General features: G+C 37.7%; 2 long non-coding RNA genes across 3 annotated transcripts; both read right to left on the reverse strand.

Moving 5' to 3' along the window:
* Positions 1-905: 905 nt before the first annotated feature.
* On the reverse strand, positions 906-56,218 carry LOC139627766 (uncharacterized). Of its 2 annotated transcripts, XR_011692625.1 has the most exons (3): positions 55,788-56,218; positions 55,520-55,684; positions 906-2,451 (listed from the first exon to the last, which is right to left on the reverse strand). It is a non-coding gene; the product is annotated as an uncharacterized lncRNA (long non-coding RNA). The 2 variants fall into 2 exon arrangements; XR_011692624.1 differs by lacking the exon at positions 906-2,451 and having other exon boundaries at positions 41,804-55,684.
* LOC139627767 (uncharacterized) lies at positions 27,225-33,685 on the reverse strand. Its single transcript, XR_011692626.1, has 2 exons — positions 30,052-33,685; positions 27,225-29,892 (listed from the first exon to the last, which is right to left on the reverse strand). It is a non-coding gene; the product is annotated as an uncharacterized lncRNA (long non-coding RNA).
* Positions 56,219-72,089: the final 15,871 nt, after the last annotated feature.

Raw genomic sequence — 72,089 nt, forward strand, 5'->3', positions numbered from 1 at the left:
TCCTCATCCTGATGTCTTGATGGTGTTTCCTCGAGGGGGTTCTTTAGTGTTTTATTGTTCATCATCTATATAAAGCACTTTGTCCTACATTTCATTGTATGAAAAGTGCTATACGAATAAAGTATGTTTGATTGATACTATGCACTTTTTGATGCACTTCCTTATGTAATCTCCCAGCACTTAGATATTAGACAATAGATGTTGTACCTAGTAATTTCCCACTGCACCGTAGCTTTACTATTGTCCTTCACCTGTAAGTCACTTTCGATAAAAGCATCTCCCAAATGAGTAAATGTAATATAATGTTTGATATGCCTATTGATACACTGTTCTCCAGTATAATGCAACACTCATTCACTCTGATGCTCAGGTGTACCATGCCACAGTTGTAGCCTTTATGGTAATAATTAAATCAGTAACAATGATGACTATTTCACTCTGAAGAAAATAATAAATTGACATGAAACAAACAATATAAACTCTTTAAAGAGTATGAAAGGATCACAGGGCTTGATGCACACTTTTTTCCAATGAGCATATGGGCTCATAAGTTGAAAAATTTAGGAGCAACTCTAGGGGCTCGATGAAAATTGTAGTAGTACACTAGGTTTTTGAATACACTATAACCACTATAATCTGTATGAATACCTTGGCAGTGGTTCCCACAGGTTGAGCGTTTACTTGTGATGGTGATAGGCAGAATGTGTGACTGATATGCTTGCAGACTCATGTAGATGAGAAAGGAAAGGTGTAACCTACCGTATTTTCCGCACTATAGGGCGCACTGGATTATAATGCGCACTGTCAATGAATGGTCGATGCTCCTGACTACGATAGCCGTAATGCTGCAAGCGGTGCGGCTTTGTAGTTTACCAAAGTCGTACTAAAACATTTTGACAGAGCGCCGTGAGGGCCGTGTACCACACAAAATTGCTTCGAGGTCAGTCAGCACAACCAGAATTAATCCATATATAAGGCGCACTGTTGTTTTTTGAGAAAATTAAAGGCTTTTAAGTGCGCCTTATAGTCCGGAAAATATGGTAGGTTATTTTCTGTAGCCACAATTTATAGATCTCTCATAAATGCCTTACATGGAGACTATCCATAGACACCAGCTAGGCAGCTGTGCACAGAGAGGCCCCTAGTAAAAAGTTAGTGAGTTTTAAAAGAGGGAAATAAGGTTCATCTTAGGTAAGATTTACCTAGGCTGAAACAGTGAGTCTATCCAGGCAGGCCACCCAAGTAGAGCCTGTGTATGATAAAAGCTGACCTCTATAATCAAGTAGTTCTTCTTACTTTTTAATGTCTGCTTAATCAGTGGTCCAGGTCAGACTAAAAGGCCTTTTGCACTGACAAGTGGGTCACAAGATTTTTTTCTATAGGCAAAATTGGGTCAGCACCATCATCATCGTTTTTTGTTGCAAAAAAAATATAGAGGCTGCTTGGGGTTTGATTTTGTAACACTTTTTATTTGCACATGTGCTCCTAAGTAAATTTCACAGTTTGCGCACATCTACTTTCAGTGGCAAATGGGAGTGCAGCACTCACACTGTCGATCAATTTACTGTATATCATGAAGTCAAACGTGATGAATGGTTTTCAAGTCTCTCTTTTGCTTTAGTCTCTGTATATAAACATATCATCTAACTGTCAAACCTAATTTAGATTTTATATAGACAATATGACAAGGGAATTCAATTTTGACACCATTAAGATTTTCGAACACAGAGAGACAAATGGCTATCTATGCCACTTAACTTTTAAACACTATCCAACTATTAATTAGAGTGGCTAATGCCATAGTAAGCTGAAGCATGCCACAGTCACTATACTTGTGACACTGACATCAGAGACAAAGAAAATCTGGGTTGTCATGAGGTTATATGAGAAAAAGCAACAAGGAGAGAAAGACAGTGACAGAACGTAATGAAAGGGAAGGAAAGAACAAGTGAGTCAGTTGTCAACATAAATTTTCATTGTGAGATAGATTTATGTTTGTTTCCTGGGTTACCACATTTTGAGAACAACTGATAAGTCACAGAGTCAAAAGAGAGGGAGAGCCTGTGATGTGCAAAGAGCATTGGATAAGGAGTCAATTATACAACTGTCCAAATATCATTCCACTGTCTCTATTCACATGCTTCCTTGTCTGCTCTGTCTCTCGTCTGTAATGGCTCTCCTCTGGCTGAACATACTGCAGCCTCTCCAATTTGCTGTTCTTTCAACTAAAACCAAAAGGAGTGCTAGTGAGAGAATGACAAACAGACAGACAGATGTAATAGAATTCAGAAAGGGCTGACAATGTCTGGCATTACAGATCTAAATTCCCTTACACTTATCACTGATGATGAGTTGTCCTCTGTCACTTGCATCCTTGAGGTGGACATGGAGTCTTTATCAAGACTGAAAGTCTACTGCTTGTACTCACTAGAGCCTCTGTGAACCAAAGTACTGGAAACAAATATTTTGATCAGAGATGTAAGTTAAGGTATCAGATTCAAGGTCAGTTAGGCCTCTATAAATCGCTGGAATGCATCTAGGAGTATGTCCTTATGACTCTTCCAGTCACAAGTACACTACAACATCATGCAAATAGGCTTCACGGGTAGCGACAACGGACAGCACTTAACTTACTGAAATGTTGCAGGGGCATTATGCTATGATATTAAAGGAATGTCAATCCAATCCCTAACACATGGAAAAGAAAAGGAATTTGCTTGGTGGAAATTTTAACTTCTTTATAGTCAGTGCAAAATCAAGGTGTTAAGTCAGCTTTTGGTAGCAAGAGTACCAGTGGTACCAGAGCTCCAGGAGCTTTACTGGGAACTGCACGGCTTACTTAAGTTCTCAACCTCCTGCATTAAAACATTTCATAGGGCTCACACAGTAAGGATGCTGTTTGATTGGGGTACTATCACCTACATCAATGTCACGCTGTGCACATGGGACATCTAAGAACAAATCAGGATGACCATGTATCAGCCTCAGAACATCACCTTTTTGAGAGTCAGGAAGACAAGAAGAATTAGTCTCCAGGTTTGCTAATTCTTGAGTTTTCTATCCAGGAATGCAGCTCATGTACATCTTGCTTGGTGAAGTCATTATCAACTTAACAATAACAAACGACAGAAACTGCAGCAACACAACTCACTTCACTGGAAGGACTTTGTCCCTTGCAGCATACGATTTCAACATTTTAACATGACAAACACAAGATTTATGTTTTCTGTCTGAAGTGCAAATTACATAATATCACTTAGTTTCTTCTCAATCTCATAACAGCCAGCAAACTTAGCATGCAACACTGATCCTGGTATTGGTAGACGAAGCCAGTATTGAGTCCCGAGGCTGAAAGCAGTGCAGCCCTGCATTTTTATCAAATTGCTGCTTCATCTTAGACTGAGACTTTACCAGGCCCTGTTCGGCTACTTCACAGGCATGATGGAGCCTGCCTTTTGAAAGGAACTCAGAAAGTTAAGCACAATGACATTAGGTGGACAGTCTGCTCAACTGCTCATGCAGCAATTTCAATGGACCTCTGACTGTGTGGCCAAACAAACCAACTCAGCAGGAGTGAGCCCCCATGACATGGTTTCATGAAGGGCAAACAGCAAAAGCTGTATGCCTTCATCCCACTCTGGACCATGCTCAAAGCAGTAAGTGCGCAGCATAGATATTAAGGTTTGGTGGAATATATCTAGGGCTCCTTAGCTCTCATGGTTGTAAGAACCAGAAACCTGATTCTTCACAGTCGTGACCTCAAGCACTTGATTGAATACTTTGGACAAGAAATTAGTCCCCTTATCTGTTTGGATAACTTTTGGCAACCCAAAAGTAGTGCAGAAATTTCAATAATTTGCTTTAGCTTTGAGGAAGTGCCGGGGCATTGCCTCAAGGTAATAAGTGGTGGCACATATGATACAGATAACCAGAATTTGACTTGGGTAATGGGCCTATACAGGCTACAATAAGTCTATCAAATGGTTCTCCTATCATAAGAATAGGCTGTAGCAGGGCTAGAGGAGTCACCTGATAAGGCTTACCAGCTAGTTGACATACATGACAAGCAATACTCAACAATATCCAAATTCAAACATGGCCGGAAGAAGTGTTTTAGTATTTGATGTCTTATTAGTATGCAAATGGAAAGACATAGTATTACCATGAGTCAAGGTTGGTATCCTATGATCAGCATGCGCAAAGGGAGCAACAACTTGGTAAGTTCAGGTAGGATGTAGGATGCATTAGTCTGTTTATTAGGCAACTCATTTTTTTTTTACGTGATATACCCTGTTCAACCTAGCTTTTTATGATTTTTGCATGTAATTCCTGTTTTATCAAATTGCCCTGAACACCAACATAATACTGGTCTGCTGCAGAGTGAATATCATTCTCAATGCAAAGTAATTGTTACTGAGTTGCTTATCATACAGTGCAGTGCAGTGTGCTACCAACTGCCGTAAAATCCAAATGGTTACACTGAATGATAAAACGTTGCACATGTTATAACAATAGGCCCCTGAACAAGGTACAGCTAACTATTCCAACTATCATCCAAAAATCAAAGTACCCTTAGTACAAGTATGACACACAAACAGAGCTATACAATCACAAAGGTCATACAAGCAAATGTGAGCATAAACTAAAATGGCTACATTACTACAAGCCTCACTTTCAATTACAAGCATTGAACAAATGAAACACAGCTCTAATTTAAATGCACAACACTACACTCTAAATGCTTTTAAACGAAAGTCCACACATAAAGCAGGCTATACAGAGGTCAACATGTGTTACAACATTCTACCCCTAAGACAGGAGTTCTCTAAACTCCTACTCTAGAACTTAACCAGTTCCCTACTTACCAGACAAGGCTCCCTTCCTTACTTTACCAGATTACTAATGTATCTGAATACACAAACAGCCTCCCCAGGACTACCACACAACAATAATAAAGTCTATCCAGTACCAGCTAACTCACCCAATTGGGAAAGTTCCAAAACTACCTCACATGAAAACACATAAATTACTTCAATAATCTCAAGATAAAGGTTTTAGACTAGGTTTGGATTCTGGACCCATTATTATGTTACAGGTGCATCAAGCACCAAACATAACAACAATAATAATAATAATAATAATAATAATAATAATAAAAACACCAGGGTAGAAGTTTACTTTACTTTATTCAAATAAATAAATAATTGACTGAATGAAAAGTATATACTGTAACAAGCATACCAATGTCTGTACCAGATGTCATGGCAATCAATCCAATAGTTGTCAAGATATTTCACTAAAAGCCAACCTCATGGATGCGCTAAAGGAAAATCAGGGAATCACGATTGGTCATCTGGGAACCACAAATGCCTGTCCAAAAATTGTATTATTCCATCTTGTAGATGTTGACATAGCTTACTGATTAGGTAAAACGTTTGACCTGGTGGTGGTGCTGGATGAGAAGTCAAGTGATCACAAAGTCAGTTGGATTCATCTTCTGAGGACCATTGATGTCAGTCCAAAATTTCATCGAAATATATTACAATAATTGTTGACATATTTCAATCAGGACAAAACTGACACATCAACACGGCACACCCCTTGGATGAGCATATGAATGACAAATTAAAAGTGCAGTAAGTCAATGTTATCATAACACACAATAATTCTAAATCATTCTCTGCTTGGCTTGCGGTAGTCCACCATTTTTAATTCTTCATTCTTATTTTTGTAACATAATTTGTGAAGCTACCTAGGCAGTTTTATGGTGAAGTTACTCTTCATCTACACCGAAAGCATTCGTATCAATCTTTCATCTAAGTTTAACAGTGTTTCTCCCTTTACACAGAAGAGCTGCTCTGTCCTGTATTGTCATGACAATTATATTATATATATAATATATATATATATAAGTAATCATCAACAGGTCTACAACATGCACATATATGCCTTTCGTTCTACTTGGAAATATATCGCACAAGCTGGGCAAGACCCTTGTTGTCTTTGTGTATATTAGTGAGGGTTCAATAGAAACTTTATTCAAATACTGTTAACATACACATACAGCTGGAGATTTAATTAAAAGTATGCAGCTAAGGTTTCACAGAGAATTAGCACATATGCAACCTTGCTCCTGGACTACAGTCTAGGTGTCATTTCAGGGTACAATATGTTATCCTCACCCAGAGATGGTGGCATGCTAGGGCCTTGGGTGCATTTCCACCTTACCACTTTAATTGGACAGCTGCTCAGCATCAAGATTCATACACACATACCTTCTTCCTTGAGTTTGATGGCTCCTTTATTGTGACAAATATGGGGGCAATTTATTGGTCTCTCTGGACAGTAAATAGAAGGTTACATGCAGCACCACAGCTTTAATTGCATTGTCAGAAGAAGGTAATGTCTGGCCATGGCAGCTCTGATGTGTGCATATAAACTCACGTGGATGTACACATTCACACACCACATACAGTTTATATGTAAAGACTGTTTGTGTCTGAATAATTGTACATTTACTTCCACACACTGCACATGCACGTACATGCACTGTGCTAACAAGAAAATAAGATATTCTATCAAGGTCTCCTTTTCTATGGAGTTTCTCTCTTCCTATCAGTTACTCATGGGACAGATATAGACACACAGCTGTTTGAAGGGGCTTTATTCTGATAAAACTGCCAGGGAACCAATTGGATTACTCAAGTTATCTTGTCAGCACACACTATTAACATATATGTATTTTTATCTACTAATCTGTTGTTTAGGGAATATCAGGCTGCCATGTGTAGTTAAAGTGGTGTGAACCTCACAGTGGCACTTGAGGAGAAGTGATGGTAACGCATTAGGATACATTGCCTAGGATCCATGAATACCTGGGTATATGTACCAAAAATCATGGGAATTTACCAAATTGTTGTTGAGGCAGGGCTCAAGACTGATACCTTTTTTACATCAAGAGTAGCGGGTCTAAGCAGGTTTTTCAAACCCAGGTAAACCCACTAAAAAAGGCTATTGACTCATTTTACACTGTCAGTTGAGTTTGCCGGAGAGGACACAGACAATGTCATCACAAGCAGTTACAGAGCAAGCAGAGTTGTGCAAACTGGTCAAACGGATCTGTTGTGTCTTATCTCCGAGTTGGCGCTCCTGTACGTGTCGGAGCCTCTGTGTGAGACACTTCGATTGGTGCATTTTTAAAACTTATTGTGGAGCTGCAGCTCACTCTTTCCTTCTCAAGTGCAGTATACCAGCGATGTCTCTTATGTAACAGAACCATGTTGGGCAACAGGTCGTTTTTTGCAATGTTTGAGCTTTGAAAAACCTCACAGCCTGAAAAAGGGGCAAATGTTTGCGCATTCACCTGGGTGTTATGTTCAGATCAATGCTGATCAGAGCCAGAGCACATAAATACCCATGTCTATTGCAGAGTAATTTAACCTGGGTGTGAATGCCAATTGTACCCTTTTTCATTGCAAATAAAAGGCAGATGTTGGCCATTTTTTTTATCCAGTGGAAAAGTACCTTAACAGTGTCCCGTCATTCCATAGACATATGTTCGAGATGAAGAGAGATCTTCCCCAGGACGCCTCTGGGACAAAGGGATATATATAATTTTTCATTTACTTATTTTATTATTTTGTTTAGCTTGTACTTTTGGTATTGTCTGGCAAGCACCAAATGGAGTTGAGCACTGACTAGTGACTGCAATGGAGCGCATGTTCTCATGCTGTTTCTATAGTTACTATCACTCAAAACTCATAACACCAGTCCTTCTATGCACTCAGTAACAGTTTCCTGGCAGGACCACACAAATATGTTGAGCAAGTTAAACAAAACACAGTAACCACCAAGAGGCTTATAAACCCGAGTCTGAGGTAACTGAATTACAAATCTTAATCAATGTATTTTTATTAAGCATGTAATTGAAACACCAGCTGCTTGATAACGTTACCTTTTAGCTAACCTTACTTGTGGTATCCCTGCAGTATGGCATGGGGATAGTGCCAATTTAGGGATTGCCAGGAGAAGGAGAAGGAGCAGTCTGGGACTGCAGACGAGAGATGTCACAGCAAATGCATAAAAGGAACGCCTCCCAGCAGTAACATTACTGTGGTGTATTTGGGAAATACAACTATGCAGCACACTGTGGGTCTGTGTGGCAGTCATGTCCCTCATGTCTGTCCCCCCCTTGGTTTGGTCCTGCAACTCCATCCACCCACTTACCATTTATGTGTTTGTATCTTTATCATTGTTTAAACACTGGGGCAGCACTGGACTGCTGCTGACCTATTTACATCAATGTTAAATAAACAGTTAAATAAGTGAATTAAATAAACAATAAAACTTTCTAAAAAAGCTTAGAGAAAAAAAAGTTAAAATCTAGAGAAATCCAGTTGCTTCCAATAGTCTAGCAGCAGTAACTCTCCAGACAACAGACACAAGTAACAGAGCAGCACAGTGGGTTCAAGACCACAGCTCCCAGTGACTCCAGTACAAAATACGCAGTAAGAAGAAGAAAACAGGAATTAGTTTGAGTTTGTTTTGCAGGACAATGTTGTATAGCTTTGCACTGTGCTCTGGTTTCACCAGAAATTCCAATACACTAGTTACAATACTCAAAATCTGTGTGATTAACTCAGATCTACAGAGTTTTATCGCAGAAAGATCCAGTCAAGGCAAAAAACTGCTTACTGCTGTACTGTCCAGTCTAAATTCTAAGCAGATACTTTTTATGGCCACTAACTTATACAGAGGAAAGTGAAAAAAGAACCACAGTTTAGTGTGCCAGTTGTTCTCTTTCATATGTTGCTCTACAACATACAGACACTAATATTGGTTATGAGGAGCAGAAAAGGGACAGTAGAGAGGCAGTAAATTATAAAGCAAGTCAATCAGTCTGTCTGTTAGCAACAAAGTAAAGAAACAACACTTTGATTTGAGATGGTTTGCATTCAATTTGGGAGTTTGAAATTGTTTTCCGGCACAGTGGTAAAAAAAAAAAAAAAAAAAAAAAAAAAAAAATCTCTGGAGCCCTGTTGAGATATGTCATTAAAAATCAAAATTGTCTATCTGCTGGTGGATACCACCAAAGTCACTGAGCATCATTCTCTGGGAAACATGAGTTTCTTTATGAACCAATAGGAAATGAAAGTGATCATATAACATTTGTTCAAGGAAGATGATCCATATATTTAATTAAATGTGGAGAACATTGCACGTAACCAACCAAGCATGTTATTATTTTTGTGTGGAGAGTCTGCACTGATCCATTAGCCACTTGCTTAATTTCTAAAAGGCGTTTACTTCTAATTGGTTATTTAAGGCCTGCTTGCATTAGTTGATCTCCCCACTCTAGTTGTCAAAACTACCCTACAATGAACTACTCTTGTAAGTGGACAGTTTGCAAGTGTGATGGCTAAATAGGCTACATGAAATGCTTATAGTTTTATTTTTTAATTCAATTGAGTATTGATTGTTTAGTTACCGTTCACATGGTTTAATATTTTACCAATCATAACCACACATAGGCTCTTGATATGTTTTAAAACAACCCACAGAGTCATGTGACAGTTATTTAATGTGGCTTTTGAGAGATGAAAAGGACTTAATAAGGCTTCATCATTTCCTGAGATGGCATAATGTACACATTTTTCATACATGGTTTTTGTTTTTGGTGGAACAGCTAATTCCCAGCAAAGAAAAAGCCACAAAAAATGTATGTCGACTCCATCATTGCACAAGCCAAATTGTCATCAAAACTTGCAATTTTCAGCATGTAAGTTGCTAGCTCAGAGGTAGTTCTGCATTGCAAAGGGGATTTTAAAAATGATCACCAGCAGGGGAAGCAGAAAGGGAAAAGAATGCCGCCTGAAATGGGCGCTCAGTGGCAGGCTTTATACCCAAAGCCTACATCTGGTGAGTCAGACTAATAACACACAAACATTTATAATAGTTTGTTTCTTTATTTAACACAGCCATTAAACATTCTCAGTGCTGGTGGAAAAAGTGTCTGTCCTTCCTCACAACACTGCTTCAGCTCAGCTACATTATTACGATGTTGATATGTGCACCTCTCTTGAGAGCATCCACATCATTTCTACTGGATTAAGGTCTAGCTCTTACTGGGCCACTCCAAAGGTGGATTTACTTTGTTTGAAGTCATTCTGTCGTAGATTTACTTTGATGTTTAGGGTCCTGTTGCATCACCAAACTTCTACTGAGCTGTAGTTGGCTGACAGCCACCCTGACATTATCCTATAAGACACCTTGATAAACTTGGAAATTCTTTTTTCCCCTTGATGAAGGTGAACTGTCTAGGCCCAGAAGCAGCAAAGCACCCCCAAATCATGATGCTCCCGCCACCCTACTTCACCACTGGGATGATGTTGTCATGTTGATATTTTGAGCCTTTTTTACACCATTAAAGTAGCGCTGTGTGTTCTTCCCAAAAAATTCTTAGTTTCATCGCTCCACAAAACATTTTCCCAGCAGAATTGTGGAGTGTCATGGTGCTATTTGGCATACTTCAGACATAGATGTTTTTTTTTGTTTTTTTTCTGGGGAGAGCACTGACTTCCTCTAGCGTCCTGTCATGGTCACCTTGCCTGTTCAATGATTTGCATTACATAGACTCATGAACAGAGATATTAATCAGCTCCAATGATTCCTTTAAGCCTTTAGTTGTTACTCTGAGCTTCGTTTTTACCACATTGTGCTTTTGCATTCAGCCTTTGGGGTCATCTTAGCTGGGTACCTAATTCTTGATCCTAAGTCTTCAGTTGATATTTCTTTTGAATAGCAAACTCAAAATGCTTGAGTATTCTTAATAAGTCAAACTAACTGTAATCCACACTTCTAATCAGATTCATTGATTAGACTCTAGGTTTGCTAATTCCTGACTCCAATTAGCTTTTGATGCCTTCATTAGACTAGGGGTTTACATACTTACAACCTACACTATGAATGTTTTAATGATGTATTCCCTATGGACAAGAACAACACAATGATATGAGTGGTGATAGTTAAATTAGTGTTTGTTCATAATTTTAACTTAGATGGCTGCCTGTTTGCCTCTGTGCATTCAGAAAGAGCATTATCATCCTAAAAAGTCAGTGTGAAAGTTTTTTTGACATTTATGTAACACTTGAGGAAGTGTCCTTATTGAACCTAATGGACCTAATGAAGGAACTATAAGGAACTCACCGAATAACACTGATAGAAAATGTTTTGCAGAAACATTTAACATAAACATTTGTCAGGTAAGTTGAAAAATTGTATGACATTACAATTTCCTGAAATTCCTCAAATTATATATTGCTCATGCAGCATAGTTAACTTAATTCATAGGAAACAAGGTTGACAGGGCAGAGTGCCTATAGTGCGACAAAAGCAGTGACAACAGATGTTGGCATGTGTCAAATATTGGGGCACATTTTCTTTAGGGAACAGCTGGGCAAATGCCTGAGTGTCCCCTTCCATGGTTGGCTGGTGGTCAACAAATCCATTACCAATGCAAAACAAATCTATACAAAGATCTGTGTATATCCATTCATACAGTATATGTAGGCTGTGAGATGGCAACTGCTTTCTTAAAAGAAACCTTTTAATGTGCTGGTAAGATCTCTGCACAACATGAATTCAAAAACACAATTTCTTTTGAGTCTGTAGCATCAGAGAATTTATGTAATTAATAGCGACTCCAAATATTATCTACATAATCATAGTTTATCCATGTCATAAGAAATCTCAAAGAGACAAAAACACTGAAATAGCATATGGTTTGTTGTTCACTTAGCTCCATTTTGCAGGAATCTGTGGGTGTTTGGAAGACTTTAAAGTGCTCCAAGGAGAGGAGGATAGTAAAGCAAACTCTAACTGAATATGACATAATGAGTGCCAGAGAGAAGTGAAAAGTCTAATGCATAACTCTCTAATTGGTGTCTGCTTTGGCATGGGGGTGGAAGACCACCATAAGGATAGAACACAACTGGGGATAGAAGCAATAAATAGGAAAGAGCAGATGGTCTACACCAGAGGACAGGCACCCAAACGCATGCAACAAACTGGACACCATAAAAGTTGGAATTAGGGGTGTGTGTGTGTGTGTGTGTGTGTGTGTGTGTGTGTGTGTGTGTGGGGGGGGGGGGGGGGGGGGGGGTTTCCTTATGTATGTGTATTTAAACTCAATCCATCAGCATTCAGTGGCTGTGGTGCTCAAGAGAAAGATCTGTCTTCATATATTATACAATAATAATAACAATAATAATAATAAAACCAAAACACTTCAAAGCTTCAAAATTTCAAAGCATGAAATCAGATGCAGCTCACACATGTGGTTCTTAGTTACATTTTTTTTTTTTTTTTTTAATTTATTTTACTGTTACTGGGAACTAGGGCTCTCGCAGTGAAAGGAATTTCCCTCATGGTGATTTAAAATGGCACAATAGCGCAGTTTGCGGTGTATGCGACACATGTCAGGATGGTGCTCCCTGGCACTGCGGACAGCAGCAGTCTTCAGCAGCTTGTTATATATATGTACACATCTTGAAAAGGAAATGCACTTTCATCATTTTCTGCGTCGTAGTTCGATATAACGACAAGGATTTTTCTGTACTGATGAGGAACACACATACTACACACAAAAACCTATCTGTATCACTGGTTTCTGTTTGACACTACGCCAGACAGTCTCCTTTTAGTGAAATTAAATGAGGATTTTGCGATTACAGTGGTAATGAGTCATTGAGCATTACACATAACCTGGTTGTTAATGGAGTAGGCATGTTTTCTCTTTTGATAAATAAAGTGATCTTCAGAAGACAGTATTATGAATTAAATGAATGCAACTATCCAACAATGGCTCCAATGACATTTAGGAGTCCTGCTGTGTAAAAGAAATGTACCTTGCTGATTTGCTGATTTTATCCGATGTTATCTGATTTTATCTTCCCCATTGTTTTAGCATTGTATTTAGTCCACAAACAACATTTTGACCGTAATTGGCTGTTATGTAAATTTAAAAGGTGCAAATTGTAAGTGGTATCTGGGTTTTTTTGATATATCAAATACAGATACAGAGACACTATAATGTTGATCAGGAGTTGAGAGCTACAGTATTTCTATTAAACCCATGCCAAACTTGGCAAAACAATGATTGAGGGAATGTGTGGACAATAAGGTGAAGGACAGGCACTGATGAAATCAGATTGACTTCATACAGTTTATTTATTGTTATGAGTTTAGAATATATGATGGCTTTAAAAAAGCTACACAACCTGTTTTAGACATTACTGCTATCTTACAAACCACAAGCAGTGACAGATGAATTGGATAAGAAGGAGCAGAGGTACAGAGGTGCGAACAAAGCTAATATTCAGAGGCTGTGATTCTAATTGACTTTTGGTGTTAAAGAGTTTTTCCAGAGCTAGGCAGAACATCTCAACACCTGATAGGACAGTGGAGTCTCTCTTGTTCAAGGAGACCAGACGGACTATGGTGGGAACACATGTTTGAGATCAAGGATGGCAGGCGTCAGTGTCGATTCCCCAGGTAATCCAGCTGTTAATAATGTTTTTGTTTTCCCAGTTTAACTTGCAATCAACATTTGGTCTAGGTGTGCAACTTAAGACTGAGGATTTCTTGAAGTGTGCATAAACACACAAGTTTATATGTACAGATGCAAGGCATAAACACACTCAAACACATGCATTCCACAGATTTAGTCTCGCACTGGGCACAAAAACAGTCTCTAAAACATAGGAAATTTTATTTTGTAAATATTTTCACCAAGATAGCCTTAGACGCAAACAGAAGAGAAGAACAATACTGTGTTCAACTACCTCTCTACACTAAATGTTTAGAGTTAGCTGTATTAAATCAGATGTCAAAAGTAAAATATAAAGTAAAAGACAAAATATGATCAGCACTTACAAAACAAGTTCAGTGGGTTTTTATCTCATTCATTATCAAAGGGCATTAAAGCAGAGGAAACATTTTCCAGACGACAGGAAGTCTTCTTTCGTGCTCTAATCTGTCAGTTCTTGCATTTTGTACTTATGTGATTGAAACATCCTCCATTTCACAGCAGCGGGCACTTAATAATTCAGGAATCCAGCAGAAGTGATACAAAGTACAAACAGAAATGAAGACAGTGTGGGTCTAGCACACATCAGACAAGGTCACCGTAAGTGCAGAACTGAAAACAGTTTAAGCAGAAGACTATTGAACTATTGAATATTTTCAGTTTTTCAGCTTCTGTAACCTTCCAAATCAACAAATAGAATAGCAAACAATGATTGCAAATAAACACCAGAAAATAGACCTGAGTGCCTGCCATTATATCAGGCACTGTAGAAACTGACGAAATGGCAGGTACACATGCTATTCATATTGTAACTCACTGTGTGCATCAAGTTTCATTTGAAAATTAAATGAAGCCACTGTAAACCTAGATCTTTGAGCACAGGTTGTGGCCCCTAACAGAGTTTCCCCAATCTCTGCTCCCCAAAGCAGAAAAATATCTTTTGTCATACAACTCCCCACAATAGAGGAACCCAATGGCTTGTTCAATTGCCAGATAGGCAGCTGATATGAGAATAAGTCAGTGATGATATTTAGTTGTATTGTTGACAACAATGAGGAAAGATTCTCCCCAATAAAAGTTCACTTTTGCCACCAATGAAAATCCACTTGTTCTTACCAACCCCATGTCTGTATCCTCGTCCAAAAGCACTCTTGTTGTTAGTGCTATAGAGCATGAGCTGTAGTCAAATGTATGGTAATTGTGGTTGGAATCTTGTGAGCCAGAGAAAAAGACAAACATGGGAGTTCCGATCTCTCAGGCAGAAGTATTTAATGAAAGCTTGATGCACACCAAGGAAAAAAACACAGCCCGCAAGAGACTCAGAGTTGTGCTTCACCAATTTCCAAAGATGTATGGTTCTACAGTGTCTCCATATTCCTTGGTATCACATGGTTACAATACTCTACCATATCTTATCCAATTAAGGATAAATTGCAGTCTTAACCTATATGTGTGAAGACTCTTTTGGTCACTAGTTTGTTATTATTATTATTATTATTATTATTATTATCATTATTATTATGTGTCTGTCCCTTTGCCTACTTCTCTTGACTGGAACTGAATTTGGACAGTTCTCTTTAAGTTATGCTTTTCCTTGCACCCTTATTTGTAAGACATTGGGTACCCTAGCTACAGAGGATAAAGACTTCTCCATCTAGACACTCACAGTCATAACAGAGGCTAATCAGTGAACCACTGTTTAACAAAATAAAGTCTTCATGACCTGAACTCAGGGAGTGTTAGTGTGTGTGGGTCTACAAAATAACAAAACAATGCTAAAGGGGAAGAAAATTCCTTCAGTGATTATGCAGCAGATTATCGCGTGCCATCCCTATTTCACCTATCCCATCTGAAAGTGGTGGCCAAACTATCTTGATTTATTTATGCAAATTCAAATGCGATCTATTACATGGTTGCATATTGGTATGCCCTCAAAATGTGAAATACATCAACACATCTTCAGCCTAAATTATCAATTTTAAACACCCACTGAGCCAACAAAAGATGTTCTTGAACATCTTAAAAGTGTTCCTATTAATTTAAATTTTCATTTTGTAATTTCTATTGATGAGACTTGTTTTCCTTTATTCATTTGATGTCCTAAATACATTAGTATGATATACCATTAAAATGTAATTTAATTACATGGAAGAACCAGGACTTGAACATATTGCTTGTAAGAAAAACTGCATGAAAGAAAGAGTTTTTCAATCCTATGTGACCTTATACTGACCTAATCCTCAGAAAATGTTTTATGTCAAGTCATTTTCATTACTTAATGTCCCAAACTCCATTAATATGTTGCATTCTTGACTGATTTTCTTGGGGTCTGCATGTTATTATGCTCTTTCCCTGTCTTTCTACAAGGTATTTTAACCTGTTGACACATGAGATTAAAATATAGCCCCCATAATCCAATTTTCCTTGCTAACACCACAGCTTGTCTAATTCTGTGTGAAATGGCTAAAACATGTTTTGTATCAGTGGTGTGTAAAATTACCTTTGGTTGATTTCATGTAACCCACCGTTGTTCATAGAGAAAAAAAAAAAAGAAAAAAAAAGATGTGTTTCTCCACTTGTGACTGGAGGCTGTCATTTGGTCGAAGGCATAGTCATGCCTTTTGTCATGCTTAGCATGTTTGTAGCTCACATTTGTACAAGAGCAGAACTGGCTGTTGCATGTTCTTGCTAAAATTCGTCATTCTAATGAAGAGGCTCACAGCAATTATAATTATTATGTCTCTATGAAGCGATGCAGTTTCACACAGAAAAATTTCACTACCAATGGTTGTGTGACCAATGAATGTAATTTTTTTGAAATTTTTTGAAAAAATTAAGAGAATAGACTTGAAGACATTGAAGATATGATAATTCATACACCAAGCAATATTTCTTGCATGGTTTGTGTACAGTTAAAAGTACTTTATGGGACAACAACACCCATGGTTTCCTAAAAGCCAGAAAAAGCAGTCTGTGATGAAAAGTTTGTAGACCTTCATTAAACTATTATATCACTTTTCTTTATCACTGATCCCCTCCATGAAATCCTCATGAAAGTGTGTTTAATAACTGTAGTACAAGTCTGCATGCACTTCTTTATTATTACCAGCCAACAAATTTGCGAACTTATTGTTGGGGCTGCTGATAACACCACAGCCAAATAAATTAAATTTGTTCCATTTGCTTGAAAGAGTAAAGCTTTTCAAATATCAAACTTAAATGCAGCGGATATTTCACCATAATTTTTTAACTACATTCAAGTGTGAAGCAGAATCTTCAGGCTCCTCTGCACATAAGAAAAGTATTATCCTTTTCATGCATTAAACATTTTTTGGTTTTTACAAATGAGGTGCCATCACAGTAATGACACTCATTTACTTCTGCTTATTTATCCCAGATTAGTAAACTGGAAAAGGTACATCCTACTTTGCCAACAATTTGTATTGTCAATTCTAAAGCTAGTGTGGGACTGCTGGGCTTTGTTGTACAGTAGTGTTAAGTGTAGTGTAAGTTCTCACTGCTTATCAAGAAAGAAACAGAAATCAGTGAGCACACCTGGTGCAATGTTTGGCTCGAATGATAACCTGCTCTATGTCCAAGATCCTTTCATAATAAACATTCAATCATTTTTTCGTGTGACAAGTATATCAAGATCTCATGCATGCTACTTTTTATAGCAATCCAATCAATAGTTATTGTGATATGTCAGTGTGGACCAAAGTGGTGAAGTGACAGACCTACAAATGGTGTCCTTCCACAGAGCTGTAAGTGATAAAGTGAACAATGACTGCTGGATTGTAACAGGACACGAGTGACTCCCACATGAAGATTATATATACACCCATCCACCATCCTGACCTTCCAACCCGCCTCTAATCTAATTATCCATACAGATAACAAAGAAAATCTTATTCACAGTGCTGGACTACAGTCAACCACCCCCACCTGAACAGAAATAGATCAGGTGAGGTTACAGTTGCAGTTACAACATATTAATGAGTGTTTTACTCTTTGCTCTCATTGAACTCTCCTGGCACAAATGTCCTTGATACTACAGAAAACCACTGAAAAACAAGAATTCATAGAAATAATACCATGAAACAACAAAGACATGTTTTTATTTTCAAAGGCTCTGCTTCCTGTTCCTTCTTTGCCACCTACTTAAGCATGCATGGTCAAGCAGAAGCGGAGTCTGCTCGTTTGTCTCATTAATGGAGAAGACAGAAAGAAGTATGACTCTCCTGAAATACCTGCCCTTGCCCACAACTCAGGGCAGGCAGAATGAAAGACGATCATATTGGAAACCTGCTTCAGATTGATTTTCTGTATCACACATCAACATAGGGGTGGGCAGAAGAGTTGACAAGTTTTTTGTGTTTCTATTTCCTTGTTTGTGTTATTATGTTATTGAATATAACGCTTATCTTTACAAGAAGTTAAGTGGTGTTTATGAGGTGGCATACCACATTTCTGCCTCATTATATATATATATATTATATTTTATTGGAAACCTATGACTTTTATGACTAAAAGACAAATATTGTACTTTTGACTCCACTACATTTCTGTAAAGTACCCGTTCCTTTGAAGTTCCTTTTAGTCTGTGGATGGATTTCCTGGAGTCTGATAGACCATACCCTGTGATCATCACAGGAGAAAAACTGCCAACACAGCCAACTCCTCCACTGTCGGTCATGTCTTGCTGCTGCATTTTTGAACAGCTCAGTTTGAACTTGGCAGTGTCCTAACAATGGCTACATTAGAAGATAGAGGTGTGTAATCAGGTTAGGTTGTTTTCTGTTTGGTTTTTTTTCCTGTGGAAGCTGTATCTACAGCAATTCCAAATTGTGTTTTTATGGCCATTTGCATCATATTCTACGATTTTTATTCTACAGGTTCTACAGTCAGTGAGTAGGTTGTTTCAGAGTCATTAGGTTCTGTAAATATGGAACAACAACATAAAAAATGTACTTTTGAATACTTAAGTATTTTTAACAGCAAGTACTCCAGTACTTTGTCTCAAGTAAAGATTTGTCTGAACAACTTTCACTTGCATTGGAGTAATACTTGACCAGGAGGATCTATACTTTGACTCAAGTAATGGAGTTGTGTACTTTGTCCAGCTCTGGATCACAATCACGGTCAATAATAAACCTCCAAGAGGTCACACTCATTACTGTGACAATCAGATTCAAAGGTAGTAATTAAGTTGCATATCATCCTTGAATAGGCTCATAATGCTAAAGTGTGGCACTGTCTATTCTACCAACTTGCACTGGCACACACCAGGGGGCCACACGACATATCAAATGTCCATACTTAGCTCAACAACTGAACCATATCCATGACAACTGTGCAAACTCCATCTGCTGATGAATGTTTATGTGGCTGAGAGCTCTGGAAATACTACAATAAACAGACCTTAAGTTCAGACTGACTCTAGAGATGACAGTGTCGTTTGGTTGACTACTTTGGTCAAGACAGCAATATCTCAACATCTATTAGATGGAATGCACAGAAATCTGGTACATATACTCTTGGTCACTAGAGGATGAACCCTACCAAACACTTAAACAATCAGGAGAATGACATAATTCACTTTAGAAATACAACAAATTGCCTTTAAGTTACATATTCTGACCATGAATTCTAATCATTGTATTTGAAGAATTGAGATCATTTAGGAATTTACATTTTATTTGAAACATTCATTGTGTACCGGCAATACCATACAATACAAGGTTTTGCTTATTTCAACTTACTTACAACTATGGAACAATTCAGAGTAACAAGTTTGATCCTACCAGGTGCCCTCAAATGTTAATCCGTAAACTTTGAAGTCAAGGTTGGAAGTAAATCTGTGTGCACAGATGTAATAAATAGGATGCAAGGTTTTCTTTGAAGGCACTCCAAATGTCTTTTCATATCAATCTTACATTGGTTTAGAGGTAGCCTTCTTTCAAGTCAAAACCTCATAGCAAAAAGGCCATGGCTTCAGCATTCATTATAGATAGCTCCTGAGAAGATTCTCATGAATGAAATAGCAGCTTGTACTTGAGGAAAAACTTTTAAGCTATGGTTGACATAACACTGTAGGTGTTATGCACCTGTGGCCAAATACCTCAATTAAGAAACTAAGACAGAATGTATGTATTCATATATACAATATATGAATAAGAAATAAAAAATAAGTAGCTCTTTGAGTATTTATTGTTGGTCTACATTACCTTGTGATATCAACATTAACAGGGGATAAGTTATTGTGGTGAAGATAGGAGTATTAAATAAAAATTTGCAATCAATTTCACAAATACTTGGAACTTTTCATAAGCTGTTTTGAAGAAAATGGATGGTAACTTCTGCAAATGTGCACACATACTGTAAAAACTATCCATTTATAGCTCAACAGATGGCTGTTGTAAACAAAGGCTACTACTATGCTACATCCCTAGAGCTGCGTCCAGGTGATGAATAGCCACAGCAGTCACTGTCTGCATGACCTACTTTGTCCTCAATTGACGTAATTCCAGTTTAGGTTATAAGCAGCATCTATCATCAATTGCAAACAACCATGTAGTACTTTATCCCTCACTGCTACTCTGATGGAATTATATTGATTTGCTCTTGATTTAGATTCCTTATTCATCTCTGTGCACGCAGGGGGTAATGTAACATAAGAAAGACTCTAATGCATGCTGAATGTCACCATTATTAGCTGTCAGTAGTACACAAACTCACACGTTGGTTCAGCACTAACCTTAAGTCTGTTAACAAAATGGACCGACTGTTAACATTACTTAACACAATGACAGACAGCTCTTGGGATGCTCTAATTCTGTTAGAGTTACCTGGGTCTAGCTCATAGTAGAACCAGCATGGATGCAGCGAGCTCTTTGGCACCCGTGTTAATGTATTACAATGGTTTCATGGCACAGGATGGAGTTTCACCCACTGTATAACACCCCTCATGCAGAGTTACAAACCGGGGAGAACTGCTGGTTGTGGAGGAGTTTTTCCCCACTCTGAAGTATTAAGTTTTCTATTAATGACATCCTCTTCGTTACTTAACAGAGCCTCTCAAAAAAATGTGTGACGTAAAAAAAATTATGTTATGGCCATCAGTTTTAATTAATTGAACCTTTTGTCTGAGTAATCATGTTTTTTCATTAGTTTGGCTTGGTATATGGCTACAAATACTACAACACCCATGAACCTTGACCAGCATTCCTATAGAACTAAAGGCAAACATGAGAGAAAATCAAAGCAGTGTGGAACAAAGCACCTTTTGGGTCTTGCAATGTGTATCTTTGATCCTACCGGGGTTGTAAGATTTCTGAACCTGTACTTTTGCTCTTTTTATTGATTTTATGCCCAGTTCCCCTGATTTCCCTTGAATCTCTTGTCTTACCCATTATAAATATTTTGTGCGAAGGGCAGACATTGGAGCAGTATAAAGTAAGTAAGACAAGAAAAAGTACACACACACACACACACACACACACACACAACTGTCATAAGATAGTGTAGGAAGAATAGGCTAATACTGTATATTTGAATATTAAGGTTACATACACATTTTACTTTCACCCCAGATTGTGCAAACATATTAGGTGTAGCATATAAATATACATATCATTACATCAGTTAAAGAGTAAAATAAAAAAAAAATGAATGCAAAACTTTAGGATTTGTTGACAGTTGATATGACATCAATTGCCAAATTATAGCTTTTTATATAGAATGATACACTGTCGTCTGTTATTCCCTCCTCATTTCTTTCCTCTTTTTCCCCTGTAGAAAGCTGACCACAAGTGAACAGTGGTTGCAGGAGGTAGATATCAACTTGCCAGCCAGTATTGACATGAAAATGCTTCATAGTGGTGGTCATGAACAAACACCCCCCATCGTAGTTTAGTGAATTAATCCAGAAATGACCCAGAATCTAAAAGTGAATTCATTCAAAGTGCAGATTTTATCATCCATTTTCTCAACATCTTAATCTTAAACTTCCAAAATTCACATTGGAAGTTGCACTTCACTTCTCGCCTCACATTTTTATGTGGACAGGCTTGTACTTTTGACATTTTATCAAGGAATCAAATATCTTCTAATGCAGCTGTTCATCTGTTGTACTGATGAAATTCATGCTCATTCAAGTCATGGAAATGGCCCAACTGCCTTGTCACTTAACATAGTCTGTGGAGAAATTAATGAGAATTTCACATACAGACTCGGGAGCATCAAAATATATCCTCCCACTTCACAAAATAGCAACGTAAGCTTATCTATTGGGGAATCAAAGCCAAGTTACAATTTTGGGAAAAATGTGCATCTACAATTATAATCAAAGGTTAAAGTTTGCACAAGACTGAAAAAACTGTTTGCATGTTGTCTCTGCACTTATAGCTCATCTCCATTTTCTATTTTCTCTTCTTCTTTTTTTCCTCTTGAATTAAGTAAAAATTGTTGTTGAAAACAAAATCATCAGTGGCAATTTGCAACATTTTCATGTATTTGCACATTCATACCACAGACAGTCCCATATCCCATGCCACAACAGCTTTGAGCTCACACTCCACTCGCTATGACTGGGATGCAATACAAAAAAATGTAATAGGAAACACTCTTTCTAGGAACCAGGGAACACCTCGGAAAATTCTTTAGAAAACAAATTTTTCATGGAAAGTTAAATCTATAACTGTGTCACTCACTTCCAAAATCAAAGCTAAGGAACAGGGTTAACATTGCATTGTCATTCAAGAAACAAGAAGAAGTCTTGAATTGCTATTTTTTATCTTGTTATCTCTTGTCTTTTAACCAAGGAGTCAAAATGATGGACTAACATTTTTATTCTTTAATTATGTATCACAAAGTTTTAAATGTCGTTACTGAGATTTTCTAAATTGTATTCAATTTTACTCAATTCTAAACATTTTCAGATAAACGCACATTTGGCATTTTCCTTTTCCAACTGATATCACACAAAAGTGATTCATTGCCTTATTCAATAAAGCTTTTGCATTAGTAGTTCTTAACACATAACCGCAGGTAGCTGTTAGTGATGCAACATTTACATATAATGAAGCAGAGGCTTGTCTGGGGTAAATAAAAGAAGAACTGGGTTTTAAGCATTAAAGTGATAGCCATCACAGCTGAACAGACAAAGTGAAACACAGTATCTACAGACAAACAAACCTAATCAACACTATCCAGTGACAGAGAAACAGGCTTAGCACCCGGGTAAGGTAAGTGTTCTAAAAAGGAAATAGACTGGTGATAAAAACATTCAGGGATGAGGACTGACTGCACTTATGCCCTCTGGTATTGTTCATCAATTTGTACTTTGTCCTATGGCAACAGGACTGTGCAGGAGGTTCATTGCTTAACATTAAAAAACAACAAATGCTTACTCAAGTGCATTCTGTGTTAGAGCCAGCAGCCAGTTAGCTTAGCTTAGCACTAAGACTTGAAACAGCTAGCAGGGAGTATAAGCATTTTCCAAAATGCCAAACATTTCCTTTATGACATCCAATAGAAGGGGAAGCTCTCAAAGTGAAGAGTGGCCTGTTCAGAGGTCTGGGAGCAACATTTTAAAATGCTGAATCACCTTTGGATTTTAATTGGAAGCAAGCAATGGAGAAGAGCGATTGGGTCCAGTAAAGAGTAAAATAGATGCTGAGGAGTATGTGATATAAAATAGAGAGAAAATGAAAGAATCTTAAAATAAATTCTGTGTTTGGTAGACAGTGAAGGGAGGTCAGTAAAGGAGAGCAATGTTCTCTCTTCTATCAGTCAGGCTGACACCCACATGAAGAAAATTACAATAATCAAGATAAGAGGTAATTGAAGCATGTACTTGGATCTCCAAATTCTTAAATGACAAGAGTTATTTAAAATTTTCCAACACAATAACACAGCATAAAATGAATTAAACTAGTACTGTCAACAGAGTTTAAATGTTCCTACAATTCTAAGCCAAAATCTAAAATTACACCTATGTTGTTGGCATGGGTATTTACATGGTTAGAGCACAACAGGAGTCTTTGGGGCCAAAAATGAGGACCCCTTATTCTCATGTAGTTTTAGAAAGATTTTCGCAGTTCAGCATTTGACATCCTCAAGAGTACAGACTTAAAGCAACATGGATCATCCAGTTTCAGTAGAGAGTGCAGCTGCGTGTGGTCAGTAGGAGATGGATATATGGATTTTTTTTTGGTTTGTTGTTTTAATAGAGCCCATTGGGAGCATATTTAAACAGACTAAAATTGGGTCTAAAATATCAAAGTAAAGCCTATAAATAGGGCAGAAGAAGCAACACTGAAGCACACAGCAATCCTGTATTCTGTCCATTGTGGCAAGGTTTACTGCAATTATTACTCAGTGTTTCAAAATTACTTCAAATACTGCGTGACCTCCATGTGGGTCTATGAATCATATCTTTGATAAACTGTATCAAAACAAACAAACATGAAATTTACTTTCATTTATAGTCACAATGGATCCGTTTGGCTTAGATAACAGAAGATGCACAAAGTGCCTTTCAAAATGAGACTCAGTCTGGGAACCATGGCTCAACAGGGATGAATCACTAAAAGCATCTAGAGAAGAGAAGGGAACAAAACAAGTCTCTCTTGTCTGAAGCCTTGACATTCCAATGTGTTTTTTCATGTAAAAACCAAATAATTGTTTGGTTTCATTTATATCTCATCCCCTTTTTTTGTGAAATATTCACAGTATGCTCTGTGGGAGGTTTTGGAAGCGTTGTTCCCTATTGGGAGCTAATATCCAAGTCAGCAGTTCTTGAATTGTAATGATAGAGTGCCCAAAAATGTAATCCCTCCTTGACTGTCTCCCATGGTGAGTCAATGACATAACTGACAAAGCTATTACTTCAGACAAATGTCTGTGGCAAATGCACACCAGGATACCAAAGCAGAAATAATAATACCATCTTTCTTCGAACTTCCAACACTTCCTTGACTTTCTTTTCCCTTTGTTTTCACAATGTATTTGGGTTTTATTGTGTGGGTGTTCATTCAGAGTATACCAGTATACTTAGTGTTAACAACCTCTAAAAGTCCTTTAAATTACAGGTCAGATCCACCCATTCACAAACACATTCAGACAGCACTTGTCCTATACATGGCTCTTCTCTAACACACACACACACACACACACACACACACACACACACACACACACACACAATTTGAAGTTCAGTATCTTGCCCAAGCACACTTTGACATGCAGATTGGGAGAACCAGGCATCAAGCCACTGACCTTCCCAATTACTAGTCTGAGTTTAGGATACTACAATATGTCAATGAACACATTTTCATCTATATTCCAAGTTCCATTTTTACTCAAGAGATTCTTAATATGCCAGCAGTCTACAGTAAGACACTGCACATGACTGCCTACTAAGAAATTTGGTAGACAGTACCAATACCAATGAAACACCATAATTTTAAATACCAAACTCTATACCACAGCAAAAAACAGGGAACAACAGCAGCTGATGCCCATACAGTGTACTAACATGCACACATCAATATAGTCAGTGCGCAAGCAGCAGTTTAAATTGATAAACAAGGTTTACAGACCAATGCTATGAAAATATTCATTTAAAAGTCAGTGTCATATTTTGGCAGACTGAACAGTAATGACAGTAGCCTACTAACGTTGTAAGCACCCACCTCAGGTTATGACCTGGCATTATGTTAGCCTAAATTAGGTAACTTTAGCCTTTGTAAAAGTAGCGTGTGGAGCTTTGCTACAACAGATGCCAGCTGTGGCATTTGTGTTTTTATATAACGCTCTTGTCAGTCCCGCAAGAATCACATCACAACATCCTACGGTACTGTAGAAAAAGAAGTACTGTCACATTCAAACAAAAGTGAATGCAGAATGGCACCTCAGTTGTGGTGATGATGTAGTGCGTTGTATTTCAATATGCTGTGCATGTACAGGTTATGATCAACATATGAACAAACAGTGAATCACTTTAATATGTCATAGTATCCACTGACATTGCTAGATGATGAAGGAGTCTATGGAACTCTACACAGCAAGATTGTTTGCAGGGTTTAGAGGCAACATTACTGCATCAGAGCAAGCCCCAGTAGGCTCCTCAGAGTCTGTGGAAGAGGATGATTGAGCAAGTGTTGTATGCAGAGGTGCAGGAAGAGTGTATGCAGACAACAGTGGATCCTTGCTGTTGGATAACTTGTCCTATATTGAAGGCAGCATGCAGTATGCCTAAAAGTTAGGTGCAATATCTTGTAATGTGTTTGTCAGAGAGGGAAGTTTGCCACCTGAATTCACCGTTCAGCTGAGAGAAGGCAAGCATATAAGGCTTGTGTCTTCACAGTATGAAACGTTTGTCCCCAATCAAGATACTGGTGTAAAACATTCCCCTGCATCAAAGAGTATTTCACTGCATGAACATTTAAGACAAGCCAACACGCTCACTCCACTTAATCTGACCAAAGGGGATTCCTCTAGCATTGAAGGGAACAAGCAAAAGCAGTTCTGTGTTCACTAAGCTTGGGTGATTTTTTAATTTTTTTGTTTTATAATACAGAATTATATTATTGTATTTTATGTTTCAAGTATTTTCTTTTAAAATATATAATTATATAACTCTATTTTAAGTTTCAGTTATAAGTGATGTTGCCACTAAAATATATATAAATTTTTTTTCCCTTGATAATAAGAAAAATTTCACATATGACGGGAAAATATTGTTTGGTGTAACTTACTAAGTAAGGTCAGCACTCACACATTCAGCTCAAGCTATGGCCAGAGTGTGTATGTGTACATCAGTTTGATATAGGCGCTTAAAAATGTGAGCACAAATGTGCACTCCTAGGTATTGTCAGAGGTAACTGGCTGTGCGTTGGCAGCATAGTACTCTAGAAGGCACTGGCAGCGGCCATGACCACCTTTCACCTCTACAAAGCAAATGATTGATTCTCTATTCCCTCCAAGTGCAGATGGCCATGGTCCACATGTGGAATATGGCCTTGTCAGGTGGAAAGCATCACTCCAGGCATGCAATGTGAAATGAGGAAAGGTTGTTAAAGCAACACAGAATCGCAACATTAAATAAAAGATAGGAATAGGAATAATATTAACCTTGAGGCTGCTCAGTAACAAGATAATCCCAGGACCCTATAGTTGCCTTCTTTTAATCACCAACAAAAAGACAGGCATACTGTATATAAATGAAAGCCTACTTCACACTCTGCTGTCTATCTGTTATGACATGCAATACAGCAGAATACCTGTAAAGGCACTGGACTTTGCAACCACAGAATTTTAATCTCAGGTTCATTTCTCATGACTTTTCTTATTTCTATGTGAGAATTGGTTGGCTTCAGTATTTCTTGTAAATAATTTATTCATCTTAAAGTTTTATCATCCAAACTGAAAAGCAAAATTGAATTTTTCTTTTGTTACCTGTAATCCTTGAACAATTAACTTTGTACGGAGAAAAGGAACACACTTTTTAATCCAAGTGATGGTACCCTTTTAAAAGTTACATACAGTCCTCCTTCTTACTTATGTTGGTTCTATGTCACACAGAAGTTAATACCAAATGAAAATAATTAATTTTCTACATAAAGTTTGTTGAAGGGATTTGTCAGCATAATTTCCAAGCTACCTAGGAGCTAGCTGAAAGAACTAGAAGTCCCTCACTGAATTATTCTCCCATTGTTTAAATGCACATGTGATATGAGCCGTGGAAAGAGCCAAGAGCACATGACACACTGTTCTTTTATCTATGTCATGGGGTTAGTTTATTGTAGAATAATAAAATTTTCATTCATGTCAGCGGACTATCAGCTTAGTCTTTTCCCATAGTGAGATGAATTCTCTATAGTGTCTCATATATTGTATCTTAGTGTCATGGAAAAGCAGGTCAGGGTCTTTAAGCACACAGTAGATGTTATATTGTGTTACAAATATATAATGTATTCATTGTAATAAGGAAGATTATTCATGTTATACATGCACTGTTCACGCTTTTGCTCAGTCTATACTGCTGCTTCACTGCTGACAGTGAGGCTGTCGTTACTGGTTCTTCTCAATACGCATTTCATCTGCAGGCTAAATTGACATAAACACACATTACACGCTTTAAGATGATTCATTTCTAGAAATTTGAGGATTTTCGGCAACTGAACTGCACTTTTGATGAACATATTATTACTCTTTTTTTAAGCTTAATACCCTTGTGATTTGGACTCCCATTGTTCTAATTTGAATGCCAGAAGGTTCAGTACATAAAGTCAGGTGCTGTGCAGAGGGACAGAAGAAAGCAAGCAAAAGTCAATAGCTAAACCTACTGTCTAAATCTGTCGATCCTCAATTTTCAGTCCAATGTTGCTCAAACCTCATTTTAAGACTGAGGATACAGGATGTTAATATTAAACACTTCTCTGGAATTAACATGCAACATGTCCCTGACCCTCTCCACTTTTCTTAGTAACAGTCAAACCTATTCACAAGCACAATGCTGCACCTTCACTTAGACTTAGACAACCACAAATGCAACATTTCCCATTACATGTTAGTCTAAAAACAAAGGCCAGTGGCAAGGCCAAGCATGTTGCCTACATTATACTGAAATATTGACTATTAATGTAACTGAGAGAGGGATGTTTGAATTTATTGTAGCAGCTTCAAGCATTTACATGTTTTAAATCCATGTGCTTGTTTCGAACTGCACTTGATATTTTTTTGGAAAGCGTAATAAGGTCTTTGTGGATTAAAGAGTGATGAATTGTCATCACAGGAGGTTCGCATAAAGCCAGAGGTCACAATCCAAATAAGTCTCCAATAGCCGACCAATGAAAAGAAAATCCCTGTTCACCACCCTTTTAAGGCATAAGACCAGCTATCCAGTCTTAATCAAACTACCACAGGCAGCTCAAGTAAAGAATGATACTCATGGACCTAATAATGACTCATGGACACAATAATGACAACAATTCCAAAGCAGCTAAGTGCTCCTTGGCCCATGTCCAAGCTTAACAGCATTTACAAAACCACAAAATCAAACCAAATCAGATGCAGATGGACAGGATCTGTCATAACTGTGTCTTAACGCTCTTACAAGTCTTCTTGGCCCCCTCTTGTCATTATGAGCTCATGCCAAACAACTGCAAGGACATATGCAAATGACTGTACAGTGGCTAACAGGAGATAAGTCTTTGGCACCACCACTGGCACTGACAGATGCTACAGACAGACACACACCATAGAACATTTTGTCTCGTAGAGGCAAAACTGTAGGCATCAGGGCTAAGATTTGGTGGCTTTTCACTGGCTAACAAGATTCTGACATCTTGGCAGTGACAGTGATCAGGGTGAAACAGAGCAGTATGAACTGTCACAGTTCAAATTGCGCCATATTGAAAAGGGAGGAAGATAGGCTGGCAGGCAGACATTTCCAAAAACCACAGACCTGGTGTTAATGGTACATTTAGGCTGTAGGGCTGTCACATTATCCAAAGAAAGATTATTTCCTCTGAGTAGATGTCTGGGCTAAAGCACAATAACCTAATGGTTAGGCGAAAATAAAAACGGGCTCAGTATGTTTAAATTAAAGTGGTATGACACATAAAAATCAACACTTGAAGAGAAAATCTCAAATGGAATGCATAATGTCTTTTATTAACATGTTATTTTAGTCACCGTCCGCATCTATTCATATTATGTTACAGTATGTACATTCACTTACGCTTGAGCGTTTCATACTTCTCAGTCTCTCTCTCTATTTCTGTTGCTCGGAATGGATTTTTTGGCCTCACTTCTCTTATCAACATTATACCATTATGGTGTGACAAAATGCCTCAAATGCATAGTACCACACTTATTTGCATCTCATTTTATTTCCATTCAGTAAATTATGATGATTCAACATTTCCTTTTTATAATTGAATTTCATTGAGCGAAAAAGGTGCACTGATGCAGTAACTGTTTGGCATGTGTATGTTTCCACATGTTAATGTGTGTGACTGTGTCCAGCTATTTGTATTTTTAGTACAAGCTTTTTTGTTATGTTTCCTCCTTATAATAGTTTTTAATGCATTTGTTCATAATATAATTTTCAGATCAAACAATACAAAGATTATCACAACTACATTCTAATCTGATGACAATGAAAACATGTAATGTCTTTTTTTTTTCGAGAAATAAAACAAGTTACAAAAACTTAGTAAAATGTTTTGCACACTTGATCTCCACTTTAATTTAATCTACATATATTAGATATTCTAGTAAATTGCTTATGATTTGATCTTTGATGTGTAATACAAAATGTCACTGTATATTCTAATCACTTTGCCTAAAGCAAAGTTTTAAGTGAAATTTTAAAAATGACAATAACTGCACAAAGGCTTGCCTGGAGAGACTTACTGGACTCAATGTCTTCAAGGTCTGACATTCTTTTTATACACAGATTTGCTGATAAACACAATGAGTCAAGTTTTTAGTAAGAAGATCAAGATGCCTTTTGATATATCAGCACTTTAGGTTTTATTTTCTGCCAAAATACATTCCTCTGTAATTTTTCAAAAATGTGTGTCATACTTGTGGAAAAATATGTCTGTCCTCCTATTAGTTGTCACTATAAGACAGTTTGTTCACACTTAACAGATTTAGTGGTTCTTTTGATTTGTGTTCTACAACCCTAAGTCTATAGAAACTGTGAATACAGCATTTTTTTTTCTATTATTTTTTAATTAGTTGTTTAATTTTCATTTAGGCCTACAGTCTCATGGTTGGTGTATTGCAGTATTCCCTGCGAAACCATGGTTATCACTGGAAAGTCATGACATCGTAATCACGCGACTCTGCAGGGGGCTTTTAATTTGAGACAACGGATAAAGCAACACCTGGCTGAGGCAAGGAGGAGAAAGACAAAGAAGAGATAAAGAAAGAGAAGAGAGTGAAAGGCAGATTTAACTAGCTGACATTAAGGTAGATAGATTTTCTTTACCTACTGATATTCACTCTGACCACCGGCATACGGCGTATGCCCCACCCACAAACAACAAAACCCTTCAAAGTCGGACTGGCCATCGCGCATACCAAACAAATCCTAGTGGCCCACTATATCAGTGAACCGGTGGGCCGTCAAAAAATCCATTACATTTTTATCGACCCTGTTGTGTAAGTCTTTCTACTGGCCCTCTCTGTGTGCCTGTCATTGAGGCACACATGAGAGTATGGAACGTGCATGTTACAAGACTAGACTCACTTCACCGACATACTGTAGGTGTAGTGCTGCTGTGGCACAGCGGAACATCGAGCTTGAAGTTCTGATCATCACTACAGCCTACAGTATGTCATGCATGAGAGCCAGTAAAAACAAACTGAAGTGTCAATGTTGTCACATTGACATTTAAGGTGTATTGAGTGATTCGCAACATCGACTCATGGATTTAGTAACAAAAAAGAAAACATTCCCCCTTAAAAGCTGCCAGTAGCTGACAGTAGCCTTTGAGTAGCACAGTCAATCAAATTATTTTTTCAACCTGGATCTCGTTAACTAGTAAAGATGAAAAGGTAGCAAAACATCCTTTCATCCATCAGTCACTGTTCTTATGGTTTCTTTATTTGTGATGCATTTGTAAAGTAACATTACAAAGCCAGCCTATTGAACTTGGACAGCTGGTGCGGCAGTGCCTGCTGGGAATGAAACCTTGCTTGTAATATTCTCTCATGATGAAACTACTCATAAATTCAATTGTTTGTGTGGTCAGTTGTAGTTGAGTAATGTGTATAAACTTGGTCGCAGTTGCATAGTCTTTGAGGGACAAGCTACAAGTCATATAGGCCAGCATTTTCATAAATAGCACCACACCTCATCAGCAACCTCCCACTCCCCCAGGGCCAATCCAGTCACTGCTGAAAGACACTGAGTAACTGAAATCTGTACATTTAAATAACAGCTGGGAAATTTGCAGTGTTTGTCCGTCTGTACATGAACATACAGGAACACAGTAATTTGCATAATTCCTCTTGAGACTTCGACACTTTTGTCAGAGGGGGATCTAGACTATTCTGTAACAAACTTGACTGGACAGCTTGGCTTGTTTAAGATCCAGACTTTACTTTAGGTTATCGGGTAAAACCTTGGATCACTGTCAGACTGTATCAGCCAGTCCTGTATGAAGCTCAGTGTGAACAGCACATATCCAAAAGTCATTTCCCTGACAATGTAACACCATGCTGCTAAAGTGACAGACAGACCACTCTCTCTAAGAATCTCCTGCTTGTGCCTGGGGAATGAAAATGTGCTAAACACAGTGAAAACCAATCTCGTTTTTCATAATCATTCCTGGGATTTTCTTCGGTCTCCAAATGCAGGAGTGACATTAAGCCCTATAGCAGCGGGATTGGCCCATAGTTAGATTTGGACCCTATCAGACCATAGCCATTCTAGGAGTCCACTCAGCCTTTCCTATCAACTACCCCACCCCAACCCCCAGTTTGAAAGCTTAAATGAACAAGTAACTGGCAGAGGGAACATTTAATTTCACATACATAAACCCATATTCACACACAAACACACGCACGAACACACACACACAACCTGGCAGTCAAGCAATCAACTAAAGCTGCTTTTACTGTCCAAACAGTTAAATACAATTCAAAGAATCAAACACATAAGGCCTAACTGAAGCTGAACTTCCTCAGATAAAAATGTAAAGATGGGTGATAGTGCACAGAACAAAAGAGGCTCTTCTTGGAATTCAGTCCTGAAAGTCAACTTGAATATGGTATTGATAGGGAATAGGGGTGAGATAGTGATTTAGAATGAATGATGGCCAGTTTTCAACACTTTAAATGAACATACCTTTAACATGATGTGGCTGCGGTAAGTATTCTGGATTTTTTTTGTTTGATTTATTAAAATTAAAATTCTTGTGTCACAGAATAAGTAAAGCTGTAGTAATGTCAAGAGACTTATGGCAGGCACACACTTTCACATGCTGACATCTCTTGAAACTGAGGTGTAGGGGGCACAATTAAACAAAACTCATTCTTTAGTGTAGGTGTGTATATGAGTTCTTTCATTAACTATTGATACTGAAATTGGTCTAACAATTGTCTAATTAAAAACTATTGTTTTATAGGTTATAGGTAGTTTTCACGTTATAGAGATGTGGATGATCTTAAATAACCTCTACTCTGCTTCATCACCTCCCATGCTAAAGGAGCTCTGAACACATTTAACAATACAATCATCATGGTGTGGTCAATACCACTGTACATAGCACACAGAAAAGGTAAAATACAAAATAATAGGTTGAAATATATGCTGTACACTCAATAAACACCAAATGCTAACATGCTGAGCACATACAGTATGTGTTTGATGAATCCATATAAAATACCAACTTTTGGCAACATCTGGGACAGAGACAAATAAAATCTGACATGACAAAATATCCAATCTAAATTGCATATTTTATTTTATGACTTTTCTATAACCAAATTTTTTGTTTGGCCTCATAATTTGCTTCACACATTTTTCTAATAGATTGCCTTGACAAACTACACTGGTCATTCATTTAAGTAAGCTGAATAAATAAATATTTGCCTCCCAGAGCTCATAACTTCAATTAATGACTTTCAATGTTGCACAAATTAAAGCCAAATGTAAGGAGGAGGGATGTTAAGTTATTCTGCAGAATATGTCTTTTCAATGTATTTCTTTTCCATTTATTGAATTTCTACTGCAAAGCCATGTGAGGGCACACATTGCAGTACCAACTTGCTCTGTTTTAATTTACTGAATGGAAGTGAAAACTACTTGTGGAATATTCAATGCACTCATTCACAAATGCATCTCTTCTCAGTGCTCTCAAGATGATGTAATGCCGTAGCATGTTGGAAGCCATTCTATTTTTTTTTATACAGGCCACTGCACATTTTTTTCTTTATTTTTTTTTACCTTTTTTGACAATTCTCTAGTTTTAATCCATCTTTTGCCTCTGTTTTGCTTCCTGTGAATCAAGCACTCATTATATATGCCTTGTGGCTTGTAATGACTTGAAAGGAGCAGCAGGCAATGCCACTCTGTTGTTTCTCTGGAAAGTAACTGGCAGGAATATGCTTTCTGTGCTGGCAGGAATCATCCCTGCTGCTACCAAAGTGCGAGTGTGATGTGTTTGCATGTTGGACGTAGCGCTAAAGAAGTGTGAGCTTGCACTTCCGGTACATTTACTGGAGCATTGATGGTCACTATCAAAGACTCAGAAATAGCTGCTGAAGTGTGGCACAAGCACAGGCTACACCAAGTTTTTCTTAATCCTGCCATGATGTAATCTGGAGTGGCTGCCAGGGAGTTTTCTTCTCTCTCCCCTGGCAGCCATCCCTGGTTTAGGACTTCTAATGATTATCAGGGCTCCTGGCATTACTAGCCTGGAACAATTTCTTCTCCTTCTGTTCCAGCCCACAAATTGTGCCCTGCCATAACTGAGTGTGCTCTGTAAACCTTTGCAGAACCGTTGTGGAGGATGTTTATATATATATATATATATATATATATATATATATATATATATATGTATTTTGTTTTTGGCATTGCTTTGATGACCAATAATCATTAAAGATTTATGACATATATAAAATAAACTAGACCAAATATCAAAAACTGGATAGACAGCAGGCCCACACTTACAGTGGACATCGAGTTGTTGAAACTGAGACTTGAAACTGTGAACATAATTTTCAGAATTAAAGAAGAGTAACTGAAGATCCAGTGTGTAGCATTTAGTGGCACCTGGCAATAAACCTATATGGTGTCCTTCTGGTAATATAAAGAGCCAGTGTCTGGTCTGTCCATTCCAGGCTAATGTGAGAACATAGTTGTACAACATAGCAGGCTCCATGGAAAAGGGCCTGCTCCCTATGTAGATATGAAAAGTTTATTCTAGGCAAACAATAATATACATACAAGATACTGGTCCTTTAAGAAACAGTTCCAGTCATGGATAGTTGTATATTTATTTTATATTTGGATACATGGATATTTCACAAAGGAAAAGAAGAAATATTAACTCCTGGTATGTAAAAGAGGCCAGGTCTGTCAGCAGCTAATCTAAGACTGTCCTCACAAGAATAACAGCATTTGTAATTTGTTTAAATGCTTAGTTTTGGTGCCTAATCCCAACCAAATCAAAACAGTTATATAGACCATTTTTGGGTAATTTTGGAAAGCAATGACAAATTACATTTTCTTGTTTAGTTGCAGAAATTGCTGGCAAGTCTGAAGAGACTTGGAACAATATTCTTTTCCAAGAACATTACACACTTTTTCAATCATTTAAAAGTATTTTGGGCTAAACATCTAATATAATATAATATTGAGGGACAGATCAAACAACACTCATCACAGTTGGGCTCTTACAAGGCTAATTGTTGAGTAAGTAATGTAAAAAAATACCTTTTGTGATAATTTCCGGACTGTTGTGGAATGTCAGGGACACTACAGTGAAATGCTTCCAAAAAGTTGGATCAACTCAACTTTTTGGAAATCGCTTCAGGGCAGATGGGGATGCTTTTACTTTTAGTTTTAAATCAAACTGCTTCATGGATGGAATAAAGACGTTTTGGTGAAACCAACAATGGCAGTCAGCTCCTTCTCCTCCTCTCCTCATTTTTTCAATCTTGTCATTTTTCCCAATCCCTGCTCTTATAACAATACTTTTTCATACTCATTTCAGAATTACTACTTTTTGTTTCAAAACAGGGAACCCTGGCACACCACACTACTGGCTTTAGCAACATCAAAATCCATGTTGGCACCAGTAAATTGAGGATCACACAAGCATGTTGTCCGCTGCTAGAGTAGCACATTTTTTTCTCACTTAATCAGCAATAAACACAATTGACACTGTAGCCAAACTTATTTAAAAACATCCTTCTCTTAGCTGTGACAGGGGAAGGGGTAATGCCAGTCCGACTGCGTGAGCAATAGCCTTACTCAACAAGTGATTCTTCAACAAGCGGCTCCTCTGCTCTTTTTCAATTATACATAGAGCTGATCTTTATAATAACCTCATGATTTATAGTGTACAGTGTTTATGGATTAGCAGGGTGCAACAACAACTTTTCCTGCAGCAATGACTTTAAAAGGACCATTGCCTTTGTCTGATGATCTGCCAGGAGGGGCTTCTCTCATGCCTGTGTCTGTTCGTCTATCTCACTTTCTCTTTAGACATTCAGTTTATTTAGTTATTAACCACTACTGAGTGCTCTTGTAATAACGTTGTAATGACTACTTAGTACTTAGAAAACCAACATGTTGACAGGTGTCATGGCTGGTGTGATCCTATCACAAGATGGCCTCTAGTTAGACATTTTATGCTGTACAATAGATGAGAATGTCCAGAAAATTAATTCCTCATCTCCAGCATTTTATGCAGAGCCAGGTCAGCATTATGTCGAAGCGCAGATAGTCTCTGTTTTAATGCATTTTGAGAGTATATCTCTTGAATCATTGTCTAAGCTGGTGTTCTGAACCCTCTACCAGCTAAACTGGCCAGTTTTAGGACATACAATGCTTAATATTTTTAATTTATCATTAACAACTGGCACTGTCCCAACTACTTTAAAACTACTGTGGTTAAACCTTTACTGAAGAAATGACACACCTTTATACTTGTCTCCTTGAGGTTGTTTATGTTACAGAGGAGGTTGTGTGGCTCAGGTCCTGTCTAGTTGCCTGCACCTAGAAGTTGCTCGACCTCCTCTCAGATCATATTCTTCGCATATGCTTATAGTATAATTTTGTCTTCCTGACTGCCAATATTGTAAATTTACTACATAAACATGACATCTTTTGCAGGTCTATCCATCCTGACTGATGGATCCCTATTCAATTGTTCTCTCTAAGTGTTCTTCTATATTTTTTGCCCTTGTCATATGTTTTTTGGGAGAGTTTTTCCTTGTCTGAAGGTCAAAGAACAGTGTTGTATGAGGCATATGAAGCACATTTGTATATGCTTTACAATATTGAACATCTAAATAAAGTAAATGAAGTATTACTACTAGCAGTTGGCAAATTGAGTCTGTAGTTTTGTCTTGTTTATTTTTGCAGACAAATTAAATAGAAAAATGAAGAATAATTAGGGAATAAAACCCAGTGTCACAGCTCATGTTTTCTTATACCACAACACAGAATGTATCACATATCACAATTTATGGCAATCTAATGTTTTTTTGTTTTTTTTCTGAGACTTAGTTTTTAAGCACAAACTGTATCGTACACAAATCTTTATGTTTGATTAAGTATGATGAAAATGATGGGTGAGGGTGGTGAAGGGTGGGGAAAATAGCAAATAGCCAGTCAAAGGTAAAATGATAAGAGGGTAATTACTATTAAAGCAAAACAGGTACAATCATGCAAATATGTTAAGATAGTGCTTGTGTGTAAATAAAAATGATTATAATTGATTGATTATAGTTATGAATAACAATAATTAGCAATATTATTGTACTAACGTCAACAAACAATATAATTTCAAAGCCCAAAACAGAATATGATGTGATTGTGAATACAGCTGTTTCACCCTGCTTCAAAACTGAGCACAACCCAATTTAGAAATTAATGCATTTTATCATACTATGTGTTATCAAACAAGAGTTCCAGAGAGCATCCGAAATAAAATAAAACTATCATACTGTACATACACACCACATAGACTGATTTAAGTATGCACTGTATGTGGATAAATGTGATTGTTAGGCTGTTCAATTAATCAATATCTTGAAATTCTGAGTGTCAGTGGAATAATACAGAAGGAAGAAAATTAACTGGTAACATGGTTTTTGTTTTTTGTTTTTTTTTGTTTTTTTTATCTGCCTTACAATGACTAGTAATTGATGATTACTATACTGTCACGCACTGAAAAAAAAAAGGTCAAAAGTATAATTTTACCAGGCTAGCAGTGGTTGAAATAAATAAGGCCATTAATTGCAAATATGATGAATACTGGTTCTTGGATGGGTGAATTGCTTTCTCTGGCGAAATTACTAAATAACACAACCAGGTCTCTTCAACATTTAATAAGGACATATTCTAGTCGGTAACTCACCCCACTGCCTGTGCCACCCTGATAAAAATGACTTAAGTCATTGATTAAAATGTAAGCAGGTTAATGCTAGAGGTGACTTCTCCCACTTAGCATAATTTGCTTATCACACAGGCAAATAAACAAACCATTGATCACAATGGTCCCTGACACAAAAAGTAGATTAGATGGAAAGAACCAAGATCAGGTACATGTGTTTTACACCAGCATGCTCAAAATAGTCACACTCCACTGCCTACTAATCAGTCTTAAATACAGTGTCACTATGCCCTGTTTGCATGTGTGGTAACTATTATATCTAGTATAACACTCAGTAGAGTCTAACTCCACCAAGGCCAAACAATCCAATCAAATTGCACAAACTTGTACATAAATACCATAAATATGTCTGATTTTTACATCAAGAGCCATGCATTATTTCCTCAGAAATTGACAAAAATATGGAAAAATGTTCCATCTTGCAATATTAAAGTGATAAAAAAAATACTACAATTGTGCCTTGGACCAGACCATCACCAACATTTAAAAGGTTCTTCAGGTTTGGTGAAGATTTGTTACTTTTTGCATTATCCTGCTGACAAACAATCATACAGGTAAAACATAAACTCCTTAGCAGAGGTAATTAGCATTAAAACATGACCTTATAGTTTTGGTGTTAGTGCTGTCTATCAGTGTTACCCTGGCAGTACCTGTAGGCATATTTGTACTGAATTCCTGAGCCTTTGTTGTTGTATTATAGAACACTGTAAAGTCCAGAAAAGCAACCGTATTGGACAACAAAGCAGAGCAACAAATCACTCATTATTATTATCATTATCCTCATTTGTCTTACTACTACTACTACTACTACTACTACTACTACTACTACTACTACTACTACTACTACTACTACTACTACTACTACTACTACTACTACTATAAATAGGTATATGTAGGGATATGCAATAGAAGGAAGATGCAAGATACCACCACAGTGCAGCAGAGCATCATATGACATTTTACTCCAAGCAACTATCAGATGTCCATCTGCATAACACAGCAACAGAAACACAGTATATCAAGACTAATAAAAAGCAAATACTGTGGAGTGGAGTGCTGTCCTGGATTCAAAACAAACACAACACATAGTATCACCTAACAAGATACCAACTAATGTGCTATGCCATCATTGTACTATTGCACAATAGTGTTGTATTATGTTGCATGGCACAGTCACCTGTGCCAATGTGCACTTTACCATACACAGAAAATAATAGTGCTGTTTTGATGGGTGTTGTGCACTGCCAGATCATTTTGGATAACAAGGTGCTTAAACTAATTTGGTCCTTACCAATAAGCTCTGCCAATATGTTGGGTAACACCTGGTGGCCAGAGATGTCACATCCAGACATCTGTTCACACTTGATTAATCCTCCAGGTAATTTATCATATTATAAACAGCCAGCTACACATATAGGTACTAAAAAGGAAATGATTGTAGTCATGACACGACAGGCACTACTAGCACCAGTAGAGTAGAGAAATGGTTTACGATCCACTATTGAATTGTAGCTCAATTATTATTTCTTAACATAGTTAAGATGGCAGATAAGGCAAAGCTGGGTTACAGGAAATATGAAAAACTTAGACAGTTTCGTTTTTTAGACACAAATCCACCAAACAGTCAAACGCACATCTGCAACTTATTTTTACTTGTTATGAAGCGTGCTACACACATTATACTAAGTATGTAATGAAGCAGGCACTGCTTCCCTGAGGCATCCTCACATCTGATAGTTTGAAGCCAGAGCACTTTGAGGCTCTGCTCTGGGAGTTGGAAGTGTGAAAACCTGAGATCTGTTGTTCTCCATATTGATGGTGTGTCCAGGGACAGATCAGCTTTTAGGCATTAATACAGTATTGTCACTGACTGTAAAGTAAATAAAACAGTAAACACTGTAGGTGTGAGAATTATTTATATGTACTCACCAAGCACTTTATTAAGAACACCACTTAGTAGCAACACCAGGGTCTGTTAGGTACATCATACTAAGTAGGGCCTCCTCTAGCTTTGAAAAAAACCTCAATTCTTTGTGGCATGGATTTGTCAGCAGCACATTCATGCAGCCAATCTCCAGTTCTACCACATCCCAGAGTATTGGATTTGTTTCTAGTGACTGGGGAGACCACTGAAATCAGTGCGATGGTTCATGAGACCAGTCTGAGGTGAATTTTGCTATGAGCCATGGTGTATTATCATGCAGGAAGTAGCCATTATAAGATGATTGATTGGTATAAAGGGGCCAAAAGTGCACCAAGAAAACATTCCACACTCCATGACACCAAAACCACCAGGCTGGACTGTTGATACAAGGCAGGTTGGGTCCATGAAGTCATATTAAAAACATCCATCTCGAGGTTCAACATGTGAAATCTGAGGTTCTTTTCTGCTCACCACAGTTGTAAAGAGTGGTTATTTGCCATAGTCTTTCTGCAAGCTCAAACCGGCAATTCCATCTACAGAACTGAAATGTTTTTTGTTTGTTCTAGTCTGAGTAAAAACCCTCCAGACTGTTGTATGTGAAAATCCCAGGAGATCAACAGTTTCAGAAATCCTCAAACCAGTGCAGCAATCATGCAACGGTCAAAGTGAGTGAGATCATGCTTTCTCCCATTCCGATGTTTGATGTGAACATTAACGTAAGCTCCTGACCTGTATCTCATTATTTTGTGCATTGCATTGCTACCATATGATTGGCTGAATAGATAACTGTATGAGTGAGCAGATGTACAGGTGCTTCTAATAAAGTCCTCAATAATTGTATATTTCCACTTAATACCAAATGTTTCAAACTTGCACGATCTACAAAATGGAGGCCTTTGACAAAGTTCAGTCCTCCACTTCTCTCTTAGCTGTTTGTTTAGAGAGGCTGAAGTAAATGTTCCTTTCAGTTTTGAAATTGGATGCTCAAACCTTAGCCCCTACCAATGTCCTATCCATAATTTAAGATGGTGCCTCTATGCAAGGTGCTTTCATTTAAACCTGACAACACATTCCAGAGCAGTAAACTGAACTAGGCTGTGAAAATAAGTGTGAAAACAGTAATTGCCTTTTTACACATGCAACTGCTGTAGCTTCTTTTGCTTAACAAGCAAACACTAACAATGCATGTTCCTACCACTTCACTGATTTTATTGTTTGAACATTGAACTTCAGTCATTGCAGTTTGTTGTTCTCCACTACGATAGTACTGGAGCATATACTGGATTGATTTGGTCTTAAACCTGATGGCCTGTTATGACATCTATTAGTTTCCTATCACCTAACGTTTACTACATATCAACACAAGATGTCAATGGAACTGCAAAGCATTATCTGTCTACTCCATATTAGTCTTATCCTTGCTGCAGTTGCTGTCTTGTCTTAGAAGTCACTGTGCAATAGTGAAACAAATGAAGTTCTGATGAATAAACAAACCTTTGGAGTCTTCTAAAGAGGACTTTTATATTGTTCCCTCTGTGCCAATGCAGAGAGCAATTCTAAATTGAGTGTGTGACTATAAACACTGCTGGCTGTCTATCTGAAAACACCCACATGTGAAGTGAAATTTTTTGGCATCATTATACTGCAAACTGCCATCAAGAATTACTATAAAATCACTCCATATGGAATTGAATGAGCCTTAATTGTATTTTATTCCATTACCTTAGAATATGTAACCATGACCTCTGATGTTTTGTGTGTGTGTGTGTGTGTGTGTGTGTGTGTGTGTGTGTTTGTGCGTATACACACACACACACACACACACACACACACACACACACACACACACACACATACACGCACTACCGGTAACAGCAAGTTGTTTTTTATTTTGTTGTTGTTTTTTTTTTTTTGTTGTTGTTTATTTTATAAGAAAACTGCTGGAGATACAGCCACATTAATAGGATGAAAAAAAATGCCACAGGAATTGTATACACTAGTTTTGGCCACACTGCAACATCTTAGATGAAGCACATGTGACTGGAGATGTTCTTCACCTATCTTTGCTCTGGGCAAGGGCATAGCTAAGGCAATGCTGTGACATAGCAATTTGTGGCTCACCTTAACACAGTGACTAGATAGCCAGCGGTCATATGTTTTTCCCCAGGCTAGACCCAAGTAGAATGTTTGGCCAGGGTTTGAAGTTCATTCAGGCCTGGTTCACTTCCAAGAAAAAAAAAAAAAAAAAAAAATCAGGCAAACTTTGCATGCAGATCATCTGATGGCAGGGGCCAAACTTTGTGTTTACACCAAAAGGCAATATGTGAGCACATTAAAAAAGACAGTATTTTAAATTTAACATTTTTAATTACTTGGCCTGTTTATTTTCAGTATTTGTCTAGAGTTAAAAAACAGGATGCTATCTGTAGGAAGATGTTGACATTGTAGGAATAATTGTATTTTTAATCAATATTTTGCAAACATAATACATGCACTACCTTAATATTGTGTTTCAGCAACAGTACAGTGATGGAGTTCAGCAGTGGTCCAGACACTTAAAAGGTATCCGACAACCTTGTGTTATATCACGTTTTGGAATATTTGTCAAACAGCTCACCACAGGTGCTCTTCTCAATGACCTTCTTCATGTCTGTCTGCGAATATTATTGGGAAAAAAATTCAAATAATGAATATTAAAATATTTCTGAGAGGAAAGAAAATAGAAGGAGAAAACAACTGTAACTGGCTAGTTGAGATGAAGGTGACACCTGGATATCTGACTGAAAATCATAAGGTGATTTATCAGACAGTTTTCTTGGTTAGTTTTCTTTTTTTTTTTCTTTCTTTTTAGTCGCACTGGTTATTCAGGCTTGTAGCCAGTCTCAGGCAGCTAATCCCACATGACTGAAGATGTTTTGGCCTTGTTTTGGATGTGTTACTACACCAGATCAGTATCGGGGCTACAGAGTTATCCATTTATAGGAATAAATCTTAATGTCTGGAAAAGTTTTGGGTGTTTCTCAGGATCACTTATTTCTCCCACATGTACATTATTTGGCACGATGGGGGTCTAGAAAGAACATCACCACAATAGCAAGTGAGGTTGGCCTTGAATCAACTTGATTGCAAATTGCTTATCCAGCTTGCTTACATAATGTCTCCCTCTCACACATACACACTCCCACCGCCTTTCTTTACACATTCACACATAGGTACCTGGACATTTTGCTTGCTTTTGCTAACTGCTAAAAATTGGGTCTAATAGGGTTGGACGATCCAGAATCATTTCTACAGAACTAAATATGACCCAATAATCTGTCCTATCAATATTCTTATGTTTATGTCCCATCTACTGTATTACTCCAGTAAGAAAAAGTCTAGGTAAGGTAACTAAGCCACAGTAATGGTTCAAAAAAGTCAAAAGAGACTTTATTAGTTTGACAACATAAGTCGGGTAGTAATATCCTGAAATTGAAGTACAGAGGCATGTACACCAAAATATAACAGTTATTAGTGTTAAAAAAAAGAAGTGGTCCAGTATTTCTACCTTTAACAAATTAATTTCTATTCTATTGCCCTGACAACTGAGTGAATTAGATGTTGTCCACTTCACTGCTTTTACTTAATAACAACCCTGAACCTCAATTGTACCTGCTCAACTATTGGAAAAGCTGTGTTACTCCTCAAAGAGAACTGCGGGCACAAAATGGCATCCTATGAATATAACTAATGTTGTGTGGGCATGTGAAGTTATCACTGACCCTCAGCACTGCAACACTGGTTTAAATGTAGTTTGTATGCTGTTGTCTACCGTCACATTTTCTTGAAGCAGCTGAGGATACACAAAACTCATCCATCTGCTCAAACTGTAACAAGCCATCTGTGCTTCTGTGTTTATCTGTACTTCAATATGACTGAACTTGTTTCTTTCCATTTTTAGCATTTTTTTAATATTTCATGGAAATAAAAGTTGGAATTTTTTCTACCAGTGACTGACACAGATACAGAAAACCAACTATTACTATTCATATATCCATATGTTACCAAAAATAAGGTAACGATGGCACAGATTTTAACAGCGACAATATTTCAATACAACAAGTGTAATATTAACAAGTGTATACGACAAGTGTAGTATTAAAATATAAATATGAAGATGACAATACATAACAACAAAAAACAGCTACATATTTAGCTCAAAATCATGTCGCAAAACTTTTGAATACATTATGAACCCCTTATATTTACCAGTCATGTGCATTATTTGCTTATTACAAATATAACTATTATGGTAGTGTAGATGTGCTGCCTCACTTTGTACCAAACTGAGTTGGCCTTTATCATTTAATGTATACCCAATCAAGAAAATAAGGTAAAAACAGACAATGGTAATACTAATACTGGAAGTCATGCAAAACCCTGTAATGCTCTTAAATAACTATGTGCGCTCGCATGAATGGAAGTCATATATTAGGATTTTCCTCTGGTAGTTGTCATGGGGGATTTTATTCTCATGTCAGTGTACAAAAGTAAAGTACTGACAAGAAATATTTTGAATTAGTCTGGTAATGGCATTTTCTGCTTAAATAATGTGACACATTCCCCCCTCTCCTTTAAACCTAGAAATAAGACAGCATATATATATTAAATTAAGATTTAAGCATCCTGTGAAAGAAAGCTCCGGAGACATTAATAATAAATACTAGAAGGAATAAAGTATGCAATAGTAAGAGTGACAGAAATCTGTACAAAGTTAAAGATGTGTTTGATATAAGTGAATTAAGAGTAGAAGGAAATGAATCGGTACTATTGGGAGAGTCCTCTTGGGACCCAGCATATTGTTTTGGTTTGATTCAAGCAAAGACAGCACTGTCTTTACACAATGACTTCATTAATAAGTCAAGCTATTCAAAGACAAAAGCAAAATTTAAAACAGAATTCCACACTATATTATGAGTACTAATATGTAGTAGTATGTGTGTGTGTGTGTGTGTGTGTGTGTGTGTGTGTGTGTCTGTGTAGTATGTGCAAAATATAATAGAAAATCCCTACAAATGAAAGGTAATAAATGAGTTTTGTCATTACTCAGCATCGCATGGAATACACGGGTGAAAAATAATAGAAAAAACAGAAATCATGTGACAAACATAAGCTTTCAATATTATACCAACATGACAATTTCCATAACATGATCAGTAAAGTATATCTATCTATCTATCTGTGTGTGAGATTCTTCAATGACTGAGGACTGGAAAGTATTCAGTGCCCTCTAGAGACAGCTTTTACCTATGCGTCACATTTCAGTGGTGGTTATTTGCAATGCTAAATGATGGAACCATTTTCAGTTATGTAAAGCTTCATATTACCCATTTTGTGATTGGTTAAACTATTGCCATGCTGAAACAATTTCTTGTTTGTTTATTTATTTATTTATTTATTTTTACCCGACTTAATATATCTGTCTCATATATTCTCACTAGGGAGCCACTGCTGAAAATAATGATATGACATTGCATTTCCAGTGGCTTCCTGCTTTCCAGGACAGGTACAGCTCAGTGGCACCCAGGGGACTGATGATAGGAGTGATGCCACTGCAACTGAGAAAAGAATCCCCAGAGGTATTTTTCAGGGGAATGTGCTGTGGACAGCAGAGTGGCCTCCACCGCCCCAGGGATATAAAAAAGAAAAGTGAGATACATTTCAAAACTAGCCAGTGATGGTGTTTGCACTCAAGGAGCTTTCCCAGAAAGAACTGAAAGTCAACAGTTAGTCAACATCAGGGGTGTTTTAGAAATAAAATACAGCAATATTCCGTCTCAAAAGCTGTCTCTGAGTTTTTCTTCTGCGCAATGATTTATGATCGTGATTTAATAAGAATTTGTGGTACAGTGAATGATCAGTTTTCATAGTTCATCTTCCTTTTTGTTCTTTTTTCAACAGATAACTTTTGGTGCAATCCTGCTGACAAATAAACAAACAAACCAAGAAACAGACACTGGTGAAAACATAACTTCCTTGGCAGAGGTAATAAATACTAACCTCCCAGACAGAAAGGCCACTCCAGCATCAGCCATTTTGGCTTAGGAATCCCAATACAGCTGGCAAACAGCATCGTGGGAATGAAACACCTGGAAAGCCAATGCTTTTCAATTTGGAAGTTTTGGGCGCATAAATAGCAATAGCTAAAGAATGTATGCATATTTCAAAAAGCTGAAGATACTGTAAGATACTGTTGGTTTGGAAACAAAAGCTGTAAAAGGAGGTGCAGCCCCTAAAAACGGGTCAGATGATAAGAAGAGAACAACAGAATGGTTTAAAAACTCTCCAATTGTGGCTCCAAACAGAGGACAATTAGGATGAGAACTGCGGAACAGGAGGAGAATATTTCTGAGCAGCCCCATAGGCAGTGAACCGAACACAAGTGCTTGTGGCTACATCAGCACTGCCAGGGAAATCTCCACAGCATCTACTAGAAGCAATCAGCTCAAATATGACTCGAGTAACAACACATTTCGATTCAGCTGGAGTGGGACAAAGAAAGATCCCAGTCCGCAGTGTGTGGTATGCAGTGATGTGCTGAGCAATGAATCTCACAACCAAATACACGGTGCTGAAAGACAAACCTGTTGGTTTTTTTTTCCAGACTAGAATTACCACCTTGCTGTTGTATGACTCTGCCACTCTAGTTTCATACTAGTGTCAGGTTACATCCCTGTCAATCTGGAGTCACATGAAATATTAACCATTTGTGTGAAATTTTGTCAGAAATGCTGCGTAATGCAAGTCTTGAGTAATGGCTAGTGTTTTGTGAGGTCACTGTGATCTTGACCTTTGACCACCAAAATGTACTTTGTTCATCCTTGAGAACAAGTGAATGTTTGTGCCAAATTTGTTCCATCAAGGCATTACCGAGACATTGTGACCATGAGCAGGGGATGGACGGATGGACAGACAACCTGAAAACAATATGCCCCAAGTGGCTGTCAGTGGTGCTAAGGCATAAAAACATGACTAACCATTACAAACCCACGATTCAATCTGTGTTACACCTGTAGCCAAGGCACAAGATGCTTCATATTGTAGTAGCCACCACACAGCAGGAGCCAGTAAGCCACACACAAATGGCGAACAACTGTGTCTACCATTATCCAAAGAAATGACACACATCATGTGTGAGGAGAAGGCTGCCAAACAATTGAAAAACAGTGCCACTTTGTAACATCACTGAGGCGCGGCTGACATTTTCCCGCTTTGGAGAGTTTTCTGTCTGACAACGGCCTGCCTCTTAATGATGGATCCAGGGACAACATTGTTGGGCGCCTCATCTCACTCAGGCAATGAAATAACGCAGGCTGTAGGCTTGAAATAACGTGCGTAAAACCTACAGTGGTGTAGCCGGGTGGAGGAGGTTCCAACTGTATATTGTATTCATATCATATCAGTGAGTGGAACCTTTTCACCCACACAACATAACAGTAGGTCACACTTGCATGTGAAAACTATGCAAATGCACTGCTCACTCAGAATGTGTAATTAATGGAGAGCAATTAAAATGTGACTATGAGAAGATACGTGTGAGGTACTGCATGTTAATTCAGCACTCTAGGAAAATAAAAGCTATGAGATCAACATTTTTTAAATATCCTGTTTGAATACAACTATTGCAACTTTCCCAGAGGAATTACTGGTTTACAGAAAGTAAAACTCAACATTGTCCAGTTCTGAATGCTATCCATGCTAAGAATACATTTATGAAAACACACTAAAATGCAGAGTGGTAACTGTGAAGTCAATGGGCAAAAACATTTCTAGTGCATGTAAAACAGCTTGTATGTGAATAGAGATTCAATGTTGTTTTGATGCTTTAGTGGAAGTGGAACATTTCTGGTGTGTAACATTAGGAGGGTTAGCCTATGAATGTGACCCACTTTACATTTACTACTACCACCATACCAAATGTATTTTGTAGGGAAATTAGTATTAAATGAGTGTATTTTAAAGAACATAGGGTTGGTTTTATAAGGTACAGATACAGACTATAATTGTAGCTTCTCTCCTAAACCTCATTCCCAACTGAGAATCTTGGCCCTTGCTCTCACATTTAATAATGAAACTATACCAACACAAAACTTGAGGAAAGATGAGGGTGGGTCTTTTTTCAGCCGGTGGGAGGAGGCCTAATTTCTGAAGCACATGGTTATGAAGTAAAGGATGAGTAGCCATGGTTTTTAGACTTATCACCTTGTGAAGTTAGAGAAGATGTGGATTGTTAGATATATGTCAGTGTACAGACCCTTTAGATGAGAAGAAGAGATTAATGAGAATGCAGCACCACTGACTGTCTAATGTTTGTCCACTATAACAAGCTTTCTGACCTTCAAGAACACGAGGGCCAAGATTGAGTGCCTTACCTTACATTTTTCTCCGTCCTCCATCCAGTGCACAAAGAATAATCCACAGATCGAATTTCATACTATATTTTGGCCTGAATTTTACCTGAGGATATCCTGTTTCCCATTAAAACTCTATTGATTTTTTACCCATACCCTTATCAAACCACTTTGCAACATATACAGTACACTTAGGTATACACACGCACACACGCACGCACGCACGCACGCACGCACGCACGCACGCACGCACGCACACACACACACACACACACACACACACACACACACACACACACTTCCTAGTATCAACAAGAGACTTTTAGAGGGAGAATGTAAATTAGCAAATCCCTAAGGTAATTAAAAACCAAGCCCCTAACTTACTGCATGAAGCCTTCCTGACTAACAAACACCTGTGCTGTATCAATTAGGAGGGCTTTATTTGTATATAATATTAATGGAGTGCAATGCTGTTTAATTTAAAGATCCTATATTCCATTTCCAGCTGTGCAGTAGAGATTCTGTTCATTTTAATGGTTATATTCAAAAGACAAAAGTCATTCATTTGACCTTCAAAATCTTGGGTTTTCTAAATGAATGACTCACTTGCAAAGCAAAAACAAAGCCTCACCAGTGATGTCATCAGAGGATATTGTAATTGTGGGTGATCAAAGGTTCACAGCCTGTAAAATAGTAGTTGCTACTGCGGCTTCTGATTATAATTCCTATTCCAATGGCTGATACACTGCTGTTACAGATGAATGTCAACAGTACAGCTCACATCTGCTCTGCTTCATTATTAATCCTATTTGTGATGCCATTGCTCACCTTCTACTTCCTTGTTAAAGAGATGTCTCTTAAGTCCTGTTATAAGGTTGGGGGGGCGGGGGAGTATGTACCATAGATCTGCTCATGGGAATTAAAGCTAACCAAATCCTTGATCATTTCCCAGTTGTATTAGTAACCTAAACCTGTGATGAGCACATTGGTCCCAAATATTTTTTAAATGAATGTTGTAATGAAGGCTACAGACTGGGACCAGGATTATTTGAGTGACTGTCCACATAATTTATTGATTAAGAAAGTGGATTTAGAGTTAATGTTACACTTTAAAAGGTGCTGTTGCAGATGTTTGGTTTTGGATATCATATATTACAATTCTTGAAGTATTTCATGTGCACAAATTATAACCAAAACCAAATGTCTGCAACAGCACCCTTTAAAGGGTATCATTAACTCTATATCCTGTATTGCAAGTGCTTGTAAGCTTGCAATTTACAGTCAGGTTGACAATAATACAGTCATGCATAATTGTTTGCTTTTTGCCAACAATTATTCCTGTATGTATGTATCTGCCCCTGGCATGATAAATCATAATAATCTACTAAAAATGTTCTAAAAATTGAAAATTAAATGTAATCCAAATTATAATCAACTCAACAAAATGGCTATTTTATGTAAAATGAGAAAAGCGTCTGATTTCACAAATTCAATCTGATTCATCATCAGAGGAGCAGCCCCAGGTTTTATCTCTACAGGACATCACAAACAATCACAATCTTGGCTCTTTCTCTCTGTCTATTTCCCTAACACTGGGACAGAGATGGCCACAAATCAGCGCTCCACACTGTAGAGGAAAAATGTACATTTATTCTCTTCGGGGGAATTTGCAGATTTTAATTATACATTCAAATATTTTTACTTGAGGATTGCATATGAGTAATGATAACAATTATTATTAATATTATGATGATAAAAGTGCTGAGAAGAATATTTTATCTACCAAATATACTATTTTGTATCATATTTATATAAACATGGCTTAGATTAAGATCACATTTGTATTGACTACATAAGAATATTCACTTGGTATTGTTATGGTATTCTGGGAATAGTAAATTCACTTTTTGTTTGCCTCAGTGCACACCATGATGAAAATGCTTCCTACTCCACCTGCTCATTAATCAGGAAGGCAGTACAGATGGCGTTCTTTGACAGAGAAGAAAACATGGAGAGCTATCAACTTTTTTCTGCTAATTAATCCTTCGATTCTATGAATGGAATTGCAAGCCACATAAATTAGCCTAAAAGTGGAGGAGAAAAGAGATACATAACTTATGTAATACACACAGTGTGTCCTTTTTCAATACCAGTTATTGGTAGAACTGAAGTTCATGCATTTTACTTTTGTTGTTCTGCTTTCCTGTTGCAGTGCAAAAACCAAATAAATACCAACCTTTACAAAAATATACTGTATATTCACAATGACACTCCATTACTAACAGGCTACTGAACAACAGATACCAAGCAGACCTAGGCAATAAAACTACTGCGACCAAAGCAATGATTCACTGGCTGGTAATTGCTGGCCATCCACACAGGCTGAAAAACCCCCTTCAGACTGAGCACTTGGTGCTGCATGAGCACAAGCATAGCTACTCTGTGGGCTCGACCATGTAAATCCTGCTATTACGGAGCACACTACTCTTACCGAAAAAAACATCCTTTTTACTCATGTACAACCCCATCTCCAAAAAAGTTCCAAGTTTCCTCAGCTCCAAAATGTTTATAATATGTGTTTACATGATTTGCAAATCATCACATTCTGTTTTTATTTACATTTTACACAGTGTCCCAACTTTTTGGGAAACCGGGTTGTACAACCAAACTCTCAAATCAAACCAAACTCTAATCACTTCTATCAAACTTAACCAAGTGCCCAAGTCATATCCTGTGATCACTGTTGACTATACTCATTTAAAAAGGTACAGCCAGATCAAAGCTCAGTTTAACCAGACCGATAATGGGTTTCACTTGGTTTCCTGCTTCCATGGTGAAGCTCTATCGTTTCATTTTGTACTTAAATTGAGTTATTAAGATGGCAAAATGTATCATATGAATGTTTGACCAAAATGTCCAAACAACTACTTGGAACTTGGAACTTTTACTATTTACAACTGAGTAGATACAGCACACAAAAAGGGAAAGGATAGAGAGGGAACTGAAATGAACTCCAGGCCAATGATTACAAGGAGTGGATAATGAGATACAGACTAAAGACAGGGTCAAACACTAACTCAATTGCGACCATTGAGGCCACACCATCCCAGCGGGACTCCCTTATGGAACTGGGCTGTTGGAGCATAACAACAGACTTGAAGTCACAGGACGGCACTACAAAACACTGAAAACCCTTAGATCTCTGATACACCAGAGTGACAAAACCCATCTAAAGAGGAAAACTGGAGTAGTGCACGGTATTACATGCAACAGCTGAGAAGAACACTACATTGGTGAAAAGACAAGGACCCTGGATTAGAGACCAAATGAACACTAGGAATGGGAATTGATAAGATTTTCTTCATACCGATGCCATTATCAATTCACTTAATGATTCCTGATCAATTTTCTGTGTGAAAAAAAAATAGGCCACAGGTTTTTGCCACAACTGACTTAGCTTTGGCTATCCAATGTAAAGCTGCATCAGGCCCATGGAAAGGGTTCACCCAGATTAGCTTTCAGTAATGTTCATATATAAAATATAATTTATACTATGGCTTGGCTGATTACATGATGGTTATTACTTACTGAGAGATGTGTACCCATACTGCCCAGTATGCCCAGCTAATGAACATTTATATTTAATATTTAATCAATGACCAATAACAATCCATCTTATATTATTATAATTATAATTAGTTATAATTTGTCTTGACTGAGAGACTAGATAAGACTAGATTGTCTTGTTTTAGAGGAGACAACACAGTTTAATTTGACACAAGCACATATTGAAGCATGTACACATGTAATACAGTTATCCTTTCTGAGCTGCAGTTCATAAACACGGTTGTCCATTGGCATTTGTCAAAAGTAATAAATAGTTGTATTTCACCCTAACTTTTGCCAGGCACAAATTCACAGGACAGCCTTGTAAGTGGCTGGTAAGCAAGGCACAGATGGACGAAGAGATGCACTGCCCAACTCGGTTAGAGAGACAGACAGACTAGAGAGAAATGTACTGCAAGCTAGTGATTGACGTTAACTTACTGTTATTTGCCAACAAGAAAGAGGAGAGATTTCTCTTTTTGACAGGATAGGATTTTGATTGGATAGTTACACTCCATCCTCTCATCAAAGTTGCAAATATTGACACCCACTTTAACACAGGGGGAAGCCAGGGTCCTTGCATAATTTGCAGAGCCCTACACAACCGGCTCAGAAAAACATGTCAGTGTTGTGTCAAAGTCTGTTCTCCCATCAAATAGTGTTTCCCTCCCACTACAACTGTGTTTCCTGTAGCACGCCCCTCTGCGGTTATGGTTAGGGTAAGGTTACACATTAAGGTTAGGGGAAATGCTTTCTGATGGGGGAACAGACTCCCACACAACACTTGCATCGATAAAAGGAATTGATAAGCTTGGAGTCACACAATTCCAATGGTTCAGACAAGTTGGAATGGGTTCTCAACTGGATCTAGCTCTCGATTCCTATCCCTAATGGAAAACCAGATGCAAACACCCTCAGCTGTCTGTGAACAAAAGAACAAAAGTCTGGCTGGAGATTTCTATACGTCATAAGTAATAAATGATGAAATTCATGAGCAATCTAATATGGAGGTTAAAGGAAGCTTACACAATAACTAATGGGAATACAGTGGTTTTTCCAGTCACTGTTTTTTACTTTTAAACATTTAGAATTTGCTCCATAAAAATGTCAGCACAAGTCCACAAAAACATAAGTACTACACAAAAGTACACAACTCTGTACAGTTATGAAAATGCAAAACCCTCTCCACCAAGATTTATCCCGATGAATCTCTCCAAATTCACCAAAATCCTACCGCCTAGTCCATAGTCTGCAATATTTCTTTCAAAACTTGTGTGACTGTTATATTGTTTTATGAATGACATCACCAAATTAGCTAGGTGCCAGGACTGAACAGTGGCCATGTACACATTGATAAAACTCACTTCACTTTTGTTTCATCGCAATCAATGGGAATAAATGCATTATGTGTTATTTTATTTAAGACAGAGATAAGAAAGCATAAGAAACACATTTTTCTGCCAACCACAAGCACGTGAAAAATTTCGTATTGCTAAAGGGTATTTATTTTCTGTTCTTTCTTTGTCGAACACCAAAATCCAAAACACACTGTTCTGGTTTGAGAATACTGAAGTCTGGTTCCCAAATGGCAGTTGTGATGACTGAATGAGAATTTAAATCTTTGATTGAAAACATTTCTCATTCAGTAGCCACAAGGACTTCCACTGCCAGCATATGAAATTAATGACTTTGGCAAATCTGAATCTGTTATTTGATCTGGCTTTTCCCAGCAGATGATGCTGCTCCATGCCTGTGCTTTCAAATACACCACTGCAGGCATGGCCCGTTAGAAAGGTCTGGGCACACAATCTGGTGTATGCGCCTGGATGTTAATTCCAAAGCACAGCTGAGTAAATACTGTTACCTTTTAGGCCAGAAGAAAAGTCCATTCAGTTGGTACAACAAATCATAAATAAAGTGGATAGCAAATAAATATGGAGAGCAAATTACCTGTGTGAATGTAAATTGAGTTCTTTGATAGGGCAGGTACTAGGATTGCAAACAGAATATAGAAGTTCTGACTATGCTCAGTACTATGCAGAATGTTAGTGATCTGCTGTTTAAAAAAAGACCGAGGTTAGTGTACAGGCTCTTATTCAAGTCATATTTTGTTTATACTGATTTTAACTACATATGGAACACTTTTTTATCAGTGCCTCCATACAAAGGAATCCCTGTATGGAGACCAAAGGATTAAGGCACAGATCACACGACTTACTATAGGGATAAATCTATTTCAGGACCGCTGTTGGATGAAATCATCATTCAGTGTTTCTCTGTTATATGCACCAGTGGGGAACCCTCAAGGCCTTCTGTCAGCATTTTAAATGTTATATTTAATCTCTGTAATTTAATAATTATTCTCTTTTAGTTCAAATATATAATATATTCTGTTATAATTAAAATTTTAGTCTAATTTTCAATTAAGTTTACTTTAGAAATGAAAAGGTTACTCTCCTAAAACCATGAAAATACAGTTACCCAATCAAATATATATATTTTATTTATTTATTCATTTATTTATTTATTTATTTTTTGCCTATCCAGGCAAAATGTTAGGTGGCTCACTCATTGGTTAGGACTTCATCACCAGAACAGAAGGTCTAAAGCCCCCATAGCCACATGTGTTTGTTAGAGAAACATTTTTATTTACAATGGATGGGACCAAAAATCATTGCCCTAGGCTTTCCTCAAGGCTCAAGGCCAGAACTATCACAGGTTTTTACCATTTTTTATCCAGGGGTGACCAAGTGATAAGACAAAAACAAGGATACTCAAATGCTGACCAGTCAGAACTTGAAAAACTAGTTTTCATGTTGAAAGAAGAAGAAGAAGAATTAGTTGCCCGACAGTCTACAATGGTCTTCACAAGACAATATCACCGGACCCTTAAAAACTAAAGGAATATAAGTAATTGAGGAATAGACAGACAGTGCATTAAAGGTAGGGAGCCACCACTGTTTCACCGTCTTGCTATTTACGACGCTGGCAAATGTGAATTAATTACACTTTTGCAGTCATGGTTTTGGTAAAATCAAATGAACAGTTGAAATGTGGAGAATCTATCTGAGCTAACAATGTGTAGCATGTCAATATTGACAAAAGTTTAACCATTTACTGTATATATTTATGCATGTTGCTACACTGTCCTGCACAAACTTTAAAATGGTCAGGCGAGCTCTAATACTTACTGTACGGTCTGCCATTGACATGCTCAAATAACATTATATTATCCACTGTACTAGTGCTGTCCCTTGTGGCCAATGGAGGAAAACCACGCACTGTACGATTGCGGTTCTCACCAATTCTAATACCCATAGTTTGCAGTTGGTGTTTTCTTCTCTCCGGCCTCAGGGGAAAATAAATGAACCCATTACTGCTTTGCAGAATGAACAGAACTCACTTGCACTCAAAACCTTACGGGAACAAGCCAATATGAGATGCAATTCACCAACTCAATTTTCATTTTACAGTATGTTGTGGCACACCTCACAACATTTACTGAAAATATATTTTACACGGGAGGTGAATTGGGGAAGCCTCTACTTCCTAAAATCTGGATGCCTCTACAACATGAAATAGTGCATATAACTCTAGAGGCCTCGTTTTCTTATTTTGTGGCTATAATGTTAATGTGAACTCACAACTCCCCTACATTAATTTACCAACAACTCTATCCCCATTTTTACCATACATATCAAAATACAACCAAACTAACTGATGTCAACCATAATAATTACTGCATGAAATACTTAGTCCTAAATCTTTATATTCCTCTGCTGTGAATAAAATATATTTGTCAGGCTTGTCGGAGCTTCTCTAAATCCTCATAAAAAAAAAGTGTTTTGTCAGTACTCACCATTTCTTGGAATCTCAGAAAGTTGTAAGCGAACAGTTTTGCAAACCCTCTGCCCAGCAGTGTCAAATCAGTGAGGTTGAGAAACATGTCCTCTGGCTCAGTCAGTGTGTGCTTGTGTAGCAAACAGGCTCCTCTGGCATTGCAGCGCCAAGTCTGGAGCAGCACCTCAACCGAAGCACACCATCCAGAAAAGCACTAATAAGCATCTCTTTCATTTATGATTAGAAATATCCATACGATGCAGATAACACATAGTGTCCATACTCACTCAGAAACTTGGCGCAAAATGGATTTACCACATACAGTCAATCGCTTCTAATCCCAGCCAGGAAAAGTGACAGCTAACTAGCTAGCAACAGTCCATGAAGATGTACAACAATTACACTACGTTAAGACAGAAAATAACTCCAAACAAGAGCCGTTTTCGGGTTTTACGGGGTCACAAAACAATGCAAGGCTTCTGGCGTTTGACCCAATTAACAACTGGGTTAATTTCTAACGAGTTTCCCTCGTTCAGTCCCACCCATCCAGGATGTCTATTACTCTCCGAACCAATATACAACTAAGGAAAGTGGCAGATTCAAGGACTGCTCTGAAAGAAGGATATTTCAAATGCTTCGCAAAACCATTCATTTTGATGAAGTAAATGTAAAGGTATTACACACAGGATATTATTTAGCCAATCTACATTTAGAAGTATTAATTTGTAAATGAAATGCCAAATTAAACAATAATTCCAACAAAATGGGAGCAGGCTACTAAAAAGAGAAAATGCTTCAAAGATATGGACGACTGGTTAACTTCAACCTCCTTTAATAAACAGCAGTGCAAAACCACTTCCCTTAAGTTTTCTAAGGGAAACATCAGGGAATGTCCCCGGTCAGTACACGAGACACCCCCAATGGAGTTAACATAGTGATGGCCCTGACCCCAGATTTGCTTAGATACACATTGCCCTGTATTGCTCAATGTAAGATTTTCCATCTATTGGGCACATTGTTTCCTAAAACAAACAGAATTATTATTATTATTCTCAGGTGTGTACATGTCACAATATCCTTTGAGTGGCAGTATAAGTTTCCCTATGTATATTCTGTTATGATTTACTTTATACTTGAGAGCACTGCCAAAGACATAAATCACATTAAGTGTGGTATATTTTATTGTCATCTAAGAACACCACAAGGAGAGGTATATAGGTTTACAGTCTTATTTGAAATGTACTTTATTTAAGGTTATGCTTCATGTCCTGGAGCTGTGGCAGACTATATGCTTGTAATAGTCAAGTGTTGGAAACAGGTGTGTTTGTGTGACTTGTAAATTTCCTGTAAGATATTTCCAAGGGAAGGTGCCAAACACAAAATCTGACCTAAAATTCTGTGCCTCCCATATGATGTTTTGTGTGTATGTTGTTTCCAATTTTGAACAAGAGATAAAAATATATATATATATATTTGTTTTACAGTACATACATTTCTTTGGTGTATAGTTTTATTTGGTAGTTAATTACTGAAAATTAAAAACATATAGGCACACAACAATTGGTCAGCATTGGTAAATAATTATGACTACTGCCAGTTTGTCCTTGAAATTAAATATTTTAAAAGCTGTATCTGAAAACAATTATGTGACTGATGGACATACTGAGCAGATGCATAGACTGTATCTCATTTCCATTTGTAATGTGTTAATCTTGCTGCATGCTACAATGTTATTAAACAAATGGAAATTATGCATAATCAAAATACAATTAATAACCTGTTGAGCTCGGTGAAGAAGAATTAATCCACAATCTTTTTACAACAACAGAATATTTAAAAGACACACACAACAGAGTGGCCATGTTTTATCATTTACACTTAGTGCTTAAATTTACTTGATTCTTTGAACTACACATGAAGTTGACTTGCCGACCAATAACAAAGAAACTTTGACCAGAAAACACTTTTTGGTCAGTTTTGAAATGTGTCAGGAAAGACATGAGTATTGCCACCATTTATGATGTGTATCATATGTTAAGCCAACAATGTATAGGAAGTTCTTTCCATTTATTCTTGCAGTCGGGGCCATTAATTAAGAAAAGATAATATCTCTAAAATGCCACTGTTGATGTTTATATCAAAGCTTTAACATTAAGAACCATACAGTCATTGTAAACTCGTGCTCTTCAGTTTGCTTACCTTCGCTGTTTATCCAAATTGTAACATATGAGGTCGATCCCCGAAAAATAAAATTCTGCACCACACACCAGAGAGCTAAAAGAATACATAGTGGAATATTTTAGTTAGGCACATGTTGATATTGTTCTCCGCCTTCCAGACATCTGCCTTTCCAAATGTTAGCACATTTACTCATATTGAGATTCTTTTGCCACAATAGTGGGCTACAAGAGAAATTTCAAACAACACAAGAATGAGTCATTCAGTCTAAAAAAGCTGTTTACATGTCTGTCTACAATTGAAAACACGAACACAGTCAATTGCTCTAGCTTTCTGTGAGACACAGCCTCATATTTTTCAAACAAATTGACTTCCATAACAGTCAAGCAACTGTGGCGACTTCGATGCTATAACACAAAGCTATATAGTGAAAGGGATCAGGAGTGGTCGTAGATTTGATGTGCACTGAAAGCAACTGCTGTTCGTTCATTTTCTTTTTAATTATCAACAACAAAGCAGTTGGAAATTTGCACACAACTGCACATCAGAGTCAGGTGTATTGGATTCTTTGTGTTTTCTGTACATCCTGTGAGACACCAAGTACTTTCATTAAAAGGTTCTCACTCACAGGCATAGTCTTAGTGCCATCTCCTTACCCTGACAATAAAACTGAAGGAAAAATGGAGGAATTACACAACTGTTCATGGCATCCCTCTGATCAATGTGATGCCTGTGTCCTGCTGTGAGTTGGTATTGGGCAGGTGGTGCAGCAACAGATACAGAGAAGCTGAGAAGAAGGAAAGAGAGAGAGAGAGAGAGACAAAAGAAAGAACAAAGAGCCAGGGGATACTGGAAAATGTAAATCTATGAAACATGAGAGGGATGGAGTATGAAGAGGATTAGGGGCAAAGAGAAAGAATTACAGATAGAATTGTCAATAATGGAGCCAGGATATGCAGATTTCTTCATTATGTGGCTGTTGTGCCCTGTATGTTTTCTGTTCCTAGCTCCGCTGAACAGTGATCAGCCACCCAGTCTCTTGCAAAAAACAGTGATTTACAATGATCAGCTACATCAGTTCTGTGGCAATATGCTTCAGATGCTATGAAGTGTAAGTAAGCTGGCTATTTGTTTTTCTACAACTCTGAGTTTGTCTGGAGTTGAAATGATTATAGTGTCAAAATAAGGATTTGAAAAGGAAAACTATGACAGAATGAATACAAATCTTGTTGAATGAACCATGCATAATTATTGTCAGTTCAGTATCAGAGGCAGAAAAGGTTGCTAGGTCCACATGCTTCCATTTGTAGCATTACTCAGCTCTCTAACAGAGCTGTCACCTATAGACTTAAGCACATTTCATGATGAAATTGTAAGTGAATATGACACTGTAAAACCCAGTCCACTAATGAGAGGAAAGTAGGATCTCACATGAAAACTTTATCTTGAAACAAACTTGAAACAGAATGTGTGTGATTTGCTGGCACATCGTTCTAGAACCAAGGGGTTTATTTGCATGTTGATACTTTCAAAACAATGGGGACAGGTAAAATATGTGACACTGCTGTTCTTGTATGGCATTGATGTGTGATTGACAGGCTATTAATTACCTAATTAAATCTAATAGAGTTGCATTGTGTTGACCTCAGTGTTGAGAGCTTAAAGGAATATTAGGACAGCCTTCAATTTGACTGGCTGTCTCATCATAAAGGTATTAAGCAAAAGAAAAAGAAAAAGGATATATGTCTTGCTGATTCCAGTGAGCACTTAATATAAAAACAACTGGGCTTGGTAAACAAATTAATTTTCAATTTTAAATCCGCAACTCACTTCACCAAATCTTTTGTGAAGTGATAACATATTTGTTATTGTTACTGGTCAACTACATACAAATTGCTGAAGCTGGCAGATGTGTAACTTGTTGGCATTATTAATAAATGTTTCTCCCTCTCGTTCACACACACACACACACACACACACGCAACAAAATCGAGGCTTTGTTATGCCATTTGTTGGTGTAATATCTTGGAAAGCTCTCAATCAATAATTAGATGGAGACCAAACACAGAGGTTGGCACTTTTACTGTGGCAATTACTCACATACACTCAGAGTGAAAGCACCTGTGCTCTGATTTGACTACCTTACCCAAGGCAGCTGTAGTAACAATTTTCCCGGCATTCTACATTGTTGTATTGAATGTATTTGATGCATGTAACAAAAAGCTAGTTCTATTTCTTATATGCTTTTGTGAACCTAGCCACATGTAAATGATCAAATATGCCCAGTAGTTGCTTGCTGGGTTGAATGTGGTCAGGCTGCTCTTTAGTACTTTCATCAGCTTCTACCTGCCTCTCAGGTTCTTAGTGCTCCACTGGCTGAATCATACAGTGTATGGATTTAGGATTTTTCTGTTACTTTCAGTGCTTTACATCATGTTTAATCTGCCGCAGTTTCTTGTATAATCTGTAAAGGTTGTTTGATATATCATATTTTTCTATTACTGGATAGTTTTAACAAGATCAATTTTTTTTCTGATTCTTGATCAAATTTTTTAATGTTTAATGGGTATGCCTGAATATCAAAGTTTTATAGTTGACTGGCTAGACACAGCCAGTCAATAACTATAAGAATAACTATGTTATGCAGTATGCTTGAGGGAAGGACATAGGTCATAAAACGATTGGTTGCCTTTCTCTGAAGAGAGACGGAGAGACCATAGGGCACTCAGCTCATTCCAACTGCCACCACATAGGTAAAACCTATACTATCCATCCATTATCTATACCGCTTATCTGAACTGGGTCGTGAGGGGGCTGGAGCCAATCATCTGACACTGGGCGAGAGGGGGTTACACCCTGGACAGGTAACCAGTCTATCACAGGGCTGACATATAAAGACAAACAACCATTCACACTCACATTCACACCTACGGGCAATTTAGAGTCACCAATTAACCTAATGTGCATGTCTTTGGACTGTGGGAGGAAGCCAGACTACCCGGAGAGAACCCATGCAGAAACAGAGAGAACATGTAAACTCCACACAGAAAGGCCCCAGGCCAGAACCTTCTCGCTGTGAGGCGTCAGTGCTGACCACTGCACCACCATGCTGTCCAAACCTGTACTAAGGATACTGAAGATACAATACAATTATAATACTATATAACTGCCTGTTTCCGGCTCAGGTCACAGGATGCATGGAGATGGCTTCTTTTGTGTTTATGATGGCACAAAGATAAGATGGCCCTGCACAATGATGTTCGCAAGAACATCACAAAACAAAAGGAAAGGTCAGGGCCAGTATCAGGGTGTGAAATGTTGCTTTAACTCCTTGTCAGTGTCAGGAGTCCAGGGCTTGAGGTAAGATGTTAAGATGAGCTGTCAGTGAGCTGAGGACAGGAGGAAATGGCAATTAACACTGACAAGTCCCCAGAACCACTAAAATGAGTCTGACTGAGGCCCTTCTGTCACAGCTTTGACCTTGGCTGAATCCATCTACACACATCCATTTGAAAAACCCAAGAGGGGTATAGTAGACAGTCACACCTGCTGACCTTAACAAACAGATGGCTCTGAAACAGTCACCGGAGGACATGACAGACATGGCATATCATATCACAAAGATATCATTACAACAAAGCAGTTTGTCATGTCGCTCAAGACATTCAGCAGATGTATCCTGTTTGTCTACCTCACTCAAGTATGGTGTTCCTCATGGGTCGATTTTAGGATAACTGTTATTTCTTTTGAACATGCTGGTGCTAGGCCATATATGTCTGTGTCATTTTCACAGTTATGCAGATGATACATTGTACATGCTAGATACATACTAGATAGACAATAGATGATCATTGTACATGCCCCAACAACTTGGTGACGAAATATATATACATATATATATATATATGTATATATCAAGTACCCAGTCTGTCAGTCTGTTTAATTCAGCCCTCCTCCTATTCTTGTCCTCATTTGCCATGACCTTCGCTCAATATAAAAGAATCTGCTCATAATGTCAATCAAACACAGCCCAAACATGAAATCTTCTAGCACAGGTGTCCTGACTATTCCTGCAACACACCGTATTACAATCCAGGACCTTTGGCAGTGGACCACTCTTTCTAATCATCTCAAGTTTGCCAAATCAATATAATCTTTTAGATTACTTTTTGAATTCACCCTCATCAGAAGGCTTTCTCTGCCCTCTAGCTTACTTTTGCACCTTACTTATTTTGTCAAAAAATAATGGTAGTATTCAGTCTATACTATTGCAGGTCAAGCTCAAAACACTGATGTGATGTCCCTGTCACTGGCCTCCAGTGGAGTGTCAAAAGGTAGTGTGGTAGCACTGAGGAAACGAAAAAGAGCTGAGTCTATAAGACATTCTTCTGCAAGAGTCTATGAGACCTAGGAGAGATTAAACTGATTGTTCAAGGATACACATTCGTCCGCGTGTGGATAGATGAAGAATTAAGGGAATTGGTTTGTCTCACCAGCACCTCTTTGCTTACCGATGAGCTCTGGGCAGGTTGAACAGAAGTGTGCAGACCGCATGGTAAATGCAACATTTTCTTTAAGTTTTGTCTCTTTCTTAACATGGGACAACTGTTACCTCTTGTATATGCCCCCTGAGAGTCAGACTCAGGTTGGCTAATGGAGGACTCCACTTGAGATAGAAAGAAGATACAACAAGAACCTAAGGTCAGGGAAATGCTGGCAAATCGAGGATGGCAAACTGTCCAGCCCCGATTCTTTTTTCTTAAGACTTCTCTTTTCTCCGATTCCACCCAGTTCTGATGCCACCTTTTTTTACTATTGATCCTGCTTCAGGCCCCAGTTTAATATGACAGGACCTCTGCCGGAGAAACCTGAGTAGATCTCAATAAGATAGGCAGTGCTTTTTTCCCTTGCTCACCCAAAACAATATGAATGATACTTGTTTGGTTTTTTTTTAAATTCATATTGAGAAAGTTGACATATTTTATAACCCTGGATGAAAAATGGCAACAACATATAAAACTATTATCAGTTGATTATATACTCAAAACATGAATTTCTTTCAACTCCTATCTACTTCATAGACTTGTTGATGGTCCAGTCTCTCCTGGTGGCAGCCAATGTGTGGAAGACTGTCATCTGTACATGTAGATTAATAATTCTTGCTATGTCTATGGCTAGCTTGACTCTTTTGCGTTGATGAATAACATTAATAATAAATTAAATTTTTTAGTTCCATAAGGAAACAAGAAATCAATTAGCTTCTAAGAACTTTTCAGGGAGGTAGTTTTATGTTCATCCCATTCTATATTTAGGCTGAGCAAAACCAATGAAATTCAGGCTAAAAAATCTGATGAAGATCTTGTAGGATTAAGATTTTGCTCATTTTGGTCCAATTAAATGTTGAAGCTAGAATCCAGTCAATACTCTACTTCTTTATTTTCACTTCTAACCTTAACAGAAAAAGAAAAAAATGGAAAGGCAGATACCATTTTTGATTAGGACCTCTGGAAGAATCCAATGTCTAACCACACTAGTAGCAGGAATCAAGGGAGACATTAAATAGTATCCCATTCAGATGAATGCTATCTAGCTATCCAGCTATCTAGATGAAATGTTTGTAGCTCACAAGTTGTTGACTGTATACATAAAAAATTAATTAATTTTTTCCAAATGTGCAATTGTGAGTCCATCAATCTGTTCTCTAACTAGCTTTGCCTGTTCAAGATCATGCAGAGCTGAAGTCTAGCTCAGCATGCAAGGGTCAAGAAACAAGAGCTAAGAGATTAGGAAACACATTCACACTCATATTCACGCCTTTGGGCAATTAAGAATTACCAGTTTACCTAACTGACATAACTGTTGGATGAAACCACAGAACACAACCCACACAGACATAAGGCAAACATGCAAACTCCACTCAGACAAGATCTTGCTTTCTGGCAGATATCACAGGACTTTCTCGCTGTGAGGTGACAGGGTTATACCATTAAAATCACACTCCTAAAATTTTCTTCACGGTTAAGAATTTGGATCACCTTCTGTCTGCTCCTGCTGATCGCTGTACTGTACTGTGGCACCAGTTGCTTGTAATGCCTTGCAGACAGACTATGAATAGACATTAATTACATAGCAAGTTATATTATAGCAATGAATGAATATTAATAAAGCCTGGCTATATTATATGGGGAGATTAAAGTCTCCTCTCTCTGAAGGATAAATCTGGGCAACCAAAGCATATAACATGTCTTTGTCGGCAGCAACAGCCTCTGTCTCAGGTTTCCACTCTGAGTTATGACCTCATCATCTCGTTTGTACAGAAGGGAAAAATTAAATTAGTTAGAGTAATGAACCTAGGTGCTTTTCATAAGAAATATCTCTGCTCATTGTTCCCCAAGTCGTTTAAGAGACTAATCTGCCCCATATACCCCCATCTCACTTAAATCCTGGCCATCTGAAAGAGCTGTCAGGGGCTAGCCTTTTCAAACATGAGTCCCCATGGGGGTCCTAGATCAAAGATGAAAGTGTGTTGAACGATCTGGGAGACTGGGGTGGAGAGGTGGCATGAAGGGAGTTGGGAGTGCGATTCATCAAATTAACAAATTTGCTTTCCTTCTCCCAGAAGGCAATGGAGTAAATTCTCAGGTACTTAAATCTGTGTTGCACTGACAGTGAAGGAGAGGGGGAGGAGTCAGAAGGTAGAGGGAAGTTCTCAGTAAGACAGTGATGTGAGCATGAACGAATGTGTAATTAATGACACCCTTACTCCTAATTAAAACCTCTTAGCTTTCTCCTCACAAGGTTGCAGCAGCTGGTATAGACAGGGCCCTCACTATGAGACGAGAGACATAAATTTCATGACAGTATCGCAAGGCAGCACCTGCTTATTCCTACACCTGTCACTGCTGAAATCATACCTCATTCTGTCCATGAATTAACATCCTCCTGGGCTAAGAGAGAGGAAAAAAAGGGTAGATTCTCTCATCCCAGAGTGAAAATCCCTGGTGGCTTCAGGGTGGTACTATATATCCATTTTCAAAATTAAATATATCGTTGTTTGGTTCAGCTAGGCAGACACCTGCCTCCTCTAGTAAAAATGGCATAACCCAGATCTGAGAGATTTCCCCTAGGAACCACATCAGAGTATTGCCTTGTAACTATAACTTAATATCATGTCAGAATCTCCTGAGGATGATACAGCTAGTCAAGCCACTGAAAGAGGGAAAACAAGAACAAGTCAAATGCTCAGAGAAACAGATGGAGGCCAAGAGCAGGTGGAAGGAAACAAGAGAAGCTGCGTAAGGGAGTCGTACCCAGCACACAAAAGGAAAGATAACACGATGCCCCCAGATAATAAAAGCAACATGGGAACAATAAAATGCTATCAAGTCATTTGGAAAAACAATAGGAAACAGCATGGGAGTGCCATTTAGTATTAAATTTTAATGTTAGTTCAATAAATGATTCTGTTGTCTTTTACAGGAGTGTCTTTAACCGGGGCAGACTACACAAACAGTCCTCCGGGACATGCAGAGATGCACTTCTAGTATGCCATCTCACTAATACCTTTGCTTCAGTATGCATTCTTTCAGCTCTGTGTCTATCCTTTTACACTCTTACACAATAATATCACTTTAGCTGCTTTATTTCTTTTCCAAACACAACTGGCCTCAGCAGCTTCTCTACTCAATAGCTGAAATTCTTTTTCCATTGAGACGATTATTGAAAATTACTGATGTCATATTGACGTTTTGATGTTGTTGCTGCGGTTGAGCGACGGTTAGATCTGTTGTTTGCATTAATGAAGTGCTGTCACCCATGGTGCTATCCTGCTGAATTGAAAACTTTGGGTGAATGTGATTGTGCTTGTGTGTGTACACAGTTAGGTGGTTGGCAGATATCTGTGGGAGACATCTGATGTTGAGCACATGACAGAGGCATCACCTGCTGTTTAGTGGTGTTTATAGTATTTATTATATTGGTTTCTTAGAGGTCACAACAGCCTTAAGTGACTTGATGCTGTAAAGAATGAAAGAACTGATAATGGAGAGTATTGCTCTATCTCGACCGTGAGGCATGTTGCAGTTAAAAATTGTAGAAAATTGATTCAAACAGTAAAACAACTTGTCATCTTTGTGCTCCCTGATAGCATGATGAATTGCTGCTGTGGACACCTCGATCACCTAAGCTGTCTTGGTAAGCCACACTTGATCACTGTCAGAGAAGCTCAAGATGGTCAGCGATTGCTGTATAGGCAAGGGACTCACCACCTCCCATTCTCTCTCTCCGTCTTTCTCTTATTCACACAAACACACACTCATTTGTGTCATTCTGGCTGTCTGGCAGACCTGAGATAAAAATAGACCTGAAAATGGTCTTCAAGAGTACGGCAAATACAGGAAACAAATATACGGAGAAAATGTTTTTTGAATCCATGTGGGAAAAATGCATTACTTAGGTTCATCTTGCATTAGCTGTAAACCTTGGACAGCTGCATGTGAACAAGTGTTGCATGTAAAGTAGTTTCTGGAGACTGACAGGTAAAACCAGAGGTAACAGGTTTTGCACCATTAATTATCACAAACTATGTTCAGGGTCATTACATGATAACTAATTTGGTTTTCTGTGTACAACCTTTGGGCTTTTTTAAGAATAATGACCACACTGTCACTGATTGTGTAAATGTGATAAAATCCTTTTCACTTATTAATACACCTCTTTTGGGTGACTTTTCTAGACTATTTAAATCTGCACCAAACATAATCCTTTGTAATACAATGTTCATTTTTACTTTACCTTTTCATCTTAAATTTAACAACCATCTAAACAAATACTATCTTGCTCTTTCACAGTGATGTAGACATTTCTGTCCATTTCATTTTGAATATTGGTGAAGCTCTGTTCGTCATACCTGGATTCAGTGTTGCCTCTTTCTTTACTTACATTTATATTGGTGCACTACAATAATAGCATGTTTTCTATGATGACATTATCAATTCTCAATCATCGGATTCACATGTATCCCTTAATTTGTATTAGCACCAAGATGATCCCAAATACATCCCACTGTATATTTGTACATACTCCAAATGCTATCAATTAAAGCAGACAGGTCGCATTGCTCTGTAACTGGAACACTTGACCAGTAAATGGGATTTAATTTGGAGTGAACTACAATAAATTTCACAAAATTTCACCATATCTGCATTAAATGTCAGTTCTTTATTGATCTCTTGCATTAACTGGATATATTATCTATTCAAATGGCCCAATTCATTTTTCATTTTGAAAAATTGATATGCAATGCTATGAGGGCACTTCACATAATAAAATGTATAGTTTTAATCATATTATGTAAGAATGAATTAAAAGAACTGTGAACTCTGACTTTTGTGTCATTTTGCTTATTCAATTTAGAATAGTAAAATGTAATGTGTGTCACTGACTGGCATTCCCCTATTATAGAGTACTTAATGGGGGACTTGTGCTTAAATGTTTGGACACTCCAAATTACTAAAGCTTAAGGTGTCGAATCAATTTAGAAATCAGATCATTTCATCATTTTTTATAACAGTATAGCTGTAATAATTCTCTTTATATTATACATTACAGCTGTATAAACTGCAACTGTTGCTAAAAATCATTTTCTCAGATATTTTTCTCAAGCATTAATCTTTGTTCAATCTTTATCTTCCATCAATAATCTTTGAAGATGTAAACGTGGTGGTGAAATACTGATGTGAACTTTGATGCTACTGAGAAATACATTGTCTGACAATTGGAATGAATAAGATACTGAAAAAAAATATGTGCATAATACGATTTCTGCCTAAACACCTGAGGATCTAGTTTTGTGAATCAGTGATGGAATGGGATGAAGTGCAATCAATTGTGCAGATTTCTGGTAACTTTGTGGCGAGAGGCACAGGTAAGCCAGTCCTGCAGATTCTCACAACCATCATAGTGCCATCATTTAAATCCTGAAACACAAAATCACCTCTTTTGTTTTCTTTAAAAGCTGTGAACTCAGCAACAGCAAGCACTGAAACGTTCACAATGAAAGGGAACGGTCTGGAGCAGTGTCAACACAAAACCTTTCAGCTAAAGGAAAAGTGACTTCCATGAATGAATGTGCAGCACCACAAATTAGCCACCACAAGCACAGGTTAATGTGTTGCAGCAGTCTAAGCAGAAGAACCATAGCTGAAAACACGACATTAGCCTAAATGGTGTTTCTTCAAGTTGTACAGCATATCTGCTACTAAGATGTGCTGGATGTGATGTATTTTATGTATTAAAGCAGGAAAATAAGTACATCACAATCAGCTGGCATGGAGTTTGGGGGGAATTCTTGGAGCCACTGCTAAAAGTGCATTGTATTCATTTAAACAAAGGAATTTAATTCCTGCAACCTGTAGATTTTCACTTTAATTGAGGTCATTGATTTTTTAATAGTTTCACATGCATGCCCCATCCAGTGCCCAGTACATCCATCTTGTTCCGATGCAGATAACAATACTGCATACCAAACTTTAGACATCAAATAGATTATGAGTTAAGTGAAAAAATTTAAATAATACATATAACCTCTAAAACATTCATTGAATGCTTGGAATATGGTTTCATGCATCCTCTGTCTCCTCTCTTGCCTTTTAACACCTCTTATACACTCTTAGCTCCATCTCTCATACAAATTAGGTGAATTTCTAAAGAAACATCAAAAGAGACAGACCTAACAGGGTGTGGAGAGGGTCCCAACAGTGTGGAGTTCAACAAATGCTCCGTGCATCCAGCCTTTTCACAGTACTCTGACTGCTGAGGTGAGCTATCTTTAGAGTATTGCACAAAGTTTTTTCCTATCATCTGACACACTGTCCAGGGTCTTCATGGGAAAATGTTATATTTATGATTTATGTTTTATTGCATCCATTATGGTTTTATCCCCCCCAAAAAATCTCAAATTTATTTATTTGTTTATTTATTATTGTGCTCAGTTTGCTGAGTCCATCTGGCCTTATATATTAATACAAAGTAGTTTGTTTTTCTCATATACACATGCAAACACACACTCATAGCATAACATGGTATGATTAGTTCACAGCAGCCTCAGCAGATGATCAAAGATAAGTCACCTCAGATCAGCCCATCATCATCATCATCAAGTCACACACAACAATTTAACACAACAATGCAAAATCACTCTCTAAAAACACTTTCATGTGAAATCATTTTGGAAAGAAAAATTATTAAACAAGTCAAAATTTTCCTTGTCAGTTAAAGGAGTCCCTTTGTCCTTAAAATTGATCTGCTCCTTAACGTTCTCTCGACCTACTTCCTGTCATATGAGTGCTGACAGGTGTTGTACACCATTGAGGCACAATGACAGGACCTGTTTACTTGTGTCTCATTCAGTGACAGCGTCTGTTCAAATATCCAGTTGGAAGCAGCACCAGGAGACATGCACAATCTTTATTCTGGTTATCTAATGTGGTTCAGAGTGGCAGTGGTTCTACTTAAAATTCTGCATAATATTAAGTCAAAGATCATACAGTATTTACAGTGAGAATTCATTATTTTCTATTTTATTATTTTTTTGTTGTGGACACACACAGATGTATGAAGAGCAGCCGCAAAGTACCGTTATTTGTTGTATAATTTAATACATCATGAAAGGACCACTTTGGATTTTTGTTGGCCACCTTACTCATAATGTAATGAGTGAATTGTCACCAAAACCTCAAAGTCAGTGGAAATAGAAAAAGTGGAATAGAGAAAAAAAAAACATATGCAATATATGATTGCTGTTTTTAATTATACCCTGTACAGTCTGTTAATGGCAATGCTTCAAAATGTCACACACTCTTGTTTATTTTGTTAGAGATGCACAGCCCACTGGTTAACATAAGTCCAAATGGAAATGTAATGAAGTAAAGAAAAGTTCAGGCACAGGCGACGGAGTGGAATCTTGCAACAGATACTTCTTCTGAGGGTTTCTTTCCTTGCTCTTGGACAGACTGATGAAAATGAGGTGCAGCGGGCCACTCTCTTGCAATGTTCACTGGTGGACAGATGGATAGCACCTTGACAAACAAAGAAAAACAGACAGACTGTGTCACTTCACACAGAAGCAGAGTGGTGACAGGCTATCTCCATGCATATTGATGCCAGCCAGCCACAGTGGCCTAGGTTTGATTGAATAGTCACACAATGGGAAAAGGCAGGCTACTTTTCATGTTCGTCCATCAATCAGTGCAGCAGACTGCAGCTCTCTCAGCTTTGTTTGAGTGTCAATTAGCTGACGTGGTTTGGGTTGCAAGATGAATTTCAGTGGACTCTGTTTTTCAGAAAGCAGACAGCATATAACATACAGCTGTGGGACCAATCAACCCCTTCAAACACCAGCAGAACAGATTAATGGTCAGAAAAGGCTGAGTGGTTTACTTTTTAAAAAATAATTAGCTAGTGTGCAATGAAGCAGAAACTTTTTCAGTCACACTGAAATCATTATGTTTCCTCTTCAAGTAGGACCTTCAGCTGTATTTGCACAAGACAAATGTTACTTGTGGATATGTCATTACAAACGTTACTGATTCCATGGGTAAAGTGTAGTTGCAGTAATTATGCTATTAAAGTACAACAATAGTCTCAACACTAGACTTCAGTGGAGTTTTGCAAGTTCAAAATTTGATTTTCAGTGACAGGTTCAGGCAGTTGTTTACTTAAAATATATGAAATTGAATAGAAAAATCTTATCTGCAAATATGGCCAAAATAATGAAAGTAGTGCCTGAGAAACTTATCTGAATTTTAAAAATTGAACCATTGCTATTTCCCATTAAGCTAAAATTCTAAAGATTCACGATTCCAAGAGTCGAGACTACAGGACTGCAGGATTCATCAAAATCAAACTATGATTGACTTACGACAGCAGGTAACTTCATGTCTCAGATGAACAGACAAGACAGCTAAATCCACAAAGGCCCCCTTCACCTTGAAGATTTTAGGCCATTTGTTAAATGTAAACAAAGTCTTATTTGCTTAAAAGGTTCAACAGCATCTTTCTGCTTGTTTAACTCCAGTATCACTGTGCTACAAGGTCCATTGCTTTGCATTCTTTAATTTATCTTGAAGTAATAATACAGCTCCTGGAAATCTCATCAAGTAGTCAGTAGCCTACAGCTTTGCACCCCTGGTAGGAAAAGCTCAATACTTTGCATTCTTTAGGCTGCTTGGGGGCTAGCAAGAACTACTGAGCCACATAAAACAGTAACTGCATCATTTTTCTGCTACGCAAACAGTTTGCATTGTTCATGCAGTACATTTCATCCAAAAAGGCCAACTGGATTGTAATGTCCATTTTAGATATTAAGCAGCATTTAGGAGAATACAAGTGTTTACAGACTCACCACACTGGATGATATAACACAGGCTGTTATTTTGAAGAAATTTTGTGAATCTATCTTTACTACTGTACTGTTTCTCAGAATGGCCAGTTAGCTATCAGCCACCACCAACCATCAGCTTATTCACATGTTTGAAGTATAACTTATAGCTTGATTTATCAAGGCAGTATGAAGCTCCAATCACAATTCATTAAAGATAAATTACATGATTTGTCACTCGGACATGTGCAGCTAATTTACAGTCTCTAATTAACCTGATTTGCATGTCTGTAGCATGTGGGAGGAAAGTGGAGGAGCGGGGAAAAAGACTCAGTCAGACACACACAGAGGAAGAATGTGATAACTAACAAAAAGGCCTGTATTGACTTGGCACTGCTCACTCCCTCAGTCTTTGTACTGCTGATAGGCTAATTCTCCTGGCTAATTAGACCATAATAGGAAAGAGAATTCTTTAACTTCAGAATTCATTGAAATAAAGCTTTGATTAGGTAGTTTAGCATTTTAATTACCCCTTACATTACATCATTTACAAAGTTTCAGACCAGCCTAGCTCTACTGTATTTCTTGTGCCACTACATGTGTCTTGTAGCCATGCTTGGATTGTGGCTTTGTATAGGGAATCATTGCTATAGCTGCTGATTTCATGTAAGTGACTGGTTTGAGTTCTCAAAGTGATTTTGAGATTTTAAACTCTGAACTTGTGGACACTGTAAGTGAGCTGGAACATGTTGTGGCACCCAGTTCCTTTCTATGCTTGTGTTCATGGACTAGATAGTATTATCCATCAAGGTTCTTTTTGATATATAATGAAGAATTACAGAAGAGAGTAAGATGTCATGATAAATACAGTTGGGTGGCTGTGGTTTGATATGCAAGCAAGTCTCTGCATAAGGTGAATAACACAGGCAATATAAGTTGATGCCGGGAGCTACTGTATATGGTACATACATATTGTTTGTGCAAAGATGAAATTAAAAAGATAACACATTCATTGGGATAATGGTATGTTCTT

Source organism: Trachinotus anak, unplaced genomic scaffold, assembly GCF_046630095.1.
Source record: "Trachinotus anak isolate AG129_WGS33_773 ecotype Australia unplaced genomic scaffold, CSIRO_AGI_Tana_v1 ptg000011l, whole genome shotgun sequence".
Taxonomy (NCBI): domain Eukaryota; kingdom Metazoa; phylum Chordata; class Actinopteri; order Carangiformes; family Carangidae; genus Trachinotus; species Trachinotus anak.